The sequence below is a fragment of the Xenopus tropicalis genome, chromosome 1, assembly GCF_000004195.4.
Source record: "Xenopus tropicalis strain Nigerian chromosome 1, UCB_Xtro_10.0, whole genome shotgun sequence".
Taxonomy (NCBI): domain Eukaryota; kingdom Metazoa; phylum Chordata; class Amphibia; order Anura; family Pipidae; genus Xenopus; species Xenopus tropicalis.
Window position 1 is genome coordinate 179,682,092 of NC_030677.2, and position 72,089 is coordinate 179,754,180.

The 72,089-nt window shown below is 35.9% G+C and overlaps 1 protein-coding gene and 1 long non-coding RNA gene across 3 annotated transcripts in view; one reads left to right on the plus strand and one right to left on the minus strand.

Moving 5' to 3' along the window:
- Positions 1-9,580: 9,580 nt before the first annotated feature.
- LOC108645629 lies at positions 9,581-37,580 on the minus strand. Its single transcript, XR_001923914.2, has 2 exons — positions 37,463-37,580; positions 9,581-9,930 (listed from the first exon to the last, which is right to left on the minus strand). It is a non-coding gene; the product is annotated as an uncharacterized LOC108645629 (long non-coding RNA).
- A 22,948-nt stretch (positions 37,581-60,528) lies between these two features.
- The window catches only part of tmem161b (transmembrane protein 161B), a 20,083-nt gene continuing 8,522 nt past the window's right edge, over positions 60,529-72,089 (plus strand). The window contains exons 1-7 of one of the 2 annotated variants that reach the window (XM_004910454.4): positions 60,529-60,619; positions 61,714-61,780; positions 66,699-66,802; positions 67,945-68,031; positions 69,868-69,965; positions 70,061-70,217; positions 70,749-70,900. In XM_004910454.4, coding sequence (XP_004910511.1) covers positions 61,778-61,780; positions 66,699-66,802; positions 67,945-68,031; positions 69,868-69,965; positions 70,061-70,217; positions 70,749-70,900 — 601 coding nt within the window. In that variant the 5' untranslated portion in view covers positions 60,529-60,619; positions 61,714-61,777. The other variant, XM_002933923.5, reaches the window with a different exon arrangement.

Consider the following 72,089-nt stretch of genomic DNA (forward strand, 5'->3'; position numbering starts at 1 on the left):
ATAGATAGATAGATAGATGATAGATAGATAGATAGATAGATAGATAGATAGATGATAGATAGATAAATAGACAGATAGATAGATAGATAAATGATAGATAGATAGATAGATAGATAGATAGATAGATAGATAGATAGATAAGGTAAATATATCGTAAACTTACTTTTAGGCTATGGGGAAGCTGTTAAATGTTGAACGGCAAATTGGATCTTGAATATAAATAGGCCAAACATATATACCTCCACAATATTTTCCAGTTAGTCAATATGCTTGTTTTACCAAAGTAGCCTACATAAATTATAGCTGCACTTACAAAATGCCAATAAAAACAAAACTATTAAGAACCATGCAACTTTCACCAAATAATTTGAAGTGCATACTGATGAGGTTTCCCCAAATGGCAATACCCTTTTCATATGAAGAGATAGTGACAACCAGTGTAACTTCAAGCAGGTAAGTGCCTGTGATTTATATCCACCAGTGTTTGGTACTGGGCTTATACCTCCGAGTGTCACCACTCACCTCACTGAACAGAGAGCAAACTCCAATAGTCTCAATACTGTACTGTTGTTCTCTAAAAGAGATATACCCTCCCTCCAGGGTTTTCCAGTGAGTGTGCTACAATATGTACAATGCTTTAGTGTTGCAGTTGTCTAACACAGCAAAAATAAACGCATGAAATAAATTGATATAAAAAATGTGCTACACATTTTATTACAAATTCTTTATTAAGACTTATAAATTAAGAGAATTTACCTCACAACAATTTTTATTATTTGACTGACCTAGACAAATAAACATTGAAACATGTATTTTTACAATATGCAATTATTAGGAATACATGGCATAGCAAATGAATAAATATTACATTCATTAGATTTAATTCTATTAAATCTATTAATTCTATCTCTTACATTTCATTACCTTTTATTAAATTAACTGTCAGTTTCATTACATGACAACTCCATCTATTAATGCACTCATTACAAAATCTTAACTATTACAATTACACAAATCCATTGCAAAACATTTCATAACAGATAAAAAACATTGTTTTATATAAACTAAAATACATTTGCAAAAGCATATCCTAGACAAAAATGTGCTTCAAAATAATAACATAAAACATAATAATTTTAAACATATAAATCAACTTATTTCTGAATAGCCATTAAAGTGGCAAGCTGTCTTTTCAAGTTGTAAAGTAAGTAACATATACCGATTCCCTTGTATCTTCCCAAAATCTTTGCATTCAAAAGAAATGTCTATGGACACATCTTGGCATACACAATTACAGAGATATTGCAAGCCCCCCTGAGGGGAAGATTTATTTAAATTGAAGATGGTGTTTGTTCCTCAATCACGGCAAATTAAAGTTTTCTGAACTCAAATTTACTAGATTTATCAATCACAAAAATTTTAAATGAAAACATTTGGCAACTCAACTGGTACATTCTGTAGAAGTCAATGAGATTGAGTTTTTTATGTGTAACTTAATTAAAAAAATGTTGTCAGTATGCTAGCAACTGAAATTAATTGGCCTCAATTGGCGCAATACTATCTATAGAATTCTATTAGGATTCTTCTCCATACATGCAAATAACTCTTAAGACTAAAGGGTTCTACAAGGTTACTATTACTGCATTAATATGTAGGGTCTTTTGGCCAGGGCCCTATTTACCTCTTATATTGGTTATTGGTTGTTTTTTTGTATGTAATCTGTATGTTTATTGTATACACCTGTTTATTGTACAACGCTGTGGAATATGTTGGTGCTTTGTTAATAATAATAATAAGTAACACACACTAAATGCAACAATTAGTTCTAACATGAATACAAGTCTAAAATAGTATTCAAGCTGTTTTAAAAATTTCTTATGATTTCTTCTTATTATTATTAACATTTATTTATAAAGCACCAACATATTCCGCAGCGCTGTACAATAAGTGGGTTTCATACACTGGACATACAGAGTAACATATAAAGCAATCAATAACCGATACAAGAGGTGAAGAGAGCCCTGCCCAAAAGAGCTTGCAATCTACAAGGAGAAAGGGTTGAGACACAAGGTGTGGGAATGGGCATGAGAGAGTTGTGAGAGGTGGGGCACAGGGTGTTGCTAAACTAGATTAGGGTAAGCTTCTCTAAATAAATGTGTTTTTAGAGATCTCTTGAAGGCAGAGAGATTGGGAGAAAGTCTGACAGTTTGTGGGAGCGAGTTCCAAAGAAGATTTAGCATTTTCTAGTATTAAGAACATTAAAAAATAAACCCAAGCACTTGGTTAAAAAAAAACATTTACCAAACAAAACAACTCGTCGTACATAAAATGCTCATGGAACAACTGCACCAACAACTCCTAAAGAAATAAAGCAAACTAGAAAATGGAGGAAATTCTTTACATAACTGAATCAAATTCTTTCAACATTTTACATTTTCAGTATACAGAAAAGACATAAAAGAATATGAAACTATGGGCAACAGACAGGCATGAATTATAGCTAGGGGTATCTAAAAGGATAAAAAGGTACATATCAAATTAATTTGTGACTCGACATAAAGATTCTGGTACTGTATGTTTAAACTGAAACAAAATATAAGTGAAATAAAGAATATTGGTCACCATAAAAAGGAAAGGCCAATCCAGCAACATTAACAAATGTGTTTCATGAAAATCCATCAAGCTTTCTTAACTTAGTTTTCAAATTACTTACAAATAAATGGAATAAATGAGATCTTATAATTTATTATCATCTAATTACAACCTTCTTGTTTTTTACACATCTTGTTCTAGCTAAGGAGCTGCACCTCACTATAAATATAGCACTGCCTGCTTTTGGTGGCATTTCATCTGGAGGGAGTATCAGGTGGTTGGCACATAGGTAACCCCTAGACACACAAGCCAAACTTCAAATTTAAACCTAGTTTACACCTATGTTTGATTTTATAAGAATAAAAAATGCCATAAAATTTGGGATTTTCACTTTCTGATTTCAGCTGGTACCAGAGAGACTTTATATCTATTTTGGGTTAAACACACCAAAAATAAGTCCCATTTGCACATACCTATGTAATCTATGTATTTAGGAAGCTATTAGGTTTAAAAGCAGTAACAAAAAATATATATTGTGGCATTATTGTTTAATATTTTGACAGAATTTCCAACCTTTTATATAATGATCTTAAGAAGTCACATTTGGTAGAGAATTGGTCTGGCTCCTTGATTCAAGAGTCACTTTATGCATGGATGTCTGTTTAATTACCCAAAAAGCAGTTTATTACTGTTTATTTCCATTCAATAGAGTTAAATATTGTAAGATCTAATGTAAAACAGTGTTAATATAACAATAACAGCATTGGATGTAGGGTATTATAGTATACAGTATTCTACTCAAATGCAGAGATATTATAACTTTTATTTTGATCTTATATATGTTAAACCTGGTATGAATATGAAAAGGGCACTCAAGCTTGGAAGCACCCTTCAATGCTTTGCTCCACATACAAATGCCCCATGGATTCAGCATGTTAACGTCTATGGGTGATAGAGAAACAGGTTTTGTGCATATGTGTTTCTGGAGTCTGGGTTAGATTAAGAAATACTGATTGATTCAGAAACATTTTTGAGACCTACATATGAAAGTAAGTCTACACAAGCAGTTCATCTGGAGCAACAACTTCAGTTTTGGAAGTTGCAATGCAAAATGCTGCATCATGCTGCTCATGTCTTCAGGGACACATTTTATTTTAATAGAGAAAAGTAATTATTCCCCTGCAATCTCTATATAAAAGGCTTTGAAAAGAACTTTGTTTAATTCAACCGCTCCCCATCCACCTTTATCTAATTAGAATAGTAATTATATTGTAATTAAATAAATAGGTGGTCCCAGGAGTTTCAGAACCAGAATGTTCATATTCACCAGTGAAAACATTTACATTCATTTGTTACTTGTCCCTAGAATACATTTTAATTTAAATACTAAAGTAAGTGCATTCAGCAAGTCCTTTTAAAAGACTAAGCTTAAACTGGGGGAGATGCCACTCAGAACACAAAAATACTGCAGGCCATCCTCTACAGGTGTTTTTGGATAGCGGGGCAATGCTGGGTATAGCTGTTTGATACTCAAACAAAAAAGAAGTTAGTAGCTACGACAATAAATACATCTAGGGACATATTTATGTGTAAAAAATGGCGGGAAAATTCGCCACATATCGCCAGGCTTCGCCGTGTAAAAACTGACGTAAAATCAGCATAATTTTTTACGTGTTTTTTCTTCCACCGGAACTTACGTAAAATAACGGCGTAAAATCTGGTGTTTGGATGGCAATCTTCTCCATTTATTTTACAGTTTTTTCCTCCGTTTTTGTTTAATTTGTTTTTTAACCATAATAAGTATGCCCCCTAATAAAGACTTTTTTTTTCTTCTTGTATAAACAAAGAATAAATTTATCATTTACCAATCACAAGTGGTGTATGTGTTAATGTGCACAAAATCAACCATCAGCAACAGAGGTAGGACTTGAGCTTGGGATGGCTGTAGAGATCCTACCCTCTATGGCCTGTTCAGACTTTGCACCTATACCCATTATGGTTAACAAGCCCTTAAGTTTTCTTTGATATCTTTCAGGGATATTCTAGCAAAAATGTTATTGATAACTATTGCAGTGACTTGCCAATAATGCCAGGCATTTGAAATTTTATATTTGAAATTAAAGGGGAACTTCAGGCTTGGAGAATTACACTAAGAAAAAAAGATTGGCAGTTGTTATAGATGTTATAGAAATGTTATAGAAATGAAATTCAGTTCATAATTTGACAATTTCAAAACGGTGGCTTTGTATATATGTAGGAGAGATATAAGAGATCATTGGCATTTATGCAAAAGGGAATCAAATACATATGAAAAATAAAGTCAATTATGGGGCAGATTTATTAACATTCAAATTCTCTTATTTCCCACAAATTGAGTTTATTTGCAGCAAAAATCATGAATTTGAATTCAAGTTTCTGAAATTCAAAATTCAGCATCTAAAGATGTTGAGTTCATGTAGAAGATAATGGCCATCGTACAAGCAATTTCAAGCTACTTTTTCATTTGAGTTTTGGAGACCATTTTTAAATTTAGCAGACTCATTAAAACAGATGGGTAGAATGTCATTTCACTGCATCTGAGCTGTGGTTTCTTGGTGGTTTTTTGGAAATGTAAGTTTTTTTTCGATAAAGCAAACATTTGAGATTTTCAAGTTTAAAATTGGATACATTCTAAATAAAAAAACTCTATGGGGCAGATTTATCAAAATGTGAGATTAGAGTTTACCACAGAAAAACTCACTTTCTATTCACTTTCTATTCATTCCAATGGGATTTGTAGAAGTGTATTTCTCAATGAGTGAAAGTTAGCGTTTACCATATCATAAATACGCTTCTAAAAATCCCAAAGCATAAACAGAAAGTGAATGAGTTTTTCTGTGGTAAACTGTAATCTCACATTTGTAAAAATCTGCCCCCATGTGTTAAAAATCTATATTTTTCTAAAAAAATAGGATATTAACTGAGGAAGACAAATGTGAAAATGTAAAAAACAAAAGGGTAAACAACAATAAAAGTCCTTTCACATATACATTTAAGCCAAGAGAGAGGGTTAGGTGGGAAAATGAACCAGTTAAGAAAATACTGACAGCAAAACAAACTGTAAACAAAGAAAATATGGAAACAAAACTTCTAACTATACTCAGTTAGCTTTTGCTACTACAAATGAATTAGTTGTTTTTATATTGATAAAGTACCTTTATACACGTGAACAAAAGTGAATTAAAACTGTATATTGAAAAATATGAAAACATGGTAATTTATTAGTACTGAAAAAAAGGAAAAAGGAAAGAATATTATTTTTGTGCCTACCCAGAAGCCGGAATATCTCCTTCAAAGGTGATTAATGTTTAACAATTACAAATTAAAAGTTTGCATTTAATATATTGGGGTTTTGCAACACTAATGTGTAGCGATGAGCGAATTTTTTTGGCAGCCATGGATTCGCAGCGAATTTAGACATTTTGGCATTGGCAAATTGTCTTGCGAAACGTCAGTGTAAATCCGCCGCAGAAAAATTTGTTGCACGTTTGAGTGAAATGAGACAGATGAGTGCGCGTTTCAGTGAAATGAGACAGATTCGCTCATCACTACTGAATGGGTGACTACTGAAACTAGAATTGCAAATGAATATACTGGACTCAAACCTGATAGAATATTTTTAATAAGTGCAACACACATTCAGCTTAAAACAATTAATTGGAGCAATTTTTAAACCAAATGAATTGGTTAGGTGCTCACTGCTTCATGTATTTGGTCCAGTTCCTTACTGAATGAGCGCAAATGCTGTCTATTCTAACCAGGTTTGGTAATTCAGTAAAAAAAAGGGAATGTAGAATCATAAAAGGGAATTTTTGCACTTGTTAGAAAACGGATTTGCCCTAGTTTTGAGTAAGTTAAATTGAACTGAAACTGTCTGAAGTCTGCACGGAAAGTCACAGAAAAGTCAAAAAAAATTAATCATTTTTTGATTTGTTGTCACTGTGACTTTTTCAATTGTCGCACAAAAAGACAGCATCAAAAATCAGAAACCTCTAAAGTTTCGAAGAAAAAGAAGGCTCCTCCGGGGAAGGGATAGGACACCTGCTACAGACTTTTACATGATCTCGGTAAGTTTCAGCTGGCAAATTGCCAGATTCGGATTTTTGCCATTTTGACACAGTAAATTTTGGAAAAGTTGCGACTTTTCCAAACTACCCACCATATACTTGCACTGAAATCGAAGGTGAGCAGTCCTTATTGCAGATGCCTACGGTATCATTTGCAGATGATTCAAGTTAAGGCTATTGGTTTCCAGGGCAGATTTATCAAAGTATGAAACTAGAGCGCACCATAGCAAAATTCACCCTCTCTCTTTTTATTCCTATGGGAATTTTAGAAGCATATTTATAAATGGGTGAAATCTACTTCTAAAAATCCCATAGAAATGAATAGAGAGTGGGGTGGATGTTTCTGTGGTGAGCTTTAATTTCAGACTTTAAATCCCTCTCCCTTAAAATCTGCATCTTTAGGATACTTAAAACCAATGGTGCTGAAACTGCCTAAATGCATTCTTTAACTCTTTTTTAAGGGACATATGGGGGCTAATTTATTATCCATCAATGTTTGGGGGGGGGGACATTTGCAATAAAAACTTCAAATCGCATGCAAAGTGAACATTTCTTAAATGTTTGTAATACTTCTTGTGTTGGGATTAGTATGCAGAAGATTGCTTACTAACATGAGGCGTGTTAGCATTTGACATAATATTCGTACTTGGGTTTTGTCATTAGACCAGTGTTGTTAGAGGAGTCCTTGATCCATTGCTTTTTAATTTGTCCATAAATTACCTGGAGGTGGGCATTATAAGTACTGTCTCTATTTTTTTTTTTTTTGCTGAATGATACTAAATTGTGCAAGCTTGTAAGTTTTTATGAGTGCTGCCATTTTGCATTGAGATCAAACTAAATTGGAGAACTAGACAGAAACTTTTGAAAGGGGCTTCACTGTAAATAAGTGCAATATTATACACATGGACCAAAATAATATTCTTGTTAATATTAGTTAATACACTAGATGGAAATGTGTTGGTAGGTCTTCTTCATCAAGAAAAATGTAAGAGTTTTTGTGGATAACAGACTGTGCAACTCTGTGCAGTGTCAGTCAGATTCTAGTAAAGTGAATAAAAACCTTTCATAGAAGAGGCCATTAACTCATAGGAGGAAAAATAATTTCACCTCTACAGATCTGCAGACCCCTGGTAAGGCCTCACCTTGAGTATGCAGTGCAGTTTTGGGCTCCAGTCCTTAAGAAGGATATTAATGAGCTGGAGAGAGTGCAGAGACTGCAACTAAACTGGTAAAGGGGATGGAAGGGTTAAACTATGAGGTTAGACTGTCAGGGTTGGGCGATATTAATTTCAAGGTCCACAGTAAGTTTTGTGTATATAGGTATGTGTTCATATATTTACATGTGTGTGAGTCTGTGTGTATATAGTCATGCTGGTGATCATTTGGAGGTTTAAATGATGGGCTGTTGTCTTTTTTCAATCCAAATTAAGCATTAACTATTTAATGTTCCCTCTGTCTGGCATTCTCTAATGCTGCATTGCTTTAAATGTGTCTCAAAGCAAATGAAATATCATTTAAAATATGATGTAAGTTCTGTAAAATCTGTTTTGTACCTTCCAAAATGAACAATAAATAAATTGAGTTTATAACAATCATCCGTTTCGAATATATGTGGTGGCAAATTACACGTTACTCGAATAAACCTGGAATTAAATATGTTAGTTACCATGGCACTTGCACAATCCCAGAGTAAACAAGAATAATGTGTCAAAACAGAAATGACTGCATTTATTAAAGAGTTCCACTGGCTCACTGTCTTGTTAAATGCCTGGTACATTTGAGTGAACATGAATTAGTAATGATGACTTACACAAATTAATATTATTTTTATTTATTCATACACACAAGCACCGCAGTATTGAATTGCTGTTTATAAAATGCAATTAATAGCTGAGTGCTCCTTGAGTGGAAACAAATATTGGCTATGTAACAGAAACCTAAAGATAGTGATTTTATACTGATTTGTAAAGAAGAATGTAAAAATGTATTAGAGAATTTGCAAGATGGAGCTAGGATCTGAAAGAGTTGCAGAACAGAAACAGCTTGAGGGCCCTGTTCAGATTTAATCTCTGCACTAGATTATCTATTTATCATTTATTTTCTGAAGTGAAAAGCAGGCAGAAGCTTTTGCAAATTAGGAGATAAGAGTAGATACTGAATGTTGAATAATTATCATTTTTAAATGCATGCTTAATGTCAAGGTCAGCTGCTCAGGTTGTGATAGGCTTACTCTGTGACTGTGGTGAACCTTCTATAGGCTGGTCAGAGAATGGAAAATGAATAGGGACCAGATTTAAAATCCAGTGCAAGGTGAACAGAACAGGCATTTAGAGGTGGTAAGGCAAGGGTTCAGGCACATCTGCATCGCATGCAAGTTAGAGGGTGTGTAAGGGGGTGGGAGGTGGGATGCCAGTGTGCCTCCTCCAGCATGCCCCTCATGAAAACAGTACTGTGAACACAGGCAGTGTTGCATTCATTGATCTTCATTGGACAATTTCTGGACAAATTTCTGAGCTCTAAAGTGTGAATAAATATGGCAACTTGTGCAATTAATTCCCAATATAGTAGATTAGTTTTAAAAAAACACACCTCCCTCAAATTCAATCTACACGAGTTGATTTAGAAGAAGGCAAAAAACCATTGACAGCACCCCAATTTGCCATGGAGGGGGAAAAGATGCCATTCGGACACCTAGGAGGTCAATCAGACCAGTCCCTGGATCGATTTACTTTGGTACAATATACCAAAGCCAAGTTACTGAACTTGGTTTGGAAGTTATACCAGGCTGTATTATTCAATTACCAAGGAATAAACATCTGATAAACCTTTTTAAGGAATCCCATCGTTGTACGTAAAAGTTATAATTCATTTAAAACAAAAAATAAGCTGACAATATTTTATTTTGCTGCTGCAAAAAACCAACTGGATTATATATTTGCACATTCCATTTACAACTATCATTTTGCATTATGCTTTGCTAATTCTCTACTGCCCCTGTGGTTTCACTAGTTTAAATGAAATTGCAACACATTCAAGTTGTTTGTTTTAGTGATGATGCTTTTACTGCCCACAGCTAGCGTTTATTAATTTCATTAATTCTAGTAGTTTGCGTTAATGTATTTTCTCCAGTATCTTCTTGATAAAGCTTTCGTTGTAAGCTTTCTGTGTTAAAAACTTTCATCTTCATCCAGCATAAGAACAAAGGAAGGAAGTGAGTAATCCTAAAATACACCTGTGGAACAAGTAAAAACAAATATAAGTATACATGGTAACTGGGATAAACAAGAGATACTGATAATGCTTGCTTTAATAGATAGTGTTCCATTGTTAAGCATTACAGCAGAGCTGTTCAACCTCATAGTTTTGGAGGAACATCATTTTTAACAGCATGTTTATAGAAGAAGGAAAGAATAATAAAGCAGGTAGATGGATAAACCATACAGTTGGTTTAAAAGTAACTGAACTATAAGAACATTTTATGCTAGTTTAAGGCTTAATTTCTATTCCTAAACTACAGTACATAACTTCCAAACATCACTGTGCCTTATTCTGGGCAATGAATATTATTGAATACGACTAGATTGGACATTTTTCTTACTAAATATATCTAGTATTCATAAAATTATAAATATTAAACTTTCATTGCCTTACTTATCTCAACCACTTTGCCAATAAATCATGTTAAGCGACCATTATCCTACATTGATAGAAGCAAAGGCTTTGAGTTTAAAGGAACAGTTCAGTGTACAAATGAATCTAGGTAAGATAGACAGACTGTGCAAAATAAAAAATGTTTTCAACATAGTTAGTTAGGAAAAAATGTAATCTATAAAGGCTGGAGTGAACAAATGTCTACCATAATGGGCAGAACACTACTTCCTCCTTTACAGCTCTCTAAGCTGTTAGCAGTCAGTAAAGGGGGCCTTATGGGACATAACTAATCAGTTAGTTTGCTTTTGAATCTGACCTGTGTGCTCACAAACGACCTCAACAGTTATGTCCCATTTGCCACTGGAAAGCCCTTTGCATTGCTTCAGATTACCAAAGTTGCGCAAAGTGTCCTCCCACAGGCAACTTTGTGCAACTTCGGAATACTGAACCAACGACTTCTATTGTTACTGGTGGAAAGGCATTTCGGTGCGATTAGTCTCCCGTAATATCAGAGATCTATGGCAGGCAAATAAACTGCTCTTTGGGACATCAGTCTAATATAGGATCATCCTCTGTTACAAAGACAGCTAGGTTTTAGTCAAAATTATGACAGAAAATGAAAAATACATAACCATCTAACTGTACTTCCCTGTGCAAATAATAGAAAAGCAAGCTTTTTTTAATGGTCTTGGCCCTTTAGCATATTGATTGGCTAATACAGGAACATACTTTTCTTTAAGCAACCTTTTTTGAAAAGTTAATATCCAACATTTTTAGAGTTTTAACACTCAGAGGGCGAAGAAAAGACTTTACCACAACATCTAATATTCAAAATGACAATTCAGCACACTGTGCGGGAGAAAATTCCCTACTTGATAGAGATATAAGATTATAAAGCTACAATATACTTTGATCCATTTTATGTTTATGCGTCTTTAACACTGCTGCAATCCTTATGAGAAATGCCAATGCAAGTTTTATTCATAAATAAAACAAAATAAAAGGCAATGCCCTTGGTGAAGCAATTAGTAGGTAAATCTGTTACAGCAAAACAGTCATAGGTTCTTTGCACAAGCCTAAATGAGCTAAAGGCCACTGTCAATATAAAAAAAAAAAATATATATATATATATTTTTTTTCCCCGAGAAATCCCTGTACAATACTACAAAATGGTAGACACACAATAACATTCAATATATTCTTTATCTTTAAATATATATATATTTGTAGATTGTAAGCTCTTTTGGGCAGGGCTCTCTTCACCTCTTGTATCGGTTATTGATTGCTTTATATGTTACTCTGTATGTCCAGTGTATGAAACCCACTTATTGTACAGCACTGCGGAATTTGTTTTTGCACTTTATAAATAGATGTTAATAATATATTTACCCACAATAGTTGTTTATAGCTTATTCCTCTATATATGTGTCTGCAGATAGATATGTTGTTTGCATCAAAACATAAGTGAATTATTCCAAACTTTTCTGAATTTCCAGACAAGTAATGGGCGTTCAGTGTAATGAAACGCAAAGTTTACTCTTAGAAAATCCTTAACGCAGGGCACTGAAGGAGCCATGGAGCTACTGGCTGGTCTGAAGGTAGAGGTAGCTCAAGGGTTCCCTTGCGCCAAATGAGGCAACTGTACTCGATTCAAAACAAGAGATGGCCAGGACTGATTGGCAACTATACAGAAGTGCAAAGAGTGCATGTTAATGTAAGTCCCCTTAATAAATGGGGTTTTACGCTCAAATAATCGGGGGGGGGGGGGATTTTGTGTGACTGCAACTTATGGGTCATAAATGACCAGTGTAGCTTAGCTTTTGGTTTTAGCCTAGCTAGCACAGGCACAGGTTCTTTATGTTATAATATGGAATAATCCTTATTCCTAATGTGTATTTCTTGTTTTAAATGGTCCTTTGCAACATTCAGCTTCAATATTCCATGCATAACAAAGCAGCAAACGTCCTCACTCCTCAAAATGATCAAGTGGTTGACATCTCACTGGCTTCCTTGATCTATGCCAATAAGCATCAGAAGGGAAATTCTGTTCTTTGATACACCTGCCATTATTTTTGATCCAGTCCAGGTTTAACCATGATAAATAACCCTAAATATGAAAATTTCATTTCAATCTATTTGGAGGGTTAAAAAAAAAATCCGATTCAACTTTTAAAATTGGAAGTTGTAAATTTTATTAGGTACCTCTGTACTTGCTATGAAAAGCAAGAAATGCATTTATTGTGTAATTTACAGATCTAAAGAATCTCCCATTACCTGTCTACATAGATTTTGCTTTAAAACAGCTCATAACATGATTTGGAATTCGGAGAGACATTCCAAACGCAGATTAGTTTTGTATGTGCAGGATGATAAATTAAATCCGTGTATTTATAACATTCAATTTATAGTCCCAAAGATACTTGCTACTAAAACTATTCTGTTTAATACATTTTGAACCTAAAAAGCTTACTATCTGATTCATTAGACAGCGTTAAACTAACTAGTGCCCTACACTTAAAGCTATGTGCAATATTGAAGCCTAATGTTTCTGTAGACTTTTTTGTGAATTGAAATTAGATTAAAATTAGATTTAATTATTTTGAAAAAACAAGTTCCCGTAGCAGTTTCCTTTAATACTCATCTTATCTGCAAAACGCACTGAAACAAAATGTAAATTTTTCTGAAAATAAAGTCTTTATCTAGAGCTAATCTTCATCATAGGAACCTTGATAATACCCAGTCTACTAATGCCAGAAGAGTGACAATAAATGTTTAGACTTTCATATTAAGAAACAGCAAGATAATACAAAACACAATATAAAGACAATTTTGAAGATTATCATAGTCAGGGGCTGACAAAAGTGTTGTCACTAAAGAAGAAAGAAAAATAAATACATTTACACTGTTTTTTACTCCTCTGAATTTCATTGCTGTAAATCAGGTCAGTAAAACGTTAATATATCTGAACAGGAATCTTTTAGTGATTATAATGTTGCGAATAAGATATTTTTTTATATCACATGCCTGTATTTGTTTTCTTTTTGTAATACCAAATCAATGTCACTTGAAATGGCCAGAAAATATATAGTTACCAATTTTAACATCTCATGGGGTCGTTTAAATCCATTAGTGCCACAAGCCTCTGTCCAACAAACTAAACCACCTACATAGTAATACGCAGACAATATGAAGTAAATAGCAAATGCTTAATAAAACCAAATAATTTGCTGTTCCCAGCTGTCAGTCAACAAATAATGACAGCTGCTGCGTTGAATTCTGGGGCTTATGTGTAATTTCAATATTCCTAAAACTTAATAATTGCAGAGTCTTTTTTTTTAAAAATATTTTTTGTTTCTGAGACTCCAAGATAAATAATTGTCAGTGTTTCCATTCAATTATTCAAGCTCTTATTAAACAATTTTAGGTATTATGTACTTATCAACTTATTAAAAAGGAGAAATGCATTTGAAGTGTTGGTAAAGGCCCATGTTTGATTACCTCTACTTGTTGTTGGTGTCAATTTTATTCTATAGAAACTGACCTTCAAATTGCTAAAATTTTACAAAATTACATTAATGTTGAAATGGTGTACATTTACTAACACTGGGCAAATGTGTACCAATGTAGAAATGCATGACCAATCAGATGTAAAATAGCTGTAAAAAGAAATAAATGCCTAAAATGGGTGTTTCCCTTGACAAATCCCCCCATATTATGAAGAATGAGTTTAAATAAAGACCAGGGACTACTCTGAAATATTTAAAAATAGACTCCAATTTCCAATAGTCCAATTTAATTCAGTTCCTGACTGTTTTTTTCTATCCTTTGTCTAGAACTTCTAGAACAGTGTTTGTATCATTTTTAAATAATGACGATGATTGATGAATAATGATTGATTCAGAGCATTTTTATATATTTTTTTTTTATTTTGGAAAAATGGGTTCACAGGAAACTGCCCCTAAGTTATGTAAATATGTACAAATAAAGAAACACAACATCAGTAAGTTATTGGCCATCCTCAGGCCCTGATGCTGCCCCTTCTCTCCTGCTCTGCGCTTACAACTTTAGCGACAGAGCGGGACCAGACAGGCCCGCATCACTAGTGCAGAGCCGAAATTTTCATTTTAAAAAATTCAAATTCAGCACTTAAAGTTACCAGAGGTGCCAACCCCGGTAACTGGCCACTCACTGCCACCTGAGGTAAGGAGGAGAGGCAGGAGTGACCCTGCAGTAAGCTCCATGTTATGTGCTCTATGTTATGCTAATCCGACATGTTAGGAAATCATGGGGGAGATTTATTAAGACACGAACACTCCGAGCGTATTTTCACCGTTTTTTTCACGTGTGCACGACTTTTTCGTTAGCCCGAACGACTTTTTCGTACACTTGTGCAAAAAATTCGGAAAGGTTCTGCCTCTGTTTACAATTGTTCAGTACGAAAATTTCGTGACTTTCAGATCGCCAATACGATATTATCGTGACTAATATGATTTTTTTGTAAGCATTTTCGTGATATTTGCGATCTTCAGAAATTATCGTATCCAATCCGAATTTTTCCCATTCGGGATTCGAACTCGTGTTTTAATGAATCGGCCCCTATGTGTTCAAATAAATACAGGTATGGGACCTGTTATCCAGAATGCTCAGGACCCACGATTTTCCGGATAAGGGATCTTTCCGTAATTTGGATCTCCATAACTTAAGTCTGCTAAAAATCATTTCAATATTGAATAAACCCAATAGGATTGTTTAAATGCACCAGTCTTGTCCAGCTTTATAAACAGAAACACAGTCAGGACAAATACAGGTCCTTCTCAAAAATTTTGCATATTGTGTTAAAGTTCATTATTTTCTGTAATGTACTGATAAACATTAGGCCTTCATATATTTTAGATTCATCACACACAACTGAAGTAGTTCAAGCCTTTTAGTGTTTTAATATTGATGACTTCGGCATACAGCTCATGAAAACCCAAAACTCCTATCTCAAAAAATTTGCATATCATGAAAAGGTTCTCTAAACGAGCTATTAACCTAATCATCTGAATCAACCAATTAACTCTAAACACCTGCAAAATATTCCTGAGGCTTTTAAAAACTCCCAGCCTGGTTCATTACTCAAAACCGCAATCATGGGTAAGACTGCCGACCTGACTGCTGTCCAGAAGGCCATTATTGACACCCTCAAGCAAGAGGGTAAGACACAGAAAGAGATTTCCGAACGAATAGGCTGTTCCCAGAGTGCTGTATCAAGGCACCTCAGTGGGAATTCTGTGGGAAGGAAAAAGTGTGGCAGAAAACGCTGCACAACGAGAAGAGGTGACCGGACCCTGAGGAAGATTGTGGAGAAGGACCGATTCCAGACCTTGGGGGACCTGCGGAACCAGTGGACTGAGTCTGGAGTAGAAACATCCAGAGCCACCGTGCACAGGCGTGTGCAGGAAATGGGCTACAGGTGCCGCATTCCCCAGGTCAAGCCACTTTTGAACCAGAAACAGCGGCAGAAGTGCCTGACCTGGGCTACAGAGAAGCAGCACTGGACTGTTGCTCAGTGGTCCAAAGTACTTTTTTCGGATGAAAGCAACTTTTGCATGTCATTCGGAAATCAAGGTGCCAGAGTCTGGAGGAAGACTGGGGAGAGGGAAATGCCAAAATGCCTGAAGTCCAGTATCAAGTACCCACAGTCAGTAATGGTCTGGGGTGCCATGTCAGCTGCTGGTGTTGGTCCACTGTGTTTTATCAAGGGCAGGGTCAATGCAGCTAGCTATCAGGAGATTTTGGAGCACTTCATGCTTCCATCTGCTGAAAAGCTTTATGGAGATGAAGATTTCATTTTTCAGCACGACCTGGCACCTGCTCACAGTGCCAAAACCACTGGTAAATGGTTTACTGACCATGGTATTACTGTGCTCAATTGGCCTGCCAACTCTCCTGACCTGAACCCCATAGAGAATCTGTGGGATATTGTGAAGAGGAAGTTGAGAGACACAAGACCCAACACTCTGGATGAGCTTAAGGCCGCTATTGAAGCATCCTGGGCCTCCATAACACCTGAGCAGTGCCACAGGCTGATTGCCTCCATGCCACGCCGCATTGAAGCAGTCATTTCTGCAAAAGGATTCCCGACCAAGTATTGAGTGCATAACTGAACATAATTATTTGAAGGTTGACTTTTTTTTGTTTTAAAAACACTTTTCTTTTATTGGTCGGATGAAATATGCTAATTTTTTGAGATAGGAGTTTTGGGTTTTCATGAGCTGTATGCCACAATCATCAATATTAAAACACTAAAAGGCTTGAACTACTTCAGTTGTGTGTAATGAATCTAAAATATATGAAGGTCTAATGTTTATCAGTACATTACAGAAAATAATGAACTTTATTATGCTAATTTTTTTGACAAGGACCTGTAAGTTCTTTTTGTGAATACTTCTTTGCTGTGCAAAATTTATAAATGACCCTCAGTATTCTTTGCTTTGCCCTAGTTAGGATGCATGTGTAGTATAATACTTCTTAGGAACTTACTGTACTGTGTGTGTCTAGCTTGAATTGCTGCTAGGGATACCTGGGACCAGGCAAAAGAGGTGCAAGCAAGCCCTGGGGTTTAAAAGTAAGTGATTTTAGTCACTGGGGAGGGGGGTTACTAAAAAATTGGCACCCCCTAGTCATTCTGAATGTCAATCTCCTTCAAAAACAGTTGTCAATAGTGTGGGAGACAAAATAAGAAAGCAAAAGTGAATTAAGATCAGATTCTCAAAATATGTCTCAAAATATTTTTAGTAGTAGAATCCACTAAAAGTGAGCAAGATCATTCAAAATGATGTAACAGGTTTTTGAAAATTGTTAATCTTAGTTGAAGTAGAGGATACAATCCATCTAAAACCATCAAGAGACATTATAATGATCATATATGGATTTTAAAATAATACAATTCTATAGCGTGTCTCGCAGTAAAACAAAGGTTCTCCCAACTCCAATATGAATTCAGGCAGCTTAGTTACCATAAAGTCCAAGGTAAAGTTTTATTATTACAGAGAAAAGGAAATCATTTTTATAATTATTTGCTTAAATAGACTCTGTGGGAGATGGCCTTCTGTAAATTCAAAGTTTTCTGGATAAGGGATACCATAGCTATACATGTGACAGATTTAAAAAGAGAATGTATATAATTAAATAACCTTTTAGAAGCACATACATCTTGGTCAAGTTCCAGACTGTGTGAGAAGAGTAAAATCTGTGATAGGAATAAATTTACAATTTAGCAGCTCTGGGCAGTTTTGGAAGTGGTAATATAGAGAAAATGCTGGGTTTTAGTAGTGTTATGCCTAAATAAATGTCTTGATTTAACATACACACAAAAGAGGAATGTGAAACAAAGGGGAATCAAGCTTGTCATCTTAGCTATGAGACTGGATAAAGGAATGACCTGTAGTGTTTTGGCTGCACTAAGCAAGAGAACAAATGTGCTTGATTTGGGAGGGATTATGGTCATGAATCTGACACATTAAACCTGAGCATCTATTAAGGATGCAATTCTTATCACATAATAAGTAATCTTATGCTGCAGTCTGTAGTAGAATGATCTGCATACAGGTGATACACAAGTCAAATGAAGATTAAGATTAAAAAGAAGGCGTTTGCTAGCTAATGATGAGAACATCTCTAACCAGTGCTCTACAACAGGATTTTTTTTTTTTGCTTTCTACATCCTAAAAAAACAAATAAATAAACTGTATAACCCTATTCTTATTCTAATAAAATAATGAAGGAATATTACCATAAAGAGGGAATGGAAAATGAGCTTCATAATACCACACCTAGACCCCCTGGCTATAATGACCCAAAACATTTTTTTTTACAAATCAAGAAAAGTTATGTGAAAGAAGTTTTCTATATTAACTAGAAAAAGAAAATGACCTAGAATGCCAAAGCTGGATATTATAGGATGTATAAAGACATATGAGCCTTGCTTCCGCCAACACTTCTGGCTTAAACAGCAGACTCAGACAAAGACAATAAATCCTCTCCACTCATCTATTATCAATATATTTATGACAATAAAAGATTTTGTGCATAAAGCTACTAAAAATGCCCTCACCAGCCACTGCTTGCAATAATATAGTATTTAAACTCGGCAACTATGTCACATTATCCCTGGTCTGGCCAGTCCTACACTCACTTTCATCTGACTCATTAGAAATTTTCTTACTTTAATATACATTTTTCACTCTGAAATGTGAAAGGTGCCCAATTTTTGATGATGTCTGAAGTCTTATCTTGAGATTGGTGGTGTGTTTAGGGTCAAACTGTAGATGAAACATACCCAAGAAGCAGTTGTGCTCTGCTCATTTTTGTGTTATAATTTCTGCACCTATTTAATGTTAGATTTATTGAGTATCCCAAGCTAACAATTACGCTGCTGCACTTATTGACACAGGGGAACCATGGAGCTACCACCACCTCCTGACCAGGCAGTATTATTCTAAGTTTCCCTTTACACCCAGTTTCAATATGCATAGCATACTTGCACCTAAAGAACTGGGTGCAGATGTTGCTCAATGTCACGCAGTGCAATAGTGTCAAGAGCATTGCCTCTTTGCTACTGCCAGAATTCTATGGAAAAATGCTGCATTGTGGAAAAAAATATCATGGCAATTGTTCTCAAAATTGCACTTTGCTCACTGATCTTGCCGACATGCATTTGCCCTATAAACTATGGGGGGCTCTTCTCAAATAAATCAACACATTTCATGCTTAGCCAACCCCTTTTAACAAAGTTAATTAAGTTAATGCCTTCCTAGACCCTGCCTTGGGCTTAAATATATTAGTTTTGTGAAGCACATAAAATCTATCATGCCTACAATGCTAATCAAGAAGTCCAACTGGTCCCCTGTAGAAGGCCAGTAATTCCATAATAAAATCAAGGTGTTTTGTATGCATTTAAATAAACTTTCCTGTTAACCTACATTGATATAAACTGTGTATTTGCTTTGACACTGTATTATTATTGCTAAATACATGGGAGTGCTAGTTTCTGTAAGGCTATTGGGCCCAGATTTGCAGAACAACAAACGGATTAGTGTTATCTGAATTGTAAAGAGCCTAAATGGAGATAGTGCCCAAAAGTAATTCATGTCTCTATAAAGGATGAAGTATTTTCTCATATAAAATAGTACAGTCGCTCCCAAAAAGGGTCTGGACAAACAGATATATAAAATAATGGGTACTGGCTCTTTAGGGCCCTTGCAAGATTACAACTGGCAGACACACCAAGGGGCAGATTTATCAATTGGCAATGAGATTATTTAAAAATGTAATTAAAAAAAATTATGAATTCAAATAATAGTTAAAACTGCTAATTTTTTATATTTATTTTACAAAAGAAATGTGAAAAATGTGAATGTAAATCTAAGCTAAATCTAAAAGCTTGCAACATCTTGTTAAGGTCAATGGGAGCTGTTCTAGTTAAAATTTAGTTTAGTCAAATTTTAACAAGTTTTTTAATTCAAATTTTTAAAATATAAGGTAAAATGCACATTTCTTTTAAATTCAAAGATAATCGACGTGCTCAAGTTGCCCATCACAACAGACCTTTTTCATATAATGTTGTTGATTTTTGTTGTAACTGTATGTCTATGCCTGTGGTCTGATCAATTTGTAAGGTTAGTCACTTGAGCAATTATTTGGACAAAATAAAAAACCTGGCTGATTGACCATATGATTTGCCATGTATGGCATCTAATGATAATTGTAATCTTGTGATCCTTTCTGGTGTACCAGCCCACACTGAAGCTCAAGTGCAAGTGATCTTGTCCATAAGATAGTTCCTGGAAGTTCTAGATACCTAAATAAAAAAAGCAGAATGTTTTGCGTGCTGCCTAATTGTACTAATATAGAGTTGGGTAGATATCCCAGAAGGGTTTTGGCTACCACAAACACTGTTACTAACAGCTTGCAGATTGGTTAAAGGCGAACGAAAGGTATAATCACTGGGGGATCCAAATTTATGAGGCACCCTCCAGTGGTTGTATTCACTGACCTGAGACCACAGAACCATGCTTCTGTTTGCTGAAAACTGCACTGACTTGGGGCTCTACGCTAGAAGCACCACGTCACCATCTTCTTCTGTCTCCCAGGGATCTTTTGTTGCCGCTGTGTCTGTGTGCATACACATTAAAGTGAAAAGCAAAAAGGCCAACCATTCTACATGTACAAGTGCACCCTGACCAGGGCCACAGAGAAGATCCAAGAACAGGAAGAATATTGTAGCGCTCCTAACATAGTACCCCAGGTTGGTGCAGTTTTCAGGGAACAGGAGCACTGGCCCAGGGACTCAGGTAAGCAATTATAAATTGCTAGTTAAATTAGGAAAACCAGAATCTCAGTAGTTTATTATACTTTGTTGAATAGTAGTAGAAAACCTTAATCAGACACACAACTGTATATAAATTCTATAGAGGCAGTATGCTGAGAACAAGATAAGGCACCCATGGACCAAAGTTGTGTCTTTTGTTTTAGGCCTCAGGGGCAGGACATTCTCACTGACATAAAACTGCAACTGGTGATTAGAGGTGAGGGCTCACCAAAAAAAAAATCACTTACTGCAACCCTAATTAGCAACTTGCCTAACAACACCCAATTTGCCTAGCAACACAATTTACCCATTGAATTTATCCCAACACAGTAACACAGATTCTACAAGCATGCAAGTTGTGAATCCCTGTCAACAATCAATATTGTCAGCAGGGAAAGTGATAAAGCGGTAGTTCATCTCCACAAAACATCTTCATTTAAACTGTTATGGCACAAATAATATATTTTTCAATTACATATTTTCTTATAAATTGTTTTCTTTATTATATTTTAGTTTTCTAAAAGGTACTTCCTAAAAATGAATTTGTTTTATTCTGACTCTTCCGGTTGCAGTCTTCTGGAGCTGTCATACTTTGATATATTTCTCTTAAAGAAGAAGTGAAGGCATAATTATTGGGGGGTGCCAAAATGTTAATCACCCCACAGTGAATATAATCGCTTACCTGATACCCCAGGCCAGTGCTTCTGTTTGCTTAAAATTGAACTGGCCTGGGGTACTACTGCTGGAGAGCTATATGGCCAACTTTTTTATTGAACCCTTTCTCTACACCCTCTCTGGGTGGACATGCACAGAAAAGTAAAAAGCTGAAATTAGAACTTTAAAAGTTTCTCACTCTTCTTCACATGTGTACCGAGCCCATGGCCGCAACACAAATCCAAGATGCTGAAGATGATTGTGATGTTGTGCTCCTACCGAGTAACCCCTAGCTAATACAGTTGTCAGCAAACAGAAGCACCAGCCCAGGGACCCAGGTAAGCAATATCACTGGGTGTGCCTAATATTTGGCACCACCCCTCAGTAATTACCATTACTTCCCCTTAAAATCATACAGAGCAGCTGTTATAATTAATAATTAATTATAAGTCGCTGGCTTGAACTCATGGGCTGAGGAATGTATCAAGTAACATACTAAATTTAACAATCTCATGAATCAACTAGGCGAGCAGAACTGCTAGTGGTATGTATGTATAACTTTACTTATAAAGCGCCACAAGGGTACGCAGTGCTGTACAATCTTACAAAATACAAAATTACATAGGGAGGACAAGTGTTACAATAAATAAATACAATAAATACATATAAATGCACAGGGAATAAGTGCCATGAGGTATGCGACACAGTAGGAAAGAGGTCCCTGCCCCATAGAGCTTACAGTCTAAGTGGTAATCATAAGAAGGGTGAAAATAAAGTAATTTATTTTTAATATGTACATTTTTAGAGAACCAGCAAGAACGGAATAAAAACAAAAAAACATTTTAAAATGGGGTGATCTACCCCTTTACACAACCACATACCAGAACCAGCTTATATTGAAACAACAGTGCAGCAAAGATCTAGCTGACATTTTGGCCTTTCAAAAAATGTTTAAAGCTATGCCTGTGTTTTTTTTAGCACATTTGGACAAGGCAATAAAAATATGCAATAAGCATTTTGCATACATACAATACATACAATATAATGTAAACAAGCCCAATGCCAATGCAAGTATCGTTTAGCGACGGTATCACACCGCTAGTTTTGTCTCTTTGGTTATTAGGAATTGAATTCTGGCAATTTTTTTTCCATTCAAGCACTCAAAAAAGTGTAGTATCTTTTTAACATTATGATAAGTGCAGCAACAGCAGCCACTGTTTTGCAAACGATTTTCAGGGAGATTCATTATTGCTCCTTTTAAAAAGACAGTAGGTTAACTGTACTCTCTATGCTATTACCATCTATTGCAGAGAGATAAGAAAAAAAAAAGCTCTTTCATAAAAAATAAACCAAAAAAATATTTATTGCAATATACTGTTATTGTGTGAGCTTACATTTGTTTGAAATCATTCATACAATAGACACCATTACACAAACAGCATTGTTAACTATTCTCTGTCCTCTCAAGACCACTCGTTTGTATTACTGTAAACAACTACTTATAAATTTCTCAATATATTAAAAATGCTTCACAGCTGAAGGAAGGAAAATACAGAGATGAATGGCAATTATAGAAATTGCTAGGATAATCCTGAGCACAAACACTTGCAAATTGAATACAGCCACGTTGGTTACAATCCTTATTCCAAATAGATATACAAGCCGTGCAATAAACTACAATAATATATTGTTTTGTTGCCCCAAAGAGCCTAGCTAAGATTTAAGCTGTTATGTCCCAAGAGTCTGAATTTCTTGGCGTCAATGGTCACCAGAACTAAATATCACTACTGACTAATCCCCACCATATCATGTATTTTCCAATGAACTTTTTATTTATTTTTTTTCTTCCAAGATATTTTTTATAAAAACTCAAAAGGGCTAATTTATGTGTGCAGTGGGCAACTTGTGCTTTTCCCTACAGCTAGTTGTGAGCAACAACACTTTTACTGAACGTACTTGTGCCAAAACACGCTCCTTGCACTTCTTTATAGTTGTGCTCAATGATGTTCAGTCCTTCCTGCCTTTTCAAGCTACTGCCTCGTCCTAAACACGAGGTAGCTCCATTGTACCCTCAGCACCCTGCTTCAATAGGCACACTTGTGCTGACAGTGTAGGGCACACATGTAACTTGCATGCTAAACACTGGAAAAAAACACTGACCGACTGAAAATACTTGACTCAAGTGCACATCCAAGGTTGCATCCATTTTGGCAAATCAGATGCTATTGCAACACAACCATGTCAAGAGAATTGCCCACTGCATCCACAATGACACTGCAATTCTGTACCGACCGTAATTTTTGGGTCTTATTGTTCTCATTTCCCACTTTTCCATCCCAGTCTCCAATCACCAGTCGTATATCTTATGTACTGGTTCATCAATTTCATCCTGGGCCTGATCATAAAACTGCTGTCCATCTGCATCAGTTGTTGGGGCATAACCCTGTATGACTGTAACATTTAATAGCTCTGCACTAAATTACTGACCATTAATCAATTAAACAAGCTATGCCATTTCTTATTTGTGTTATTAGTTATAAGAAATATTTTTTGCCAGCCATGGGTTCGCTGCAAAATTCTACCTTTAGCGATTGACTAATTTTTGGCTAAAAGTTGCAGGCGTGACAAAAAAGTCACATCAGAAAAGTTATGGTTGCGTCAAAAAAAGATGCAGTTGTGTCAAAAAGTTGCATGTAAAAAAAGTCATATGGTAGCCGTATTTTGGAAATTGATCGATATTTCAGAAATTTTTCAGCGAAGCAGGACAGATTCGCTCAACACTATTGAATAGTAGACAATGTGTACTCCTGAAATTGAACTAGTCCCCACTTTAGTTTTCTGATCTATAAGATATTGATGTATGTGATCCCTTTACATCTCCACTACATAGCCTTTAGGCATTTAGATTGTAAGCTCTAATGAGCAGGCCACTCTTTAACTCCTGTATCAGTGAGTGTGTGTATGGCATTAGAATGTTTGGTGCTTTATATACACAAAGGAAACTGCACAGGATCAAATTCCCTTTGGCTTTCCCAAGGCAAACATACAGATTTCAAATAGATGTAACAGGTAGGCATCAGTATTTGAGAAACAGTAGCTAAAGGGACTGCATCAATTGAGATGTTCAACTTAACTTTTAATATGTTGTAATCACAGGAAATGTTCATCTAAATTTTTGTTTCTAAGATTTTTAAAATACTTATAATAATTTTTATAATAATAATAAAATTAACTGTTACACAACCAGTCTTTAAGCAAAATGCCAAATTAAGCCTTCCAATCTGTTTTTCAAACTGTTTAAATTGAAAAAAATTAAAACAAATATCAAAAATTAACTAGTCAACTATACAAGAAACCAAAAAATATATTTGGCAAAGAATTCTGATTGGCAACATCAGGAGGTCTCTTAAAAGCATTAAATAAACCCAATATGATTGTTCTGCCTCCAATAAGGATTAATTATATCTTAGTTGGGATCAAGTATAAGTTACTGTTTTATTATTACAGAGAAAAAGGTAAATTTTTAAAATTTTGAATTATTTGATTAAAATGGAGTCTATGGGAAATGACCTCTCCATGATTTGGAGCTTTCTTGATACTGGTTTATGGATAACAGATTCCACACTTTTTAAAAAAAAAGTAACAGAAAAACGCAAAATCGTTTTTTGCACACAAACCAAAACTTGTATGTTTTTCTAGAAAAATCTGAAAACCTCTACAAACACAAAGCAAAGAAAGATCTTCCAATTGTAAAAGGGACATCTGCCACTTACTTCTACATGATATCGTCCCCACGACGATATCGGGGGAAATTAGGCTAATTCAGTCGTTTGGCCCTGGGGCGAAACGATCAAATTATAACGACGGTAATAGGTGTGATCTACGAGCCGATGCGGTCCCCGATTTTTTAACCTGCCGATCGATATCTGCCCGATTTCAGGCCAGATATCGGTCAGGCAGGCCCGTCGTTGGTGCCCCTATACGGGCGGATAAGCTGTCAAACCGGTCTAAGGGACCAATATCGCCAGCTACAATCGGCCTGTGTATGGCCACCTTAAGGCAGTTTACTGTACATCTTTTTAATTTGTATGGAAAAAGAGGCTTGCAACATTGTATGAAACAAACTGTTTTTACCATCATACAACATACATACATTTTGGGGCACTCATTTCCATAAACTAAAAAGACTAAGGGGCACATTTACTAATCCACGAAAGTCCAAAAGCGTCCGAATGCGTTTTTTTCGTAATGATCTGTATTTTTGTGATTTTTTCATCGCCGTCGAGATTGTTTCGTATTTTGCGCGACAAAATAATTGCGCAAAATATGATAAAGACGCGACGGTGCCGAAAAAGTCACGACAAATACTAAACAATTGCAACGGCGACGAAAAAAAATCGCAAAATTTTCGTTTCCAATCCGTTTTTTTCCCATTCGGGATTTGGATTCGAGGATTAGTAAATGTGCCCCTAAAAGTGTAAACTATAAATGCATGTGTGGAAAAAAGTTGCAGAAAAGCTGTAAAAACTGTGACTATTTCATATTGTTGCACCAAAACCTCTGCTCATTTGAACTGTCGCACAAAAACACATTGTTTCTAATAAAAAAGGATCCTCAAGGGAAGGGAAGGGATATCTGGTATTGACTTCAACATGATCTTGGCAAGTTTTAGCTGGTGAATTGTCGGTTTCCACTTTTTTGCCATTTTGTCACATAGTAAATCTTGAAAAAGTCACAACTTTCAGCTCTAATAAATCTGACTGTTAGTAAATGGCCCCCCTAAGTCTACTAAAAAGTCATTTAAACATTAAACCCAATAGAATTGTTTTTAAGGATTAATCATATCATAGTTGGGATCAACTGCAAGGTACTGTTTTATTATTACAGAGAAAATTATTTAAAAAAAATTAGAGTTATTTGTTTATAATGGAGTCTATAGGAGATCGAGTTTCTGTAATTTGGAGCTTTCTGGATAATGGGTTTCCGGCTAATGGATCCCATACCTCTATAGGAAAATATGCTATGTGCTTCCATGCTGTGTACCTGTATTGAATATAACTATACCATGTCCTCTCATCCCTTTAAAATTGGTTCTCTGCTGAGGAGATAAGGTTATGGTGTGCCATAGACATCAGGGCCCTTTTTTCTGTACCTGTGCAAAATGTTATCAGTAATGCAAAATACTCTAGAATACAATCACCAGGTTGCATTTGGCACACAAAACAAGGTAAGACAATTTAAGGAACTGACAGTTATACTTAATTACCTAAAGGCGGCCATACATGGGCATATTTCAGCTAATCTGCCCATGTATGGGCACCCCAAACTAAAATTGGCCAGATCTCGATCAGACAGGTTTGATTTTCTTGTCGGATCGGGGGGGGGGGCGCATTGGCTCATTGATGTGGTCCTCGGCCGACGGCCCATATACCTGCCGTTTTACTTTGATCATTTGGCCCTGGGGCCTCGCCAAACAAGCAGATTGTATTGTGTATGGCTACCTTTAGTATGAAGTACAGCTGGCAAAAAGCTTGTCCTAAAACCACCATATTTCTCCTTCAAGTAATTAAGCCAAAATAATGATTCAAGTTCTGCATCTCACAAATATTGGACACTGTTCACATACTGAGGTATGATTTATTGTGCCTTTATTCATTATCAAAGACTTTGCTGTTTGTAATTATACTTCAATGTCATGTAATGCTCAATGTAAATTTGAGCTTATGAAGCAGCTACGGTAAAGGCAGAGTTGATTTAAAAATGCAGAGAACAAATAATTATCCAATAAAACAAAAAATAATAGAAATACTTTTACTAAAATAGTAGACATCGATATGGGAAGAATGTATCATCAACAAAAATAACACTGGATGTGATTCTTCATACAGTTAATTTGTACCTGATATCAACATGCCAACACTTATGAACAGGTGGCATTGTTGTGTTTAAGAGAGGTGGGAAAGCTCATGGAAGGTAGGCAAGTCCTTGTGATGTTTCATCTAAATGTATTTATATACAAACATTTACATAGTAAATATTTAAGGGGGACCTGTCACCCACACATAAAAAGCTGTATAATAAAAGTACTTTAAAAATTAAACATGAAACTCCAATTTTCTTTTAATTAAATCATCCGTACCTGTTAGCTCAGATTTTTAAATACAATTCTTTAACTTTCCATTCAGCACTTCCTAGATATCATTTAGATGGCAAATGCATAAGATTTTGGGGTGACACAAAGCTTGCCTTAATAACAGTGTTGACAAAATGACGCCTGCCTGCTGGCTGTGACTTTAAATTCTAAGATTGAAGGAAAAAGAAAAGTCAATATTTTATATAGTGTAAGTAAAGTTTATTTGGCTCTACTAACATGATTCAAAAGGATTTGGAATTATTTCTTAGGGTGACAGGTCCCCTTTAAACACTATAAGCACACAATGATTAACCTTTAATAAAACATTTTTAAACCCAAAAGCAATCTTTAATGGCAAATGCACCAGTCCATGGCTTAACACACTACAATATACATCTAAACTCGCTTTTTAAATTCATGTTTTTGTAGACTAGGAAGCATGAACACATATAATACTTATAATATGCATAGTAGTGATGAGCGAATCTGTCCCGTTTCGCTTCGCCGAAAAATTCATGAAACACTAGGAAATTGCTCGAAATGGCGGAAAATCCGCAAAACGCATTTGTCGCACGTGTTTTTTTTTTGCTGTGGCCGCATTTATTTTTTTATGCGGCTGCACCCATTTCGATGCAACCGCAACTTTTTTTGACGCACAACAAATTTTTCCACAGCGGATTTTCACTGAAGCTTTGCAAAACAATGGTGAAATGCAGAAATTGCTGCAAATCCATGCCTGCCAAAAAAATCACTAATGCATAGAAATCAAAATTCTGTAAACTCCTTCGTTTTATGCAGTATTTATACAGTTCACAGCACATAGATACAAACATGGCAACAGACAGAACACTTTGGCTATATATATATATATATATATATATATTATTTTATAAAAATAATAACATATTGAGAACTCACCAGGAAATGTAAAACTGCCCAAAAATGACTTGAAGTTGAAGGAAATCAACAGCTAAAAAATACATTTTAATCATATTAAACCTGGCATATTTATTGTAAAATAAAGGCCAGTTGTTTTTTTTTTCTTTCTTTCTATTCTCTGTATACTGAAATTGTCATATTATTCCTGGAATTAAACGTTTGCAAAATGACTTATTTAATTTTAGCAGACTAAATGGAGTCAGATGAACAAGGTAATTTTTTTGTACAGTCAAAGTGGAAATTAATACATCAAATTTAGTTCACTATTATTTATTTAAATATATTTTAAAAAAAAGATTTTAATGATTGTATCCTTTTAGAATTCTTAAATTTTTCTCATTTGGCAGCATTGTTAGAAAACAATAATTCTGTTATAATGTTCAAGCCGTTTGGTTTATTCATTGATTGTTGCCGCTACAGATTGGTTACTTGGTAGATAGGAATAAGTTTTTAGAACTGGTATAAAACAGGGAATAAATGCAAAATATTAGTATTTTGTTCAAATGAATTAATTAAATTAAGCCAACAACAGGACGTTAATATACAGAAGGCTAATTCTCTCCAGTGCATTAACCTATAGCACCTATTCAGACATTACGTTCATTATCATGCCTTCAAAGGACAGAGGAAATCTAATCGCTGACTGGGCTGCTATGGGTTACTGCAGTGATGCACATTTGCCTAGTATTAGTAAGGTAACCATACTGTGCAGATAGCGCAATCTATTTTTAAATGTTGTAGTGGTTATGCCACCGCCATTTTGTAATCTGAACATCTAGTTATTCTTTGTACCTATTTTTATTGCATTTGCATGGGATATTCAGCAGAACTATAGTTGCAAAGAAGGTGGTGAAAACATGTAATTACAGTATGCATTTCTGGTTTCCAAAAAAATGTTACAATTACAATTTAAGTACTTAATTAAATACAATAGGACTGTGTGTGTGTGTGTGTGTGTGTGTGTGTGACTGCACAAGTTTGTCAGGTTCATGAGTCAAAATTATATTGGTGCATTGTTACTCCTCCACCTACACTACTGGCTGCTGAAAAACACAGTTTTGAGCCCATGTAACAAACCGTGGGGTAGATTTACAAAGACAGGTGCTAAATTGCACGAGTGTAGCTCTCCATAACAACCAATTAGATATTTGCTTTTATTTTCAAAACTTTTCAAAATTGGCTGTTATTATTAACTGCACATGGACATTTTAGCACCTATCTTTTTAAATCTACCCCACAGTGTGTTACATGGGCTCACCAGTAAATATAGCGCATAAATAGTTCTGAAATGAATGATTCTTTATTGAACATGGGTTCGTGTCTTTGAGGACAAGATTTTGGCATGTAACATGTTTTAAGCAGACATTTTTAAGTTCCACAAATGAACATGTTTTGCCAATTTTCTTCCTCTTGGAGTTGTTGGGAACCAAACATAGGGCCCAATATAAGTGTGAGCTCATTTAAATCAAATTGTAATAGTAAGATTAGAGAATCCTCTAAAAGCTCCTAAGAGATTCTTAAGGATGGGATACTGGATATAAATTGAAAATGCATGTGTTCGTTTGTAGAGCCATCTACGACCATTTGGTATGTTACAGAATGATTTAAACCAGGGGGGTGATTTATCAATGGTCGAGTTTGATTTTTTTTTCTCGATTCAAGTTTTTTTGTGCTTAACAAACTTGAATTTGAGTTATGGCTTGAAAACTCGAATGTCTGGTATTTATGGTGCAAAAAAAATGAAAACCCAAATGTAAAAATTCACCATCTAAAACTTTGCGAGTTTCTATAGAAGGCGATGTCAAGCGATTTTCTCAAACTCGAATATGTTGAATTTTGCAAGTTTACGAGCTCAAAAAACTTGAGATATTTGAGTTTTTTATTCGAATGGGTTTTCCCGATTAATAAAAAAGTGACCATTAAATATGCAAGTTTATTTGTTTTAGAAAAACAAACTCAAATTCCCAAACTCAAAAATTAATAAATAAGCCCCTTAGCAACCTCGCTATTGTACTTATTGGAACGATCTTTCTCTTCTGCCTCTTTCCAACTTTCACATGGCAGCCTAAAAACTATTTCTATGTGAGGATACAATTGCTTTGCTATTGTTATATTTTATTACTCAGATTTCTATTCAGGCCCTCTTCTATTCCTCTTTCAGACTCTTATTCAGACCACTGCCTGGTTGCTATGGTTAATTGGCCCCTGGCAACCAGATAGATGCTGAAATTACAAACTGGAGAGTTGCTGAACAAAGAGCCGAATATTTATGTTGTGAAAACCACAACTAAAAAATGAAGACATATTGCAAATTGTATAGAATAGAATAACATTTTCTACGTCATATTGAAGACCATTAAAAGGTTATATCCCTTTATCAGTGGTAGGACCAGGAGCAAAATAACTTTGCATAGCCTCTACAAACATACCTAGCTGTCTATGAGAATAAAGAACCTGGTGTAGCTACATGAGATGTATAAAATGCTTAAGAAGTTGTCATCAACAAAAGGAGGTCTGGGTTTGATTATTATGATGACTCCTCTTGAAACTGGGTGGCTTCAGGCAAAGAAACAGATTGTAAGCTCAGCAGGGGAGGGACCCATGTGCTTAAAGTACTATATAATTAATAAAAAGTGGATGAAAATTGCATATCAATAGCGGCAAAAGTACCCATAGAGGTGGAACACTGCAATTAATAAAAAACAAATAAATAGAGTTACAAAGATTAACTGGCATGTGTTAAGTTACAGAAGGGAAAGGAGGCTCCTTAAAGCTTATTATTTTCATGTCATCTTACAATGTTTCTCTGGTTTGTTACAGACCTTTTGCTTTACTATCCCTATCTACACTAGCTGTTCTAAGTAGTGCCTCTATGTGCAGGGACCAAGTAGGACCTCTGCTTAAACCGCCTAAAACAGCTCTATATCTTAGTATAGCTATTAGGCGTATGTTTCACAGCACGTTACTATCTTTGCCAAGAAGAACAGGTAAAAAATAAAACAACAACAAAATAAAAATAAGGGTCAACACAGAAATCACTGTATATGTGCACACCAGGAATACACCAGTGTCATTGGTATTATATTCAATGGGAATTACGCCAAGAAAACTATTTACATAAAACAGAAATGGTTAAAATAAAATTAGGGTCAATTTATATTTGTCATGCATTATCCTTCTGACAATTAAATGGAAATAATGGTTTGTATAAAAGATACAAATATTTACCAGCCTTTGAAAAAATCTGTTTTGGAATTTAGAAAAGTATTTTTATTTGTATTATTTATGTATAATGCGTATCCTTTACATACCATACACAATAAATTAAATTTTAGAATTGAGTTTTTCCAATCTTTCCATTGTTTGTATTTTTTTTTTAAATGCCTCTTGTAGAAAAAGCTCCAAGGAATTGCCCATTATTTGATTATTCCAAAGAGATATTGTTGATAAATGACAGCAAAATGGCATCTTTTAATCATCACTTTGGCGTTTAAGTTTTCGATGATAAAATATTGTTGGAGGATAGTGCTGTTGGAGATCCATATGCACTTTGAACTACCCCATTTAGGCAGAACAATAAAACAAGAATGAAACAGCTGATACACAAAAGACCCTGTCTAGACAGCGCTCCATCAGTCTGGTTAAATTTGGTGCTAGCATCCCCAAAGGGATCACAACATGATTGTTCTAAAGTCTGTTCTGTTTCCCCCTCAAATTTTACTACATGTGTACATCAGTTGTATGTATTTATCTATATTTGTATGCAAACCTAACAGGCCCTACCCACAAATGCTTATGTATCTCTAAGGTAATATGATGAGAGGTAAAAAGAAAAGGAAAACTCTAAATTAAAATGCGTAAAACAACAATTAGATAGAAAAATGTCAGTGACATCATTTCAGCTAAAAAAAAAAAAAATGTAATTCTTTACATTTAACAATGTGGTATGGTAATCTATATGTTAATCTATATACTGTTTAAATCCAAGACTAAAGAACGGAACCCCCTCTTTTGCCTAAAAAATATCGCAGTCAAAATATTATTAGGGAAGGTTATTTTTTTTATGTTTACCTTTCAATCTGTACAGACATGTGGATGCACATATTTTATGCTGCTTGCAAGAAATTCCTTCCAGGCTCATTATAATAAAATGAAAATGAGATTTTTGCCCTCAATATGTAAGAGTATTATGGCAATATTTCTGATTGACTGAGAATGCCAATGGCATGCTTGATTTTTACCCTATCTATGTATACAAACATGTACACCCGATACATACACACACGTTAAATTTTTACAGTGCCAGCAGCAAATATCCAAGCCCTTTCTGCCATTTGTGATTTGAGCTGTCGCAACACAAAGTATTTAAAAGTACACTTTACTTTATATAGGGGACTCTTCAACGGGGTTATTACATTGTTATCCGTGCCTATTTCTGACCACTATTTTTACAACCAAATTATGTTTAGCTCAAAAACACAGAATTAGTGGCTTAAAAGACAAGCAAAAGGGTACACATGCTGTACATGTTTTGCAACTTTTTCCACTAGTCACACATTTGTGCTTTTTACTGAAAAACATATCATCAGCACCATGTTAATCCCATAGAAAACCAGACAATTTCAACATAGGCCAACATAAACATATACTAATCAAAGAAAACTAAGCTTACACCAATTTATGCTCATCCAACAGATGTGATTAAAGATTCAAATCTAGCTCAAAAGGGTTTAGATGAACAAACATGGAAGTCAAAGTGAAAAACAAGATCTGCATATGAATAGAAGTACAAATCTTGCGGCAACCATCCAGCAGAACAAACACTAGGAATACTGTTAAGGTCTCACATCATCAACACAGTTGGGAGCCTGGATTACCAAGTTTATACAAGGCAAACAGTCATTTCAAAATGTTGCTTTCTAAAATGGCTTCCCAAAAGTCATTGTATTAAGAGTAAAACTGATTTATCCTATAAAATCCATTTCCAAAAGATCTACATCTTACAGCACAGCTGCTTGTAGAGGCCTTTATATCTGCATTGGAAAAATGGAAGATATGTGTTTGGCCGCCTTTGTGATCAATCATTTTTTCTTCAAATCGGAACCTTATAGATGTTTTCAGCCTATTGAATGCCTCCGTATGAGGGCTTTTAGGTATTAACTGGATTAAAATGAATATATTTGCAAAAGGTCTCTTTTCAGCCAACTAATGTGCATTTCAATTGATACAAAGTTGTTTTGTGTGTGATAAATTACAATACGATGGCCTTGTGTCTGGAGAGACAGAGAGAGACACACAGAGTGTGTATGGATGTATGTATGGGTGTGTGCGTATGTGGTGCATCAGGGTGAGATGTATGGGTAGGGGGTGCTGATGCTGTAGCGCAGAGGAAGCTTAGGTTAATATTTCAGTTAACCATCAGTGAAATGTATTTTTTGTTGTTTAGGTTTTGTTCTTTAGTAAACAGTCTGGGACTTCTGGATTTGCACTGGAGTACAACAGAAGGATGTGTTAGTGGGAAATTTCCCTTTCTGCCCTCTCTTCATATACAGTTCATGGGGGTTTGTCTGCAGCTGCCCCTCTTACAATTTGAAAAGAGAAGGGGGGGGGAAGTGTTTTTGGGGAGGGAGCGAAGCTCTGAATACCTTTCCCAATAAGAGATGAGGCATATTGAAAACTATATTAAATTACCCTGATTAACAATTTAGCCACGAACGGGGAGCTTTGGGAAATCTGTATAGGCAAAGCTGGGAGCTATTCAAGCCAGCAGCAAAGAGGTCGCAAGGTTACTGAAGTTCACATGCTTAGAGCTTTTGTTATGCTAACAGACAATCTCAAATCAGCTGCCAAGTGGAGTGTGAAATATAAATGATTCCTTGAGAACTTCCAATAAGTTGTCACTCTTTCTCTCCAAATACCAGGACAGTCTGATCATTTCCCGCACGCCCCATTTTATCATCAATAGTTGCCTGCCTATATATCTCTCCCCATAAGTCATTTTAAAGCATACAAGCTATCGGCAAAAACTTCCTTGGCGACTTTTTTTAAGTTTAAGAAAATAAGAAAGGGGTTTAACATTTTTGGAGATGTTTTTGTTTTGGGAAGAATGGGATGCCCCTCCTTTTAGGAAGAGAGGTCATAGGATGTCAGTCACAATTTAGACAGCCTCCCTGCTAGGTCTAGACTACTTTTTTTCCCATGCCTGCAATTTGCATCTACATCACAAAAATATCAGGGATGCAAAGTTTTTAATGCCAAACGAGTGAGAATAGATGCACATGATATACATGCAAAGAACTACAGTAGGAATACTGCATTAAGGTAGCGTATGGCAATAATAGTACTAGAGGATCAAATCAATCTACACAAGGATTCATGTCTTGAGGCAGATGTATTACTAAAAAAAAGAATGAAACTCAATATCTGAAAGTTCAAAATATATTGAGATGAAGAGACGCGATGAGAAAGAGTTAAAGTACCTTCTCGGAATAAATTGCTCTATTAGAAAGCTCTGTTTTCATTCTGGGTGTAGTAAAAGGAAAGGAAAGATGAAAGAGCGAGGCATACTAATTAATCTCAGCACTGACACCACAGAGAAATAACAATAAGGAACATGCAATTTCGCTTACTTCTGAAATATGTGATATCTCTCTCTCCCTAAAGAAGTAAATTATATACCATATGCAGGCATAAATAAATATATAAACAAACACACACACATGTATATATCCATATATATATATAAATAACCTTTATCTATATATGGATACATATATGCAGCCTTATTAATATGAAAGAAATTAGCAATTAGCCACTTAATTCCACATAGGTCTGTCACTCGAAACAGAGAAACAGAACAAAACATTATTACATCACAAACGACACAGAACTATCGCTGTGAATCCCAACATTAAAAGTATTATTTTACAATTAAATTAACATGATTATTGCTAAGAAGTATATATACAGCGCTAACATTATCCGCAGCGCTGTACAGTAGAATACAGATTATGTATGACTACTGATAGATACAGGCAGTAAAAAAGGGCCCTGCTCATTAGAGCTTTAAATTTAAAGTGTGAACAAAAGGATTTGATTATGATTTTAAAAAAAAAAATGCATTAAAAAATGAAAGCATTTTGTACCTAACATGAAGAACATAAATTCAACCCCAAACAGTAAAACTATCTTCTGAATTATGAAGCAAGAAAGGTATATTTCTTTTTAAGATAAAATATTAAATAATATAATTACTTCATAGTAAGGTAGTAATCTGAATGCCCTACATACATTTAACATTTTGTGTTTTAGTTCCTTTTGTGGGATTTGAATAACCATATATTTAGTTATAAAAAAAAATATGAATCATCAACATATAGCATTAATTATTTTCACAACAGCGGTACATTCAATTCAAATTTAAGCAGTTTTACAGCTAAAGATCTAATATTTTGCTTTTTCGATGAACATACAGGGATGCTCAGAATACCATATATATATATATATATACCTCATGTTTCATAACAGTTCTATATATAAGTATCTAGCACAACTGTCAGATTGCTAAACTACATAAATACTGTATGCAAAGCCTTAAACAAATGTATTGAATTACTCTTATATTTGCCAAAACTTTACTAACAGCTAACTATTTGTATTGGTTCAATAATTTTAAAAATCTATCCAATCATATTTTTTACACATCAATTATATAAAATAGAAATTAATATGCATTTTTTATTAATTACGTATTGTTTTAGGAAATAATTGTGAATCAATATATCATATGCAGAAAGAAAAATTCAAAGCAAAGAGCATCATTTAAAATGTAATAATGAATTCAACTGCTGTTTAATGCTTTAATAATATAAAATATGTGTCGATAAGAGGTATTTCATGTGCAATATATAATCAATAAATAATCATTTAAAAAATAAGGAAATATCCTGTTATATAATTTCCAGAGTCCTTTCTAAAAGGCTACATGAATGAATCCAACCAGGTGGTAACAAATTCTTCTTTTATGGTTTGAAACAAATAAAAGGACATTTGAAATGATAAGGTGAATGTACGGGCTGACGCAGAACACTTAAAAAAAAAAAAAAAAAAGGTTCAACACCAGTAGGAAATATAATAAAACCTTTTATTCGACAGCCATCAGGGACATGCACTCAAAGCAAGTTAACAAGCAGGAACTGATAAGATAACATTTATAGGAGGTCAGAAGTCAAATGCCAGTCAAAGGCTTTTAACCTCTTGGGTCAGAAACAGGAATACTTAAAAACTGTGAAGTGTTCTAATGAATTTTTAAAGGTGCGAGTTTATTAGTGAAAGTTTAGCAAGAGCCTAACTAAGACTTGAAAGAAAAAGGAACATGTTCAAAAAAAAAAAAAAAAAAAAGGGCTGTGGTCATTTATAAAAGACAGACACAAAAAAAATTAAGAAATAGCACTCGTGTCTTATAAGTGAAGCCTCTGAATTCTGTAACAAAATGAACTGTGTAAAGATTTGCTGTTTACAGTCAACAGACACAACTGAACAATAAATCTGTCTGCAGATTTTGATCCCCATTATAATGTTAATGTAACTTTTTTTTGTGGAGTGCTTTAAAAAGGATTTGATATATGCTTTAGCAATGTATAAAAATGTGTTTTCCCTCATTCAGCCTTTCTAATTCACCATTCATTTTACTAACCCTTTTCAGTACATAAATCATTTGGAGAGAAAAAAAATGTAATAGCTAAGGACTTTTCTGCAGCATACACATGATTGTCTTAATGTGAGTTTAGAGTACAAATCAGAGGCACAGACAAATACTGATGTTTCCATTAATGAAGTAAAATTGTATCCTATGTGCAGGCACTGTTGTAACTTACAATGAAAGAACACAGCGAGATAAAATGCACAGCATTTGTCTGGGGCCTTTCAAGGATAGCTGTTCCTTTAAACATAGTTTAGAATGTGCTAGGCAAATATAAATATGATATTAAATATTTATCACAAGTATTTAAATGGCATTTGGAGAGCTCTTACCTTTATTGACAATCTGTATTCTGAAGTCCATTTGTTTCACTAAAGCCCCCCAAGCAGAAGAAGAGGGACTAACTGTCTTCATTCAGTTAATGTTTAGTTAAAAGAAAAAAAAAAAAAAAACACCAACCAGCCTTAATCAGCATGCTGATTGCATCATCAACTAACTAATAATTTACTACTCCAGCATTGCATTCCATTAAAAGCTCATTAAATTTCCTGCTCTCCAATGGGAGGTTTCTGTTTGGAAGGCTTCCTTTGATAGAAATTATCACTTTCCTTTTGCTAAACTATGTATTTTCTATGCATACATTCGGCTAGCAATATGCAGTAATGCAAATAAACATGCAAGCAACATATTTACAAGTTGATTCTACATGCAAAATGCTTTATGCTAAATTTATAAAAAAAAAAAATAAGATTAAAAAACAAATCATTGTTAGAAAATGTAGTGATAAGAAAGCATGTACAGTATGTAAATTCTATTCTTCCTTATATAGCCTGGCATGTTCTTGGTGTACAAAGTTGTTTTAGGTAAAGTGCAATCACTATTTTTATTAGCATAACAAAAATACTGGCAAATATGACTCAGTATACTGAAAGGTTTGATTGATCAAACATTCTATATAATAAATATGAACCCCTTTGTTATCATTTTAGCAAATTTGTTAACAAATGAATGCTTGGTACACGACTGGTCAAACTGTGACCCTTTTCAATATAACATACTGTCAACTGCTGTGCATAGGTCAAAACCAACTGGAAAGCACAGGTTTATTGCTTTATATTATTATTATTATTAACATTTATTTATAAAGCGCCAACATATTCCACAGCGCTGTACAATAAGTGGGTTACATACATTGGACATACAGAGTAACATATAAAGCAATCAATTACCAATACAAGAGGTGAAGAGGGCCCTGCCCAAAAGAGCTTACAATCTACAAGGAGAAAGGGTTATATTCATTGCTGGTAAATATATAGGCACATATGTTAACCATAAGCTAACGCTATAAATATAAAGACTATGGGTAGACAGAGCCTCTTGTATTTGCATTCAAATTATTTAAATGGCAAAATATATATGGCGATTACACATGCAATTATGCTGAAACAGAGCAAAATTATAACATTGGTGAGGAAAGAGGACGAATATTAATTATTTGAATTCATATAGAAGATTCCCAAGCATGCATTAAATTAACACAAATCTTTGCATACATAATCAGATTTAATGGAAATATAGGTCATTTTGCATGAGTGAGCCTAATATACAATTGAACTTGCCATACAGCACATGGCATTCTAGATTTCCCAAGCTAATCCAGAGTTTAGTGGTTCTGTCAGGTGAATTTCTGTATGCAGCTGCTTCAACATCATCAATGCAAATAAGGAAACTCCTACAATCAAACCCTCATGAGTCGAAAGACTGATTGCAAAGACTACAATGAAAGCACCACACAGGCATTCACTTTTTAATCATACCAATGTGCCATGTCAGCTCTACATATATAATGGATAATAACATTAATATTTTTTTCAATATTTTTTTGAATGAATTATGTAATGGGCACAAGAAATATGGAATCATGCTATACACACCTCCATATGCATAGATAATGACCATGAACACCTCAGTAAACTGTAATACTGTACCTGCTCATCCTAAATGAACATCCCTAACTGGTATGTGACATTAAAATAGCACAAATCCTAACAAGCACTTATGAAGCCACCATCTAAATGATATGATCACTTAAATCTAGGTTCTATATACCCCCGCTATCCATCTACTGTGTCCCTAAAAACTGTAAAAGTAAAGCAAGCACTCCAATATCTGTTCTTATAAGCTTTGTTGTATAAAGCAAAGGTCCACAAAAAAATGACATACACAACCTTTTTGGGCCACAGCTGGGTATCTATCTTGTGCCATAAACTGCAATACAAGACTAATATCAGTTCCTAATAACAAACAAGCACAGTTTATATTAATATGAAAACCTGTACAAAGCATATTCTTTTCTCCATTTACAAGTAATAACCAAGAAGTTCTATGATAAGATAGGACCTACAACTGTAGTGCTCCCAAAAAGAACTGCAGTAGTCAGAACAGCCAACAGCTGCCTTTGATTCCAGTGAACATGAATACTTTGCAGATGCTGTCCGTGTTAGGGGAGACCTCTCTGGATTGCCTATTTGGGGTATTCCCGAGCAGTCACTTTGAGTGTCTGACATAAGCAGGGTTTTCAGTTCACACAAATGGTAAATAACTGCAGTGGAACATCAGTTCTCCCCTCATAGAACCTCAGTGGTCAAAACTCTTTGTGTGCCATCAGCAAAAGATAAAATGGTTTATTATTTTTTTCTACCTGAAGTGGCTGTACCAGCAAAAAATGTTCCAAAAATGGCTCGATAAGTGTTTGGCATGCGAGAATATACCCCCTGGAGTGTTTTATACCAGAGTAAAGTTACTTACAGATCAAGCCATTATTCTTCCTAGCTATACAGTGTATCGAGCCCTTGCACTATGATGGAAACACATTATGTAACACCCATGCTATGATGAGAGACAGCCCTATTTTAAAGGTCCACCCATGCTTTTGCTCTGCTCTTGTTAGAGAAGTTATTCCCCAAAAGTCTACTCAGATTATAATGCCCCTACCAGTTTCACTGTGTATGTCCAAAAATTGCCAGACTTATTTTTAATCTGTTTGGGCAGGTCATGTCAGCCCTACTTACCTTCCCTTATGCATTTTATATATCTTTTTACATGTATATCCTTCTCTACTCCACAACCTGTTCCATTTGTACCAATGAGTCCTTCCATATTTAGAACTGTGTGCTTATAAATGCTTGAAAGGAAACCCAGTGCCACCAACTTCCACTATAAACCTATTAACTCGACATCGATATGTGGATAATTCACATTATCGACAGTATATGTGAAATAGAATCACATTGAATACATCCTAAAAAATTACATTTGTTTTTATAGGTACAGTATGCATGGTAAAATCATGATAAAAAAAAATGTTGCCTAGCAATCAAGGCCCAGATTGGTTGCAGCAGCTGCCAGAGAAGAGGTTAAACTATATATATATTAATATATATGCTAAAAAATATAAAATTCCCCCAATATTATGCATAGATATAAAAATTGTAATAAAATATAGCAAGTTAATCTTACCATGACTATATCCAAAAACACCACAAAAAGAAGTAAAAAGTAACTCCAAAAGAAAGACTACCCACTGTTTTAAGTTAATTAAGACTAACCTATATTAAGTTGTAAGTCCCTTTAATTGTTTGTCTGACACGCCCCTTCTTCTCAAACAATAGAATTACACATGTATTGTTTTTAAGTCTCTAAATAGGAAGCATTATTTTCTTTACAATCGACACTTGCTGTAACTGATGTCAGACACTTCAGCAAACAAACTCATTTTATGAGGAACATTCCCAAAAGGGCTATATACACTGCAATTTATCTACAATCATTACTGTCAAAGGTCATAAAGGTAATAAATGCTATTGATGAATGTTGCCCAGCAACAGTTCAACATACCAGAACAGTGAATACAATGTACTTTAACATATTGGGGCAGATTTATCAACATTCAAATTCGACTCTTTACTGCAATTCAAGTTTTTTTGTGGCAAAAATTGCTAATTCAAATTTGGGCTTCCGAAACTCAATTTTTTCAGCATCTAATAGCTGCCAAGTTCATGCAGATGTTAGAAGATGTTGTACTAGCAAACATGCATCAACATGAATTGATGCAAGATACTCTATTTGCAAAATTAGCAAAGCTAATTTTGAGAACTTACTACTTAACTCCTTAACACAAGGAAAGTATAATTCACTGGGGAGTATTAAACCACTGCTCAAAACATTGCTGAGTACTTTAAAAATAATATAGACAGGTTATACCAAGTTGCAATGCCTGTATATACGTAAATATATACATTGCTAAAAACAAACAATGATAGAAAAAAAGAAAGTTGGTTGAGGAACATTCATTTGAAACATAGAGAAGGGCAGAAGACCTTTTGTGGGACAAAGAGGAAAGCATGTGGTCCCAAAACTGAAGTGCCGGGGGTGAAACCATTAGTAGGTCAGCCATTTTGACATGCCTGCCCTGGTCTATAACATCAAGAAGCTACAAACTACCAATAAACGTGATTAGCAACAGAGACGAATAAACTGATTTGGTTATCTCTTCAGATCATGCCAATTCACAGAACTTGCTTAATTTTTGTCAATCTGACCAAAAATAAAATTGAATTGTGATTCAGTCACCTGGGGAGTAGAATCCCAGATCAAAAGTGGTTGCCTTTGTGTCTTGTTTTGTGTATTGTTTTTAGACAAGCACTATACGCACTTTTTATAAAAAGGGAACCGCATCACAGTGCTGTGTTTTGACACTTGTGGACTATAAGAAGTGCTAAATGAATGTTGGATTGTTCCACTTTCCACTTCTTGTTTGTCAAATTCAAGACTGTTTCAGGTGACACAGTAATTTAGCTGACTCCCCTGAAAATTTAGCATTAAAATATTTTATAATTAAACTTCAGCAGATTATTAGTACAGGTATGGGACCTGTTATCCAGAATGCTTGGGACCTGGGGTTTTCTGGATAAGGAATATTTCTGTAATTTGGATCTCCATAACTTAACTCTGCTAAAAATCATTTAAATATTGAATAAACCCAATAGGCTTGTTTTGCCTCCAATAAGGATTAATTATATCTTAGTTGGGATCAAGTACAAGGTAATGTTTTATTATTACAGAGAAAAAGGAAATCATTTTTAAAAATTAGAATTATTTGCTTATAATGGACTCTATGGGAGAGGCTTTCCGTAATTCAGAACTTTTTGGATAATGGGTTTCCGGATAAGGGATCCCATACCTGTATTGATATTAATTTTAAACACTTGTTGAGTTACTTATTGAATCACTTTTTAATTGTGATATAGTTATTTAAAATGGTCTTTTATTTTAAGTGATTAACCTTTACATACAAAAATGTTTACAGTTATGGGATCTGTTTTCCAGAAAAATCTGTTATCCAAAAAGTTTCAAATTACAGGCAAGCCATCTTCCATAGACTCAATTTTAATCAAATAATTCATATTAAAACAATGATTTTCTTTTTCTCTGTAGTATTAAAACAGTGCCTTAAATCCAGCTAAGATATAATTAAATGAGAACTATAACCCCAGAATGAATACTTAACCAGAAAATAGTTTATATTATGTTAAGTGGCCTATTGAAGAATCTCGCCAAACTGGAATATATATATCAGTAAATATTGTCCTTCTATATCTTTTCCCTTGAGCCACCCTTTAGTGATGGGCTGTGTGCTCCCTCAGAGATCAGCTGACAGGAAATAATGCAGCTCTAACTGTAACAGGAAGTAGTGTGGGAGTAAAAGGCAAAACTCTGTCCATTTATTGGCTGATGTGGCCCAGCATGTGTTTTCTTGGTTTGTTTATGTGCACTGTGAATCCTATGATCCCAGGAGGCGGCCCTTAATTCATAAAATGGCAATTTTCTATTTAGAAGTACCCAATAGCACATACTGCTAAAAAAAAATATATATTTATGAAAATGGTTTATTTAGATAAAGCAGGGTTTTATATATGAGTTTGTTTATGCAACATATTTTTATAGAGACCATACATTGTTTGGAGGTATCGTTTCCATTTAAAATAATCCTTATTGGAGGCAAAAGTCTTACTGGCTTTATTTAATGTTTAAATGATTTTTAGTAGACTAAAAGGGGACATTTAATAAAGCTTGTTTTTTTCGGTTTGGTTTTGTTGCTGAAAAGACAAGATTTATTATGCAAAAAACTGCAACAAAATCATGTAGAAGTCAATGGCAGATGTGCCTTTTACAACTGAAAGATTTTTCTTTGCGATTTTAGAGGTTTTTTAGGTTTATTTATTATTTTATTTATTTATATACTGGCTTTTGTGCAACAATATGAAGAAGTCACAGTTCTCCTGCGACAAACCAAAAAAGTTGTGGGTTTTGTGTTTTTTCTGTTTGTGCTTTTACAATTAGGAACTTTTGATAAAAGCCATTTATGGAAATTAGTTTATTCGTGGTTTCAAAAAGAACTGAAAAACCGCAAAAATCCAAATGTTAGTAAATTGGCCTATTAAAGTATGAAAATTATGGAAAGACTGCTTATCTGGAAAACCCCAGGTCCCAAGCATTCTGGATAACAGGTCCCATACATGTAGACCAGGTGTCCCCAACCTTTCTTACTCGGGAGCCACAGTCAAATGTATAAAGACTTGGAGAGCAACACAAGCATCATAAAAGTTCATGGAGGTGCCAAATAAGGGCTAAGATTGGCTATTAGGGGCCTCTATGCACACTATCAGCTTACAGGAGGCTTTATTTGGTAGTAAATCTTGTCTTTATTCAACCAAAACTTGCCCCCAAGTCAGGAATTCAAAAATAACTCCCTGGTTTGGGTGCACTGAGAGCAACATCTAAGGGGGTTGGGGAGCAACATGTTGCCCCTGAGCTACTGGTTGGGGATCACTGCTGCAGACAACAATGAAACAAGAACATTCTCAATCATTATCAAAAAGAAAGTGTCCATTCAGAAATAAAGTTTTGCTGTTTAGAAATCTAGGCACCTTGAAAAAGCTAAAAGGATTAGCAAACATAAAATTCACAATAAAAATCTTTATTTTATGAATCAGATGTGGCATTTTATTAAATAATAGTTACATCTAGGCACAATTTATACATCTGGATGCAGCTAGTTGACATATTGCTAAGGGAATATCCTGGTGACATTTTCTATGCTGCTTTTATTTTAAACCTTTAAGAATAATGTTATCTTAATGTACCAAGTCTGTCAGGGGATCAGACAGCATTTTATTTTCTGCAGACTTTAATGGAACCTTACATTTTCCCTAACTTCTTTGTATGGCTTATACCAAGTCTAAAACAAATGCAAAGGTTTTTTTTTTCCATTTGTGTTATTAGTAAGCTTTTTACATTCATTTTAAATATATTCTGACCCTCTGAAGACATTCATGTAAAAGCCACATGCAAAGTGCTTTTTGTGTCGATTCCGAGATTTACAGTAAAGTGCTGGAAAAATGCAAAATGAAATCTCTGAGAGTGAAAATGCTTTTTCTCTACCTAGAGTAAAAAATAATGAGATGTCTGTATCAGGTGCAGAACAACCCAAGTTTGGGAAGAAGGGAAGGTTCTTAGAAAGCGAGCAAAAATGAACACATACTCAAAATGTTGGAAATTCAAGACTGGATACCAATAGGCCATTAAAGTGTTTATATGACATGTAAAAAAAAGCCGGAAAGCTGTTGTAGATGTTCAGTGCATGTAGTTCACAAAATACTTTTTCTTAATGTTTTATTACTGCATAATATTTTTCCTCAGTTACAAAGTGGCTCGTGTTCATGCTTAGCTGCTTAGTTGCATTTCAGTCGCTAGCATTTGCTGTCTATCAGGGGATCTTGCATTTTCTTTATTAACGGGTTCATTTTATTTTGAAATGTTTTTCTCTCCTCTGCTCTTTTTTTTGCTGTAACAGTCACAATACCACGCTGCCATTAGAATCACAACACTGTGTTGCCATGTAGATTTCTATCCCTTAATGTTTAAGCAGAATTCAGAATGCTTGGGACCTGGGGTCTTCCGGATAAGGGATCTTTCTGTAATTTGGATCTCCATGCCTTAAGTCTACTAAAAAATAATTTAAACACTAAATACACCTGATTGGATTGTTTCGCATCCAATAAGAATTAATTATAGCTTAGTTGGGATCAAGGACAATGTATTGTTTTATTACTACAGAGAAAAAGGAAATAATTTCTGAAAATAAGAATATTTTTTTTAAAATTGAATCTATGGGAACTTACTGGATAACTGGTTCTATATCTGTACTACCAAGTTACTCAGTAACTGAATCCAGTTTCAGACAAATAAAATGAGTATTAAAAAAGAAATAAACTCTAAAATCAAACATGATTAGAAGTGCCATATTTTATGTACTGACCTTAAGATACCACCATAAAAATTTAGCATCTCTATAACAGTAATTGTACAGGGCATTACACTTGTCACAGGAGATCCCCATCTAGGATTTTGTTAAGAGTGTCAGTGACACTGCACATGCTCAGTGTGCTCTGAGCAGCTGTTGAGAAGCTGAGCTTAGGGGTCATTACAAATAATCAAGCAGAAAATGAGGTTTGTCTGTCATAGAAGCTGATGCTGCAGGGCTCATTACATTCTGATGTTAATTGTGTTGGTCTTAGAGCTGTCCTGTAGTAATTACCTGTATTAATTACAAATCAGCTTTATATTATTTATATTCTATATATACAGTATATTGTCGGTCCCTAAGCTCAGTAAGTGACAGCAGCACAGAGCATGTGCAATGAATCAACAGAAAAGAAGATGGGGGGGCTACTGGGGCATCTTCTGAGTTACAGATGTTTGCTACTAAAGGGCTGTGGTTGCCTTGGAGCGGTACAGAACCCCAAATCCTAATGTGAAGTGTAATTTCTTTATTAAGCTTTAGTTCCTTTCTAAAAAATTACTTGTCATAAAGGCTTATTTACTTTAGGTGAAGCTGTTTGTAAGGCTTTGCTGGGGTTTGATCCTGATTGCTGGCTGCTCACCCTAAGCATAGAGCCAGGAGAGCAGCAAGCAAGAGCTCCTTGTTCATTTATTCTCCCATGCACCTGTATACTGGGATTTATTACATTACCCTAGCAGCCTTATTGGTTAGGTGGGGTCAGCCAATTAGGGCTGACTCTGCCTTATATGAGCCCAGCCCTCCTCACATTCCATGCCTGAGGTTTGGCCTTTCATTGAGCACTGTGGCTTGCCCTTAGCTCTTGTTCCCTGCTCTGGCTCCTGTTCCTGTTCTTGTTCCTGCCTGCTCTTGTCCCTGCTTTTGCTCCAGTCCTGCTCTGGTCCTGCTCCAGCTGTAGTCTTCGCCTGCTCCATCCTGTCCAGGTCCTAGTCTTTGCCTGCTCTGTCCTGCCTGGTCCCAGTCTTTGCCCTATCTGTCGACCTTGTTGCACTGTTCTTGCCCATGCCTTAAAGACTCGTCTTTCCTCCTTCTCCTCTCTAGCGCCCCTATCTATTCCCTCACACGGTTACTTAAAAAGTTAATTATTGTGTTAACGCGGTCCAGTTGCCAGTATGAATATAATACCTGTATTCTCTAACTAGGTATGTTTCACTGAGGAGATAGTAACGTCAAAATTTGTTTTGTCAGTATGCTCAGACACACTGAGAAGCTAGAGATAGTCCCCAGTACTGAGAGGTAGAGTGAGCTTATTTGCAAGCAACTCAATGACCAGTTTGGGTCCTCCTTCTTTTGCTCTCTGCCACGGAGGTTTACACAAGCAGAAGCATTATCTTAGTGATATTTAATAAGATTACTTAGATAAGGTGTAGGCAATGAGCAACTTACAGATGTAGACATTACAATTTTTTGCATTACAAAAACTTGAAAAATAAAAAATGTTGAAAAAGCTCGAAAATCAAAAACTTAGTCGCTTAAAAACAGTAACTATACTGAAGTGCAATGAGTTTGTTTGGCTGTGAGAACCTTTAATGAATGGTGTCAATTTACTGGAAACATAAAAACTCTATACCAAAATATATATATAGCGGAGCACCACTGGTTAAAAATCAAAAAATCTTTATTCCATCTTAGTAAAACCTTGGATACATCTCCTACAGAGACCTAGCGCTTAACGCGTTTCGTAGCCTCCCGCTACTTCCTCAGAAGCCCCCACATAAACATAAAAACTCTGCCTATGTTATTACTTACCAACAATGCACTGGACTGGTGTAGTATTCCTGCAAGTGTCATGCACCCCCCATCTTCCATCTTCTAGTTGCCCAGGGATCCCTTGCAGCTGCCCTGGGCTGTGCGCAGTACAGAAAGTATTGAACTTAGACATGAGAAGTCAGACTTTTGCTCTACTGAGCATGTGCCTAGCCCAGAGACAAGAAATAAGTAGCAGGCACTCATTAGAATACTACCCTGAGCTGGGCCTAATATATTGGCGTCCTCCAGTGATTAAGCCTTTCCTTGTACTTTGAGGCACACTGCATCTGGGTCAGTTTTCTCCTAAACAATGATTCTGTCAACCACCTTTGCAAAGGCAAGTAAAAGGCTTGATTAATATGTAGTATCCCTTGACAGTCTTCTCTACCAGCTGCCAAACCACACCCCGTTTGCCCTAAATACTTCCCCCTTTACTTTGCACATGGGCTTTGTTATTTTTTACCGTTTCCTCATCTACTTTGGCTCTTTTATTCTCATAATTCATAATGACTTCTAAACCAATACTTGCTAAGGTGAGTGGCCCTAGCACCATTATAGCAATTTAAATTCCAAACTGTCCAATAACAAAACAATAAAAAAAAATAAAAACTGCAATTTTTCTGTCCTACACTATTATTTCATTAAACACAAGAGGGATTAGAGCCACATTTAAGCTTTCAATAACTCAGAGTACCTTGTTTCCCTTAAAGGGTCAAGGTATAGCCGAGTTTCGAGAATTCAAAGAAAGCATTAAACAAATAAATAACTTTGTTACTGAAAACCAAATATATAAAAAAGCTTGTTTTGAATGTTACTTTTTTGCCTTTTTCTTTTGACTGGAAAACAAGTCAACAAGCCGGCTGTTAGCCATTTCTGTCTTATTTGTGTCTTTTTTTTTTGTATCTTTCAAGTAAAAAGTAATCTGTTGGAAGGTTTTGAGATATATTTTTGTAGTTTAGGTTTCCTCTTGAGGTAATGGTCTAAAATAAAGGTCATTCAAATGCAAATTATAATAATTCTCAAGATGAGCTGCTGTGCATCAAAGAGAAAGATCAAAGGACGGTTGCCTGAGAGGGGCCTTGAAGATATTTGCAAAACATTTTTTTACATAGGGTATTTGATCAAAACAACATGAAATAAAAAATAAATAAATAAAAGCTATTTAGATCAAACAACCACATTCTATATGTAAATAATGATTTTGATCAATTTTCCAATATCCACCACAAAACACAACAAAACATCACAGAGAACTTCAAACCTGGAAATTCAGCCTACATTTATGAACAAAACAGGAGTCACTCCCACTTTAATAGATAAATCATACAACAACATCGTCTAGCATGTGATGTGTTTAAAATGCATGTTGCTGCGACATAGCTCTTTCCAGATAACTAAATCATGGCTTAATTTACATGGTAACGTGTAGCTGAAACAGTATTTTGCACTGATGGGTAACTATAAATACAAATACTTACTTACTGCAGATAATTTACGACTTGTTTATAATCTTTTAAGTGTAGCTATAATCCTTATTTCCCATGCTCATATATTTAAAGTTTATTACATATGCTCATCTAATTAGTGTTAGTTTTGCGTTACTAAGGCTGATGGGTCACAATGTGTGGCTTCTCAGTCCAGCAAACAAGGGAAAGTTGTGCTCACTACTAAATTTAAACCATACCATACCATAAACCAACCATGAAGCAGTAGAATTCTTGATGAATCATATTAAAGTAGGTGCAGGACTGGCCAGAGTAGGGGTGACTGATGTAGTTGGCCAGCTTGAATATATTGCAATGGACAAAGAATCCCTGTTTTGCTTAAAGGGGAAGGCATTTCTTGGTAGCTTAATGCGCAGACTGTTTAATGCCCTATATAGTGAGTGCAAAGGACCACTTGTAGCTCAGCCCACAGAATTTCGACCGCTATGAAAACCAATACACTCTGCCTCTTGCAGTTCCTGTTCATTTCAATATGAAATAAGTAAAACCTCTGGTATAGGTACTTTTCTGTCTTAAAAAGCTCAAAGAATATTGCCTAAAGCTGGCCACACAATAAAAGATACACTCATTTAGCAAGGTCTCAAAAGGAGCAGATCTTTCTTCTGATATGGCCACCTAAGGTGGGCGATATTGGACTAATCCAATCATGATCGGATTACAATGATGGGAATATGCCATGCAGTCTTTGATCCAACGGGAAAATAAAACCTGCATGTTTGACATCTGGCTGATTTTCTGTCAGAGAACGGTCGGGCAGGCCAATCAGAGGGCCCCAAACACAGGCAGACAAGGTGCTGAATCAATTTTAAGGGCCTGAATTGGAAACCTAAATCTGCCTGTGTATGGCCACATTTAGACCAAAAGATATCTGATTCCAAAAATTGTAAACTACTGAGACTATTAGCCTTTATTTGTTTATATATGATCTACCATCATATTTTCTAACAATGGATAATTTTATTAAAGACTGGAATCACAGTTTACAAGGAGACCACATGAACTTCTTGCCCTAAATAATTCTAGACTATCAGACCACCAAGGTCAAGTACTGTTCATCATACCTAGGCAGTATGTGGTACAATAGTTACCTCTGCTGCTTCTGTGTGGTACCCATTGGGAACCACCAGCAGCTGTGACTGCTTCTTTTAAATGCTAAATCTGACATTAGCCTAAATGTTTATCCTAAAATGGTGGCTTAGGATACCATGAAAATGTAAAGCATTCTATAACAAATGCATAATTTACAAAGAATGGTGCAATATGCCAAGTGCAAAAAAGTCGCAAAGCATTTGCGCACATATTGTTGAAGAACAAGTTTTCATTTCTAGAATGGAAATTTGTACCACCCTCTGTATGCAGTGTCACACACAGGATGGGTGGGAGTTGTGTTACATGGACGACCCCATAGACATCCCCTAAATCTATTTCTCTAATACAAGGTTACATTTTGGTTTCTTCTGAGTCACCAACCACTCAGCAGGTAGTGGAAAGTCCTGAAAGGAAGGAGAAACTACGATCTAATAGACCTATGTATGAAAATGTAGCAGAAGTCAGGTCGCTGGAAACAGTGACACCCTCTGGAGATTAAAAGAATTAAATGTACCAACTGCCAGACAACAACTTGGAGTAGTTCCCCATTGAAGACTGTCAGACTGGGCTATAGTTTTGGCATATTATTTCAATTGATTTTTAAAGCCAGTAAAGCCATACAAAGCTCCAATATGTATGTTTATGTATATCATCAATATATCTACCACACACATACCATCTGAGTATCAAATTAGTCTCTTTCAGACTTTTTGGGTTAAAACTAGTGATGAGCGAATCTGTCCCATTTCACCTCTGCAAAAAATTAGTGAAATGCAAAGAAAATTTACAAAATGTTGAAAACTCTACAAAATGCATTTGACGTGCAAATTTCTTGTCAGGTGCATCTTTTTATGACGCAACCGCGACTTTTTTTGACGGGCAACCAAGTTTTTTGCCCGTAGTTTTGCAAAACAATTCACAGATGGCAAACTGTGGAAATTTGCTGCGAATCCGAAGTTACAGAGTATGCAATAAGGGGGAGGTGAGGGGGGTTGAGGCAGGCCAGTTAAGGGGGCTTTTATAGCTGGGGGGGTGTAGTTCTCCTTTAAGCAAAACAACTTTGCCAACTATGTTAGTCATTCCTGGTCTGCCCAGACCAACACTAAACTTTCATCTGATTCATAAAGAATTCTAGTATTTCATAATGTATTTTTAAGAGAGATACATTTTTACCTACCACTTGATTTTCTGAGGTCATAACTCCCAAATTGTTGCCCTTTTTATACAACGTAGTCAGAAAAACCTTCTTCGCACACCCCGGTGTTTCAAAATTGAGAAGCTCGGTGCACAGTGCTGGAGGGATCGACACCATCCCAAGCAGCCACAAATAGAGGCAATGGCACTTACAAGCAAATTTTATTGCAGAAGTGCAACGTATCGGGGCAGAAAACCCCCTTTGTCAAGCATGCCCTTTTTTATACAACACTACAGGGATCGCCTGAGTCTTGTCTTAATTTGTTTCCGTTTTTAGTACTCTTTGAATACTCAACCATATAAGTTCCAGTTTACACAAACTGACTTGTGGTTGTGATCCTTGTTTCAAATATTCAAATTTCTTAGAATATCAAAACTGGACAGATCAGCCTAGAGGTGAATTACAAGCAATTCCCTTCTGCTGGAAAAAGGGCAGAGTCTATGCTGTATAAGGCTCCAGTAAAAGAATCCAGACTAGAGGAATTCACAAAAACATAATGAACTAAATCGGGGGTAAGAAATATAGCCTTTCTTCATTCAGTGAATATAGCACTTCTGTACACTGTGTACACTGTGTAAACTGTGGATCCAGAATGCCACCTTAATGAATTTGGAGTAACAAAGTTTTCTATATAAATTAAGTTGGTTTAAGTTTTTTGCAGTTATTAACTTCATTTTGCTGGGGTTAAATTCAAATTAAGAAAGATACAGTGTAATGGGCAAAATGATTTGATGTAAAGTGGGTAAAGAAAATAGCAGACTTTAAGAAAGTTGTGAATGGGTTTCATCATCTTCAAGGGAGCTAATTTCAAATTCAAAAGACACGTGGAGTCAAGGCACACCTATTATAAACCATAAAATATATCCTTTATTATCAGTATATTTAAAAGAAATGCTAAAATACAGAAAAAGAAAAGAAAGAGAATATTAAAAACTGTTCACACCTTATTACCTACTCTTAGATTTTACTGGGCTTAAATATGTCTTAGGTATTACTGTTGCAATATGATTTCTACTGGGGTTTCTTAATTATTACTAATGCTGCAATATTCCCGTGTATCTATATGGCTGAGATCGCTGTGCAGACTCAGCCAATCTATGTAACTAATTGCCAACTCGAGGATTCTACTGAGCTTGGTTATTTCATAAGTGTTACTGTTGCAATAGACTTCTACTGGGCTCTCTTAATAGTTGTTACTAATGTGGCGTTTGGATGTTACAATGTTACAAAGTATCTGTATGGCTGAGCTCAGTGTACAGACTTGTAACTTTATCTTAGGCACATCCGTTGCTCCTTGTCATTAGGGGGCTAGTTTTATAGCTGCATATGCTTTTAAATTATCGAGCATTGGTTTCCCAATATTCTAAGAAGGATACGGTAACTATATTTATTTGCTTTTTCTCTTTCTTACAGCATATTGTGAGATTGTTAAGTATTAATAATATCTTACTTATATCCACAGAGGCATTTAACCAGAACAAAAAAACAAATCTTTAAAGGATAACAACGATTCCAATATATGTCAATAAAATATTTATTATGTACGATGATCTTGTGTCTCGTGGTTTATTAAATGTATCTGATAACACATACACTCTGTGAGTTGTAGATTGTAGATCTTCAAGGAAGGTCATAAATAAACTGTGGAGCACTAAGAACTAGGGATGCACCAAATCCACTTTTTCGTACTCAGACGAATACCGAACCTATGCATATGCTAGAAGGGTTACACCTTGAAAAATTTTCAACTTCCGTGTTTACGTGACAAAAATTCACATGATTTTTAGGATTCGTATTCAGTTAGCCAAGGAGCAATGATTCGGTCAAATCCTTCTGAAAAAGGCAGAGTCCCAAACCGAATCCTGTATTCGGTGCATGCCTAGTAAGAACCTACACTTCATTGTTTTAACGTGATCCTGTATATGAGCTCATCGATGGTGGTTCAGTGGCTAGCATTTCTGCAGAGCTGAAGATTTAAAAAATTAATCCAAAGATTAATTCTGCAAGGAATCTGTATGTTCTCTCTGTGTCTGTGTGGGTTTGCGATAAGGGCCTTAGATTGTAAGCTCTACTGGGGCAGAGTACTACTTAAAATTTGCTTGTTAATTAATAAGAAATAAATCTAAATATGGTCAACTTATTAACACAATAAAATAAAGCAATACTTATATAAGAATGTCACCAGTTTTAAGTGGTGGAACATTTATAATTACGTTTTTTGTTTGATATGTGGAAGGTAGCAGGCAGCATGTAAATTACTTCAACTCAAGAGTTTGCATTTGAGAAACTAAAGATCTAAAATGTTGTATGCTAAACATAGAGACATTCTAGACCTCAAGAATAAAAGCCACAGACCCAAGTTCTAGACACTAAGGGGTACAATATTGCCCCATTAGTGCTCTTTAATGAAACACTTGTATTGAGGGCCTCTGCACCTCATACCTGATTAAAAATCGGTTTTGAGCTGCAGATTGCAGTACTGGGGAGTGCAGGGCATCCCTGTCCTTAGGGCAGGTAGGGGCCCGGATGGGGAATGCCTATGTGCCTCCTGCAGCCTGCCCCTCATAAATACAGTGCTCCTGGATGTAGGCAGCACTATCGAATTCCAAAGGTTCTGTGTAAAAATTAAACTGGGAAAAATAGATAGACTGTGCAACATAAAAAATGTTTTCAATATATTTAGACAAAAATGTAATCTAAAAGGGCTGGAGTGAGCAGATGTCTAACATCGTATACGGGACACTGATTCCTCCTTACAGCTCTCTAAGATGTTAGCAGTCAGTAACCAATCAGTGACTTGAAGTGGGTCATATGAAACATAAAAAAATTGCTGGACAGTTTGGCCAAGTTTGTTTTTAAATCTCTCACAATTAACTGTTGAACTGTGAAGATTGTAAAGTTAATTACAATATGGGGCCTATAATGCTGATTAAAAAAATAGCGTCAAAATGAGCCACACATCGGCAGTCTTCACCACATTAAAAAAGGCGTAATTTTCTTCTTCTGCAGGAACTTACGTAAAATAACGGTTTAAAATTTTGTGTTGGGATAGCAAAATATGCCATTTATTTTACACAGATTTTTACACTGTTTTTTTGGTTTTACACAGCATAACAAATAGGCCCCTAAATGTATTTTAGTCTTGTGACTTTGGGGTTCATTTATCAAGGGGTAAAAGCTAACCAAGCCACAGAATGATTGCTCCACAAGGATTTTTCTGGCTTAGTTTGGCAACATTGCTTGCATGACACTGTCCACACGAGTGAAAGCTTTAACTACCAATTACTCTAAAACACAAGGTAATTCCAATGCTCCATTTAAATCCTACACCTTTAGGCCTTCTACTATTTGTGATATTCACCACATGCCTTTACCTGACCTAGCCACTTCTTACTCATATGTTTAGACATAAGTACTACTTTTTATTGGTTATCTTGCTGTGCCAGTTTTTAGTACAGGTATGGGACCCATTATCCATAATGCTTGGGACCTGGGGTTTTCCAGATAAAGGGTCTTTCCGTTATTCAGATCTCCTCCCTAAAGTCTGCTAAAAACATTAAACAGCAATTAAACCCAATAGGATTGCTTGCCTCCAATAAGGATTATTTTTCTAATTCATTTTTAAAAATGTGAATTATTTGATTAAAATGGAGTCTATTGGAGATGGCCTTTCTGTAATTCGGAACTTTATGGATAATAGGTTTCTGAATAAGGGGTCCAATACCTGTATTGGGTGTTTCATTCATTGCTTAAATTAGCCAATGATTAGAGTATGAAGTGATACAGGTCAGAAATAAATATAATTTATAATTGGTTGCTAAATATCTAGAGAATATTTATATTATTTTTTCTAATTAGCAGAATCATGTCTTAGTATGACATAGACAATGATAATTAGAGACAATCTGCATTTTTCTTTTAAACTGTTTTTTAAGGCATGTGGTGAATATCCCAAATAGTAGAAGGCCTAAAGGTGTAGGATTTAAATGGAACATTGGAATTACCTTGTCTTTTAGAGTAATTGGTAATTAAAGCTTTCACTCTTGTGGACAGTGTCATGCAAGCAATGTTGCCAAACTAAGCCAGAAAAATCCTTGTTGAGCAACCATTCTGTATTTCAGAAGGGCAGAAAAGCACTCCATGCTCCTCTGTACCATCATGAATTGAAATCTGCTGTAACATCCTGTGACAAATTCCATTAATGTAAATTACAGATGACTCAGAAGTATAGGGCAGTTGGGAAGGGAAATGTTAAGTATGCCATAGCCCTAAGGTCAACATCCCACATGATTTTCATATTTAAAAATACCATTTGTTTCCGCTTTAGAATTTTTAAGGCACCTGATAAATATGTATCTATGGTTTGTATATCATAGACTGGGTGGGGCTTTGTTTAGATAACAGATAAAACATGGCTGATCTTATTGCACTTCATCTAAAGCCTGGATTTTAAGTGTCCCATGTAGAAATAATCCATGTTTCAATTCTGATGAATACATTTTAGGGCACATGTATGTATTGCAGTAATTGCAGTTTCAAGTTGGCAATGTCCCTGCGTCTGATGTTACATAAATTACCAAAACTGTGCTCGCATTTCATTGCAAATAGGACTGCATTGAAGTCTGCCTGGCGTCACTTCCAGAGTTCAGTGGGTGAGTGAAGTCTGTGGACAATTCTTCAGGTACAAGTGTGCTGCGCCAATTGATGCTGGGCACAAAGGGAACCCTGGAGCTATGGCCTGGTCAGGACGTAATGCACCAGAACAGAACACAGTATTATTAGTAGTTAAAATAAGTTTTAAAAAAACTTAGAAAAACAAGATTAAAAAAACTATTGTACATTAGCTATCAAAAAATTCCATTTTAAGGGTTAAACATTTACATAAACGCCCTATAATTAAAGAGAATGCTTTACTGTGCCTATTGTTTCATACTTGAGGTATGTCTATAATGGATTCATGGCGCCTCGCTATGTAGCATAAGAGCAACAAAAGTGCGCTTATTTATCAGTTTTCTTGTTTGTGAATTCGAGTTTGTTGTTCTAAATCCAATAAACTCACTTATCAAATACTTATTCATCAAAACCTTATTTTTTACTAAGGAAAACTTAAAAAGATTAGATTAAAAAAACTTGAATACCTCGAATTTTCGAGTTTATAAACTCAAAAAAAGCTTGAATATCTTGAATTGAAACTATTCTTGACCTTACTTAGGACTCCTATTGACTTTTACAGAAACTTGCAAACTTTTAGTTTGCATGGCGCGCGCACACACACAGGCAGCATGTGGCAGGCATAGTATATCACAGACAGGCAGCATAGGGCAGGCAGAGTATGGCACACACAGGCAGGGCAGAGTAGGGCAGGTAGAGTATGGCACACACAGGTAGCATAGGGCAGGCAAGTATGGCACACACAGGCAGCATAGGGCAGGCAGAGTATGGCACACACACAGGCAGGGCAGAGTAGGGCAGGCAGATTATGGCACACACAGGCAGCATAGGGCAGGCAGAGTATGGCACACACAGGCAGCATAGGACAGGCAGAATATGTGACACACGGGCAGGGTAGGGAGGCAGAGTATGGCACACAAGCTGCATAGGGCAGGCAGAGTATGGCACACACAGTCAGGGTAGGGAGGCAGAGAATGGCACACACAGGCAGTACTCTGCCTGCCCTATGCTGCCTGTGTGTGCCATGGTTTCAAAATTTTCTGCAGCAAATGGTTACTGTGAATATGTGTCGGTCTAGTGACAAGTTTTTGGCCTACGTTTCAAACCCTCTGAAGGTCTATTGGGCCTGTGTAATTTTTTGTGGCAGAAAAAAGGTCCAGTGCATCAGTATGCATGAGATGATGACCAATGAGAGATGACCTACGCCTAAGCAGAGCATTGGCGTTTTATATTACACTCTCAGTTTGTGTTTGGACACCTACTGGCTCAATTTCAATACCAATAACCAGTGCTTTTAACTGGTTAGCATCTATTAAAACTTGCCTGGCTTAAGGTATAATGAGGTTTTTAATGTATTTTTAATTCTCTAATTAAAGTTCTTGGTAGGGTGCCACAGGGTCTTGTATTAGATTCACTTTTACTAAATTTGTTCATTAATGACTTGATAGAGTGCATTGTGAACAGAGTATCTGTGTTGGTCAGTGACACAAAGCTATACAAGTGAATTCATTCCATCCGGAATACGTCATCCTTGCAGTATGATCTGGTCAAACTGGCAATCCGGGTGGCATGGCTGCAGATGGCATTCAGTGATGATAAATGTAAAATTATTCACCTCCAATTATGCAAGATATGCAAGCTCCCCATACCCTTAACAGGACTAAGTTAGGCAAATCTTTGTTAGAGAGGAACCCTGTGGACTAGCTCTAGCAAGCAATGCTAGAAAACAAGTGTCCTGTATTAAGACAACAAGTGTCCTGTGTTAAAATCCACACTGCAGTTTCTCAGTCTAGTGCTTAAAAAGGATATTAATGAAATAAACAAGTTCAAATAAAAGGAACAGAGCAGAGAGGAATAGAAGATCTAGGGGCCCATTCATGAAAGCACGAATTTAGAATTGTTAAAATTAGGATTGGAAAAAATTCGGAGTAACCATGATAATTTCAGATGTTTGAAAATGTCAGAGAAATTTGTTTTTTGGACGTACAAAAATACGATGATAGTTACGATCTGAAAGTTACAAAATTATCATATCCAAATGATTGTAAACGGTGCGAAAAACTTTCTGCAGCTCCAACCTGGCCAAAAGATAGTCACGATACCAAAGCTTGAATGAATAACAAAATTTTCAGTCGTTGCGAAAAGTACGACTTTTTACTAACTAAGTTGGGATTTTTTACACTGTTTAAAGGGGGATGTGATAACTATGTATAAATATAAAAGGACACCAATGCTTTATTTACTAGGAGATCCTTCAAGGAGTCACAAGGGCATCCACTTTGAAGGGATGTTTCATCTTATGGTGTTGAAAAAGTCAAGCGGTTGTGCTGGAACATATGCTTCAAGAAAGGATTGAATGCCTTGAGAAAATATATCAAATGAGAATTTTTTTTAAAAAAAAGCATTATTGGGACATCAATCTATCCTGCTGCTCCTCCCAATTTGTGTGCAAAAAGAGATGGAACTTTGAGACCACGCATTGACTAATTGACAGAATTTCCAGATTTATCTGTTGTGACCTATCTAGAAGATATACTAATCTTCTAATATAATAATTGTTTTCAGGTTCTGTTGAAATACTGTTGAAAATGTTATGTGAAAATCATCTGTACACAAAATTCACATTCACATTTTGAATGTACTTAAATTCAATTGCTGGGATATATCAACTCATCATCTGGGATTAAGATGGATCCAGAGAAAGTTTAAGATGTTTTGAAGTGGCCCTGCCCTAATAATCTGAAAGATGACCAACAATTTTTGGGTTTTGCCAATTTCTACAGATGTTTCACTAAAACTTTTTCCAAAATAGCTTCTTCTTTCATTCAACCTGCTAAAAAAAAAGGTAAACTTCCTGGTTGGTTCCCTCAAGGGGGGGGGGGGGATTTTCTCTCTTAAAGTCCTCTTTACTTCAGCTACCATTCTGGACCACATCATTTTTGTTACTCAATCACTGTTGAGGTAGATGCTTACGAGTTCTCTCACAAAGGCAAGGCCAACAGCTACTATTCATCCTTATGTGTATTTTTCTCATCTTCAGCTGAAAATAATTATGACATAGGCAACAAAGAACTTCTTTCAACCAAAGAAGGCTTCTAGATATGTAGAAAGTATTTGGAAAATTTCATATACCCGCTCACTCCTCTACACTCCACATTCCTCTAGGTTTAATTAGCGCATTACCTTCAGACCCCCCCAGTCTCCAAACAGATGATTGCTATATTGGCCTGTGTTGACCATTTCACTAAAATGATCCATTTCTTGAGTCCTATTAAAACACGTTATCTAAAGAGATAGTAAGGGATAGAGATTCATCATTTAGATTCTGAAAGTCTCTGTATAAATTTTGTTTTTATTATGATCAATAGAAATCCAATTTCCTAATGGAAACTCAAAATCTTAGAGGTCTATACAAAACCTATTTTACCCTTAGTAAAATAAGAAACAAATTAATTCACAATGGTAATAATGAATAATACATGGTCATAGTTTCAGTCTGGGCTAAAAATGATCATTGTCTTTAAAAATGGCCCCTTTTTTGGAACTCCCTAAAAATACTCTCTGGTCTGTTGATGTTTCAAATGAGGAGGGGGTATGTCCTAAAGATCCTGACCAGAAGCACAGTAGGAAGGGGAATGCCAATCACAACCCTGCAGTCACACAAGCAAAGAAAGGAATCAGTTCTCCATCAGGTCCACCTAGCTGCTGATTGGTTGCTATCCTACAGTGCAGTGTGCTAAGTGCAGCTGGCCTCCCTTCAGTCAGAGAATTCATGCAGCTGGAAGTGGAAAAGATGGGTGGGAATGGTGGGTTTGAGAACATTTTTGAATACATCACTCTGAAACAACTTTTTAAAGCACATTCCATGGCAATTCACAGCATTTAATCCGCAGCAAGCATCTACTGGTTGCTATGGGTTACTAGACCGTTACAGCTTCAACTGCATTACCATAATGTAGCTTCATCATCCCACTTCTCGTACGTAATCGCTCTGTACAGAGCTGTTAACCTCTGATGCTGGTTTATAGGTGGATCTGTGCAGCAGGCGCAGCTAATGCCTGGAAGTAACATCACGGAAGAGGGCACCTGCCTATATGAAGCCAATAGACAATACTCACACATGAGCAATTGCTTACTAGGGTATCTCCAACTGCTTACTGCACATGGCTGCCCAGAATATAAGCACAACTTTGGGAGAATGCTACAGAGCCACAGATCAACATCCACTGCTTTTAAAACTAAAGCCCCAAGACTTAATCTGACCCTACCTATCCATTACAACATGGCGGCTTTATACTTCAAGGTCAATAGTTTATTGACCGTTTTACAAATGACATATTCATGCTCTCATTAAAAACCGGATGAAAACTATTTTGTTTAAAAAAAAAAAAAAAAAAAAGTTTCAGTTTTTACTGAACTGGACCTCAGAACACCACCTTGTAGCCAAAATGCTTGGGAACGAGCTGCAAAAAGTAGTTTAGCTGCCATAGAAATGCCACCAACCCAAAGCATCTTAACCCAAACAAACAGAAAGCCGCCGGTCACTGCGCCTCCACTCACAAGCTGAACATTCTGTGAGACTGCGCAGTGAAGACAGGGTCCTTTATCCTCCGCGGCTGTCTTGACAATTGCCTACCCGTAAAGACGCAAAACAAACATTAATAACATTCAACTTTCACTTCCTTAATTAGTAAATTGCAATGAAAGATAAAAGGAATTTAAACAAAAATCAACCTGTGGCGAGGTATATGTTGTAAGCGGTGCGCGGCGCTTGATATCAGGCAGGTGTTAGCCAGCCCAACTGCTGGGTTATTAGGTCCTTGCGTGACCTCCAGTTTATGAAGTGCTGTGGGTGCCGGTAAGTAGAGGGAGCGGTGTGTGGGACACAGATGTGAGGGAGGCTCGGCTGTTGTCACTGGGGTATTTATGTATGGCAGTATATGTAACGCAGCACGCTAAAGCTTGTGAATAAGGGGCATTGCGGCTTATACATGCCATGTGATAGTTCCACGGAGACCAAGGGTATCAGGTGTGTAATTACTGCAAATATTCTCACACATAATGGGAAATCCTTTACTCACAATCATACGTGTTAAAACCATCACAGGCTTGGTTTCCTAAGGAGAACTGTATGTTACATGGAGCTTTTTCTTATTTGCACCACTGACATATACAGGCTGACAGCTCTGGTATACCTTTCTATATACATTTAGATCTGTGCACTACACACCCTGCCTGCTGTATCCCTGTCCCACTCACACACCCACTGAGAATGTTTGCCCCTGTACACCTTACACACACTCACACACACACTCACTCACACTCACACTGATTGTTCTGGATCTCTGTAGCCTGTACATTGGGATACATGTATGATATGAAGGCTGCATGTAACTTTGCACATTATTATGATACATGTTTGTTATCCTGACAATGTCATTATCAGCACTGAATGCCCACCTTATTAGAAGTATAACTTCCTTATTGATCTTGTACTTAAGTCCGGGAAAATAATGAATAAGCCCTTAACAATCATGGTGGATAAAATACAATTAGTATCACCACTGCAATGACACATTGTAATGTAAAAGCATGCTTTTTTATAAAGCTGTATAAATACTTTTGCCAAGTGTGAACAGATTGTTACATTGGTACCTGGATTTGGCCAGTAATTTCAATGGACTTTACCAGTTGGTGTAAAATGGCATAGATTTCAGTGTAAATTTGGTGCAATGGCAATGCTTTACATGGCGCTTAATATTTTATGTCACGTGAAAGAACAGCACACCTTGTAAATATGCCATGTATTTCATACCACTTTTTTTTACATCATTCATTCTACACAGCTTTCTAGTGTCTAGTTGTGTTGAATTTTTGATTTGGCTACTTATGCATCCTGCAAATAGTCTTATAAGTACTTTACTGCATCCTAAAGCCTGTTTTGTTTTCTAGAGTATATTTATGAAATTAGAAAAAGCATTTTACAGTTGGCAAAAGAAAAGCTTCAGCAAAAGAGATGGTAAGTCCATACCTAAACATTATTTCACTATGCTTTCTTCAGCACATCAGTTATTTTTTTAATCATTCAAGTTGGTCCCTAGCTGGAATTCCAACCAAGGAGAACTTTAAATAGTACCCAAGTTGGTTTGAACCCACAGTTTCAGTTGTGCGAGCTAGCAATGCAAACACAAGCTTTATAACAAGTTTATATAGTATCCTCTTGGTGTGTTTCTGTAACAAAGAGCTAATGTAAACATTTCTATTTTTCCCAATACGTTTGACAAGACAATAGTATATATAAAGATATGTGATTATTTTTAGCCTCTGTAAAATGGTAGCATACAACATAATTATATATGAGTATGGGTGTTACCAATTAGAACAAAGAACTGTTCTTATGCCACATCAGGTGGCACAGTCCTCAAGGCCGAACCAAGGTTAGCTTGAGAACAGCATCCATCCAAGTCAGGGGGTGGTGCCTGCAGCTGGGCTTTAAACAATAATACAGTACATAGGTGACAAGACCTGCTTTAGAGCTTTAACTCCATTGGTACTGGAATTAAGAGTAACATGAATTGCTTCATGGACCACTGAAAGGGGAACATAGGAAATCTGCCTACACAGATGTATTCTTTATCACAGAGATGTCCTTCCTCTTGTCTCTTTGACACTTGGTTGTAATCTTTAATATACCTTTAACCCCTGTTTGTTCTATTAATTGTTTTGTTGCATGCATAAGTATATTTTTATTTATAAGTATATATAAATAAAATATACATACATACATACATGAATGGGATACATCTGTCAGCATTTATGCGAATGCCTGGTGTCAAATAGGGATATTGAGCGTTTCCTGCTGACTGAAATTGGCCTTCCACTGACTGAGAATTATTACATAGACCACCTCCTATCCATTGAAAATGCAGATATGAGCACTTTTCTATCTGAAAATGCTCTTGTGAAGTAAATGGGAACCAAGTCATGCATTGAAAGGCAATTCTCTGCCTGCATAGAAAATACTGCATGTAAGTGAACTACATAAGTATTGTTTTTTTCATAATTATTTAATGTGTGGATAGACCAGGAAAACTGTGTTTTTCCCTAGTGTAGGAACTCTGAGTACTAGTGAAAGTCACCTTAATGATAATCATATTTACATTTAAGTTATGCCTTTGGCTGACACTCCTTTATTCTTTATCTTGCCCTTCGCTGACCTTGCTTTTACCTGTGGGGTTTAGCTTGCTTTTGTAAACTCTTAGTTCTTTTTTATGCAATTGGCCTTTTTTTTATTTTTTATTAAACCAGCTTTGTGTGCTTCAGAGCTTTTCAACTGGCTGGCTGAAAGGTCCCCATGAGCAATTGGAAAAACACAAAAGTGCAGAATGAACACTTTTCAGTCCAAACATGGTTACCAGAGCAGTTTGGGAAACTGAATTCATTGGAAACCTCTGTAGGTGGTCAGGGATATTTTTAAGCCTTGTTTGAAGGCTTTATGATGAATTGATTATTTATCAACCTAGGTGCTAAACAATAATATTTGCAACCTGTGATAAAAATGTTCATGCAAGATATAGGTTCAAGTAGTGCCTTATACTGTCTGCTTGTGGTAGTCCTCTAGTAGTACACCTGGAATCAAGTTATGGACTTTTGTCTTTTTTTTAAACCCAATTAACTGTGTAATGGCCGAGTCTGGGGAAAAAAGTTTTATGCAGTGTAGCAGCAAGTATAGGTGTTTAGAATGGCACCAACAAACAAATTACTGGATAACCAAAAAAAAAAGAAACAAAATGAAAGTGTTAAGGGGGCCATACACGTGGTCCCAGTCCAACTGATCGGTCCTTGGGCCATATAGAGTGGCCATAGAAGGTTGTTCCGAACGATTGGAACAGGTCTTTGGCTGCCAATATCTATGCACTGTCAGATCAACTGGAATTTTCTCTCTCTTTTTTTTGACAGTGTGTGTAAAAATAAGCTTTTATGTGCACTTTTTAAACCACGTGCCTGCTTTTAAAAACTGGTTGTGCAGAGAGGTGGGTGGGTAAGAATAAGTACTTAAAGTGTTTTCAAACAAAATTCTTTGTGTGCACCACAATTTATGTGCTTGCCTGTACACATTGGGGAGGGAACATTGATGGGATAATGTTTTATAAGATTATAGTTGAACGTGCATTACCTGTCTGGTCAAATAAAATTCATTAACATTTCGGTTGTATTCTTAGTACAGATATGAGATTTCTTATCTGGAAACCCGTTATTTAGAATGCAGAATTTATGTGATTGCCATCTACCATAGGGACCATTACAGGTATAGGACCCATTATCCAGAATGCTTGGGAGCAAGGGTATGCCGGATAAGGGGTCTTTCCGTATTTTGAATCTCCATACCTTAAGTCTACTAAAAAAACATTAATTAAACCCAATAGGATTGTTTTGCATCCAATAAGGATTCATTATATCTTAGTTGGGATCAAATACAAGGTACTGTTTTATTATTACAGAGAAAAGGAAATCAATTTTAAAGATCTGAATTATTTGATTAAAATGGAGTTTATGGGAGACAGGTTTTCCGTAATTCGGAGCTTTCTGTAAAACTGGTTTCCGGATAAAGAGCCCATACCCGTACAAGCAAATAATTCTCTTCTTTAAAAAAAAAAAAAAGAAAATGTATCTGTAATAATAAAACAAAACATCCATATTGGTGCTAAAACAATCTTATTATTTAATGTCTACATTACTATTAGCCGACTTAAGAGATCTTTGTAGATAACAATAACTTATCTGGAAAACTCCAGGTCCCAAACATTCTAGATAACAGTTCCTATACCTGTACCTTTTATTTTTATAATTTGCCTTTGTGCTGTTGCAGAGGCTGTCGCTGGCTAATGAGTGACCTTCTGCAAACTTGCCTGCCTTAATGCTTTAAATCTGCTATCCAGCAGCCACACTATATGCATATGCAGAGAAACAAGCTGCTGATATCTGTAGTGCTGCACCTACACTAGCTTTAGCACCCTTTTTTTAAAGGAGAAGGAAAGGCTAATAAAGCGTCAATCTCAAGCTGCAAGCACACCTTTAGTTCTCTCAATAGTGCCCTTAAGGCTTCCCATATTTCTTCCGTTCAGATGATCAGAAGTCTCATTTGGAAAAAAAAAACGTTGAGCGGTGTAAAGAAAGTTCCCATAATGCCTCGCTCCTGCACCAAGACCAGTGTACATGCGCAGTTAGTAAGACTATGAGGAAGCTTCGTGCTGATTGGCTTAGATCACACATTCCTAAGGGGGGAGTGAGTTCTTGAGGGAGGGGGGAGCAGGAGAGAGAAGAGAGCTTTGTGTCTCTAGCACAGAAAAACAAAGACAACAAATCCTGTTTCTTTTGGCAGAGAACTCAGTGCAGCGTTTCTGTGAGTGCTTATGGCTGTATTTACATAGACAGTTCTGATAAAGCTTACTTAGTTTTTACCTTTCCTTCTCCTTTAAATAAATAAAAATTCAGGTTTTACGTGGCAAGTTTTATTTCCTGAAAATACACTATCATTGATTAAAAAAAGAATATTGTGGATGAAAAAATAGATTTAAAATATGAACAAGATTTATAAAGCTTCTTTTTTACATCCAGACTCTTAAAATATAATTTATCTGCCCAAATGAGAGTATGTAGAATTAATAGTGTACTATTGTTGAAAAATGACCTTTGAAAAGATATGAGTCTGTATGATTTATTAGTAAAGGCCTTTATATTTTACCTCTTAACTCTTTCTGTGCTGCATCTTTGATCTTTGATAGATCAAAAGAGAAAGCCAGAGGTATAGAATCTACTGTGTCAGTTCAGTGGCCCAATTCTCTCAAAGTTATGTATCAGGAATATGTTTGTGGAGAAACTATCCATATCTTTCTGTGCCACCTATCATTTAGATGAATGAAAACTCTAGCCATGACAAATGGTTTTCAGCCTCACAAGTAGATTATATTTATGTAAATAAGAGGCTGCGCAGAGGTATGTGGAAATTTTCTCCATGATTAGCCCCAATATTATTTAGGATGGTGGTAATGCTAAGAGGTATGGGATCCGGAAACCAGTTCATCCAGAAAGCTCTGAATTACGGGAAGGCCATCTCCCATAGAATCCATTTTAATCAAATAATTCACATATTTTTTAATTATTTCCTTTTCCTTTGTAATAATAAAATAGTACAGTACCATGTACTTGCTCCCAGCTAAGATATAATTAATCCCTATTGGAGGCAAAACAATCCTATTGGGTTAATTCAATACTATTATACTAATACTACAATACCTATTGGGTTTAACTCATTTTTAAATAAATTTTTGGTAACGTTAGGGTGCAATAAACCAAATTATAGAAAGAATTCTGGATAACAGGTCACATACCTGTATGGTCAAATGAGATCTTAACCATGGTTTGTACATCAAAAGTAATATCCGGTCTGACTGGAAATGTTATTAATGAAAAATTAAATAGCAGAAATAGCTCTGTGCACAAGCACACTCTCTCCTCTCTCTGCAATATCTGTGAATGGGGAAATAAAATGACTGCTATTGTCTCCTTTTACTAAAATTAAATTTTTAAACTTGACATTTTTGTACAAATAAAGCACTTTGGGTTTTAGTCACATTACATTTTGTAGTAATAACACTTATCTTTGGAAATAACCAATGGCATGGAGAGCATTTACATATAAATAATTATATAGAATACCTCAATTATGCCACAGCCCTGCACCATACTGCTAGCTTTCTGAGGTCAGAGATTCAGGGACTTGCCTAGTTAGGCACGAATGTGAGGAATGCAGTAATGCCACAGATTCTTTCAGCAAGCCTCTGATATCATCTCTAGTACAAGGCTGGACGATTTTTTTTTTTGTTTCAATTTTGCTAAAAATAAAGGTAACATTTCTGCATTTTTTTTCTTTGCAGGGTGTGATAGGGGTACAGCTGGTTGTTACCATGGTGATGGCCAGTTTACTACAGAAGATCATACCACACTATTCTTTTGCTCGTTGGCTTCTCTGTAATGGCAGGTAATGAATTTATGACATGTAACTTTAACAAGATAATTGTCAAAGAGCAGACTATTTGCTCCCTGAAGTCCAAACAAAAAATGTTGGATTCATAGTAGTGTTGTCCTAAATTAAAGTCAACATTAAAGTTCTCATCCCTTTAAAAGGTTACATTGTTAGTTTAACTATGTTACAGAATCTAGTAATCATTTTGGGGCTCACCATAGATGCGTTGGGAAGCAGTGGCATGTTTCTGGCACCTCCATGTCGCTGTGTGCTATCAGCCAAGCCCTTATGCACGACACATGAATCTGTACATAACTTTGTGATTTGATCTGGTCTTAATAGGATTATGAAATGTGCAGCAGAATTGTAACTATAGTCCAAATGCTCATAAAATTGTTGCCCATTTATAAAACTTAACACCGTGTAGTAACCATAGCAACTAGTGTTTAAAAATGCCTATTTTTAGTAAACTGCATGTGTGATTGTGTGTACTGTAGTGGTATTAACGCTGAACCATATTTTGGTAAACTGCAGCTCAACAGTCTTTTTGGAACTCAGGCTTTTGAACACTAGCTGTCAAATGTTTACTTGTAAACCAAAGAATTCTCAGTAACTAAAACTCTTTGTTTCTTATTTTAATTTATTATAGTGATTACAAAAAAAGTGCAACATTTCTTAATATAATACTGCTTGGTGGATTAACCAGCTCAACTTGGATTGTTGTACTGAAATGAAGTAACAAGTAAAAAAATATTATAATATAATATAAATATAATATTTTTGAGAAAAGCATTTGGTGTGTTTCACAGTGCTCCTGAATATCATGTTTTCTGGATAAAAGCCCCAGAAACAAACACTGTATTCTACTGCGGCCCTGCACTGGTAAACATTGCGTTTTTGCTTTAGAAGCAGTGCTACAGTTATTATGCTGTGTAGGAGCAGACATTTAAGCTGAAATTGGGCTATAGGGCCGACATTTACATAAGCTATGTAGAACACAATGATTCTAGTTCTTACACTGAAAATAAACAGGGTCAAATGAAATTCAAGGCTCTCTACTAAATTAGTGGTCCCTTTATGAAGGTGAAACATCTATTGATACATGTATCTGACGGCACCTATGGACTTAATTAAGGTAGATTTACTATGTTTTGCAGTTTGTATTGGTACCAGCATCCAACTGAAGATGAGTTACGGACCCTTGCTGGGAAGCAACAACCAAAAGGAAAAAGCAAAAAAGACAGGTAACTATGAATCCAGGCAATAAAATTCACATACAAATCTAAAACTGCTGCTTATTATTTAGTGTGGAATATCGCAGATGGCAATGTAAAATCACAAGTGGATTTTTTTACTACCTACTTAGTAAGTGCCTACTTACATTAAAGTGATGCTGCAGTTATTGAAAGCATGTAGTCTTATTCAGGAACATGAACTGTGTCACATCTGTATGTGGAAATGCTATCCATTTAATCAATTTAAATACATTTTGTTTAAAGTAAACTTAGTAACTAAGGAGTGTACTTGCCCTTATTAAATATTGAAATTTAATAATTAATAATAATTAATTTGTGCACCATGTGCAAAGTGCAAAATATTGGTACTGTTCTCTACATGTTTTACCCATTATGAAATGTTCCTAATGTCATTCCTGGTGCAAAAGGTGTGAATCCATTCCTTCAAATGAAGTGCTTCATTGTGCCAGATTGGCCTGCACACAACAGAAACAGAGATTCTTAACAGCTGATGCTCTTATTGTTCTTGCTAAAGACATAATATTGTATTTTGTTAGCATGGAAAGGGTTGTTTAAGATTAAAAATGTCACTTTTGCCGTTTAGCCATTACTGGAAATGCAAAAAATTGCTTTGATTTTAATACTTTCTGGTAAAGTCATGCATGCACATTGCTCAAGTAGTATAAAATCATTTGATCACAGGCAATTATGGTCATGTCGCTTTTTGATAGCTATAATAAAGTGCAGTACAGGTATGGGATTTTTTTTATTCAGAATCGTAACTTGGTGATAAGGGATCTTTCCATGGGATTGGCTTTCCATGGTAATTGCTCTTAGGGCTAAATTACATGGGAGATTTTGATCAATTAACGTCTGACCCACAAAATGTTTTCATGCAACAGTACAAGTCGAATAGCGGGTTTTGTTAATGGATCTAAATCTGACAGTCAATGTATTTCAATGAGAAAAAGTCTTTCAGACACCATCGGATTTTATTTTGTTAGATGCCAGCATGCAGCTTTCCTTTCCAGCAGGTTTGTCTGATGGTAAATCATCCATGTAGTCTACATATCCAATTTTTAGTAGTCCTAATATATTGTGACCCAAGCAACTATATCCGACTTTTAGGATACAATCTGTTAATCTGACCATCCTAGAAAATCTCTGTGTAGTTTAGCTCTTGGAGGCAATTACCAGGAAATGTTTTACATATTGGTACATTTTTTATGCATATTTATGGTGTCATGGTTACTTAAAAGGATTTTTCACGTGAGTGACCCTGATACCTCAGTACATTAATTAGTACATTAATTGATTTTAACGGAGAATGGAGTTGCTACCCAGCTTGTCTTATTTGGAAACAATTTAAGGCAATGTAAATCTTCTATAATAGTGTTGCTCTACCCTAATATTGCCTGAACATAACTCAAGCACATTAAAAAAAATAGTAAGCATTGAATCATGCTGTGAGCTCTAGTCCAGCAACATAAAGGATAAATTACTATATCAAAATTGTTTGACAGATATTTTTTAGGCCTTCTGGGCCTGCAGCCTACATTATGTGAGCAGTCTGTTGTGCATTATTTGATGCCTATGCATATTGATTAGTGAAGCCCCTGTTTCTAAGGGTCTTTGAAGACTGCTGCTTTTATTTCCTATAGGCAGTGGTAGGCAACAGACTCCTTAGGTAAAAAACACATGCTTTTTCGTAACTATCTGTTTGAGTGAATGGTGCCAGAGTGTATAGAAATACACATCCCATTTCCTATTGCATGCTTAAATTTAGAAATCCTATTTTACGAGGCTTTAATAAGATTTGAAATTGACTCATTTGTATTTTGGCAGACGATATAATGGTCACATTGATAATAAACCACTTACCATTCCCAAGGATATTGATCTTCACTTGGAAACAAAACCAGTTACTGAAGTGGACACTTTAGGTATGGCTTGAAAATTTATGTACAAGGAATTGTTTTTTACGGATTTATCAAAACGTCTGATATATGGTATCTAATAAGGAAGTGTTTTTCCCCAGCTCTTCATTATTTTCCTGAATATCAATGGTTGGTTGACTTTACGGTTGCAGCTACTGTGGTTTACCTAGTAACAGAAGCCTACTACAGCTTGGTGGTTCCAACCCAGGAGATGAATATCAGCATTGTATGGTGTATGCTTGTACTAGCATTTGCAATGTATCCTTCTTAAAAAAAAAAAATAGTTTAAAAATAAGCACTAAGCATTTTGTGTGTGTAGGTGGGGAGTTGTATTGAGAGCAGAGAAGGCCTTAAACTGGCCATACACTGTGAGACATGATTGTTATAAAGACTAATGGTTATGTAATTATATTATTGACGGATATCTGTTATGGCGAATAAATATTGATCAGTTATTTGAGTCTGCATGTGCCAAAAAAAACGTTTTTTTTGCCCTTAGATTTTTCCTAGTGCAGAATGTACGTATAGTTGCTTGGTTATATACAACCAATGTTATACAAATCCTTGTGTTACATAGGGGCTATCTACTATTGTATTCAAGATATACAGGGCTATTGATATTGGAGAAAATATGAAGACATAATATGGTTTAGTTAATTGGGATGAGCGGCTTTTAGTATGTAATAAATGGACGTCATTATTTATTTTTATATGCTTTTTTTTAATGACCAGTTTCCATATTCTACCAATTTTTTCCCTTCTTACGGCCTTAACTGCATTCAATATCAGCAAGGTGTTGTTCTCTTTGACAACACATTATTTTAAAGTTGAAGATGGCGGTGAAAGATCAGTCTGTGTTACATTTGGGTTTTTTTTCTTTGTGAAAGCAATGGCGATTCTTATAGTTACAGAAAACTACCTGGAATTTGGTCTGGAAACAGGTAATTTAACAATATCAATTTTATAATTGTGTTATAAATTGTATTTATTCATGGTCACTTCAGTAATGAGATACATTTAGCATGCCAAAGCTGATAGATATAGGGATGAGCCTGAGACATATAGAAAGGTAATATATGTACAGCTGTAATTTTTGTTGGACTAAGGATATATTTTTTTTAACTGTTTTTCCATTTACAAGTCTTTTGTAACATTAAGCTAGTTAAATATAACTTAGTGCAGTTTCACTCAGTATAAAGATCCACAAAAATAAAATGATCAAATGTTGAAACTTGAAAGAGATTAGCATAGTTTGACACTTTTTAAATTAAGCAATTAAACTGACACAATTCATAAATGCTAACAACAATTTTTTGACCACGCCCACTTTGTGGCCACGCCCCAATTGCCACACCCCATTTTTAAAATAGTACCCACGATGGCCCAATAGACAGCACCCCCATACAGTGCCCCCCATACACAGTGCCTCATTTGCCCACATAAACAGTACCCCCCCATAGACCATGCCCTCAATTGCCCCACAGACAGTAGCCCCCATAGAAAGTACCCTCCATACACAATGCCCCCATACACAGTAGCCCTCCATACACAGTGCCCCCCCCATACACAGTGCCCCCCCCATACACAGTGCCCCCCCCATACACAGTGCCCCCCCCCATACACAGTGCCCCCCCCATACACAGTGCCCCCCCCATACACAGTGCCCCCCCCATACACAGTGCCCCCCCCATACACAGTGCCCCCCCCATACACAGTGCCCCCCCCATACAGAGTGCCCCCCCATACACAGAGCCCCCCCCATACACAGAGCCCCCCTTAGTGTCCCCCCATACACAGTGCCCCCCCATACACAGTACCCCCCCATACACAGAGCCCCCCAATTGCCCCCATAGAGAGTACCTGCAATAGAAAATTGCCCCATAGAATTCTTGGGCTCCCGCTCCTTATTCGGCTCCTCGTACGGCGGCGACAGGGCCTTTTATAAGGTTGCGCCCGTGCGTACGTGTGACGTCACACCCACAGGCGCAACCTTATAAAAGGACCTGTCGCCGCCGTACGAGGAGCCGAATAAGGAGCGGGAGCCCAAGAAGAAGGAGCCGGAGCGGTAGGCAGGCTGCAGCCAGCGCGTCCCGCTGGCCTGGATTGTTTAATGAATGTTCTGCATTTCCT